The sequence below is a fragment of the Callithrix jacchus genome, chromosome 7 (genome assembly GCF_049354715.1).
Source record: "Callithrix jacchus isolate 240 chromosome 7, calJac240_pri, whole genome shotgun sequence".
Classification (NCBI taxonomy): Eukaryota; Metazoa; Chordata; class Mammalia; order Primates; family Cebidae; genus Callithrix; species Callithrix jacchus.
The window spans coordinates 116,492,457-116,564,545 of record NC_133508.1 but is presented as its reverse complement, the minus strand read 5'-3'; the positions used below and the strand labels follow the sequence as shown (position 1 = coordinate 116,564,545).

At 35.9% G+C, this 72,089-nt stretch overlaps 1 long non-coding RNA gene across 2 annotated transcripts; it reads right to left on the bottom strand.

Annotated features, from left to right (window-relative positions):
- Positions 1-24,814: 24,814 nt before the first annotated feature.
- Positions 24,815-46,143, bottom strand: LOC118142998 (uncharacterized). Of its 2 annotated transcripts, XR_013520535.1 has the most exons (4): positions 44,874-46,143; positions 42,475-44,178; positions 25,865-25,965; positions 24,815-25,406 (listed from the first exon to the last, which is right to left on the bottom strand). It is a non-coding gene; the product is annotated as an uncharacterized LOC118142998 (long non-coding RNA). The 2 variants fall into 2 exon arrangements; XR_013520534.1 differs by having other exon boundaries at positions 42,475-46,143.
- Between the last annotated feature and the right edge of the window lie 25,946 nt (positions 46,144-72,089).

The window sequence follows — 72,089 nt, the reverse complement described above, 5'->3', positions numbered from 1 at the left end:
TTGATAAACCAACATCTTTTTTTTTTTGTTTAGTATTGCACTGATATAACTTTTACAGAACATTTTAAATTTTTTCCCTGTATTTATATTTTACGTCTCTTATAAAGAGCATAAAATAGGACTTTAAAAATTCATTTATATTAACTTTGAAAAAATAAGTTTAGTCTATTTATAATTTATTATGATTAATATATTGTATATATTTCTACATAATTAGTTTGAAATAATTAAATTATTTATAATTATTTGTTTGTAATTAACTAAATTACCCTTAATTTAGTTAATTCTATTTGGTTTTGCATTTAACAGTTTATATCACAATTCTACTTATAACAGCAACTCACTTGAAAAGCTCAATACCCTAAGGTCGGAGGTGCTGGCAACAGCCCAGGCAGCACAATATGAGGGCAGAGCTTTTCTTATAAGAAAAGGGAAGAGCTGGAAAAGATGAACAGAAAACAACATAGATGATTTGGCAAAATGAGACAGAGGTGAGATACAGAAGGGGCAGTAGAGTTCCTGTGGGGTAGTATCCTGCTTGAAATGTAAATTGAATTTTGCCCTGGCCTGTGGAAAAACATTTTTTGTTTTTGTCTCCTCTTCATCCTAGTTTGTTAAATCTTATTAAGCAATTATACTCAGGAAAACTTGTTTCACATTCTTTTTACTTTGTTTTGTTCTGTTTTCTTTTGTTTTGTTTAAATCATAGAAGGGGCTGTCTTCCATATGGCGACATACCTACCAGTGAAATCAGACCACATTAACAGCAACAAAAATCCATAGATGATATAATGCTTTTGTTTTATGAGAAATGGAATTAGCATGATGAATGTATACATAAAAGATAAAGTTGAGTCATTGATCTATCTTGGTTGCCTATAATTTTTGTTCGCCTTTGCTGGCAACTGAATGTTTGTTGTCTCTCCAAATTTTATACATTGAAGCACTCATAAAACGTTAAAAATTAAGTATTCAGCCAGGTGTGGTGCTTCACACCTGTAATCCCAGCACTCTGGGAGGCCAAAGTGGGCAGATCACCTGAGGTCAGGAGTTTGAGACCAGCGTGACCAACGTGGAGAAACCCCATCTCTACTAAAAATACAAAATCAGCCAGTCGTGGTGGTGTGTGCCTATAATCCCAGCCACTTGGGAGGCTGAGGCAGGAGAATCACTTGAATGCCGAAGGTGGAGGTTGCGATGAGCCGAGATGGTGCCATTGCACTCCAGCCTGGGCAACAAGAGTGAAAATCCATCTCAAAAAAAAAAAAAGAAAAAGAAATTAAGTATTCATAGATGATAAGCTTTTGGGAAGTAACTAGATGAGGTGATGAGGGTGAAGTCTTCTTGATAGTATTAATGCCCTTATAAAAAGAAGAGACAAGAGAACTCTCCCTCTCTCTCTCTCCTTCCCTCTCTCTCTCTCCTTCCTTCTCTCTCTCTCCTTCCCTCTCTCTGTGTGTGTTTCTGCCTCTCTCTCTCTCTCTCTTTTCCTATGTTAAAACACCAAGGGGTCATGTGAGTACTTAACAAGATGGCCATTTACAAACCAGAAAGGTAGCCCTCACTGATACCCAATCTTTCAGCACCTTGATCTTGGAATTCTCAAGCTCCAGAACTGTGAGAAATAAATATTTGTTATTTAAGCCACTCGTGGATGGCATTTTGTGATAGCAGCCCAAACTGACTAAAACAGCTTTTATATGCCCAAAATAAATTTCATAGAATGACTTCAAAAATATGTAATCCATTAAAACATATATATTTGTGAGCTACCAGTGTGTCTTACCTGCTGCAATCTTTAATACTGCATAATTTAAGAGTAAATAAAAATTTAAGTATGTAACAATTCAGAGTGAGAAAAAGTTGGGATTTGCTTCTAAAAGAGGATAATTCAGAAAAGTAATTGAACGTAAAAATTTATACACTAAATAGTCAAAAGACACTACACCATTTCACACGAGGTTGAGAAGTAAGGCTATTTAAAGGGAAGGTAGGACCTCCCTAATATGTAGCTGCTACAGACTACCATTAATATTCTTACCGAATTCTATTGTGAACAGGTATTCTGTTTAAGGCTAAACTGAAATTTTTATTGTGTCTAAACTTTCGTCTGAGGCTGTATTAGTCAGGGTTCTCCAAGGAAACCGAGCCTTTATAATCTCCCTCTCTCTCTCTCCCTCTCTCTCTCTCTCTCTCTCTCTCTCTCTCTCTCTCTGTGTGTGTGTGTGTGTGTGTGTGTGTGTGTGTGAAAAGAGTTATTTTAAGGAATTGCCTCACAAGACTATGGAGTCTGGCAAGTCCAAAAATCTACAGAGTAGTCTGGGAGACTGAAATTCCAAGAAAAAAAAGCCAATGTTACCATTCAAGATCAAAGGCTGCCTGTAACAGTATTTACTCTTGCTTGGTGGAGGTAAGTTTTTTGTTCTATTTAGATCTTGAACTGATTGAATGAGGTCTGCCCACATTATGGAGGTCAAATCTGCTTTACCCAACATTCATAGATTGAAATGCCAATCTCATCAAAAAATACCCTTACAAAAACCTCCAGGATAATGTTTGACCTCATATCTGGGAACCCATAATGGAGCCATGTTGACATATAATGGCCAACCATTACAGAAGTTTTTAGTGTCTTTTACATAATGGCTCTTTCTAAATAATAGTAAAATTGGAACATGAATTTACCACATAATCATTTCTTTATAAGTGGTAAGAAAACACAATTAGCGTGTGGTAGACACGGTTAACTATACTTTATGCTAATCTCTGTGTTCTATTTGGCTTACCTAATTAACTCTACATAGTGCTCCAGACATGACTTTGCTTCAGGAAGCCTTTGGGGAATCTTGAATTCCTAGGAGAGGCAGATAAACAACAAATAATTGAATGCCAAAGAAATCAAAGTGTTGGTTCTCTTCCAATAAAAGAGATTTGTGAAATAAAGACTAGTGGTTCTTTAACAGTTACCCATTCATTTGCATGTATTTACCTTTATATGCTATATTCTTCCTAGGAGTACTAAATCATTGAAACCTTTCAAAAAATCAATATGCAGCAATCCTACCACTAGGTATCTCTCCAAAGGAAAGTAAGTCATCCTATGAAAAAGACATGCATATGCATGATTATAGCAGCACAATTCACAATTGCAAAGATATGGAACCAACCTAAGTGCCCATTAGCCAATGAATAGATAAAGAAAATGTGGCATAGACACATCATGGAATACTACTCATCCACAAAAAGAAACACAATAATGTCTTTTGCAGCAACTTGGACGGAGTTGGAGCCATTATTCTAAGTTAAGTAACTCAAGAATGCAATACTAAATATCATATGTTCTCACAAGTGAGAGCTAAGTTATGGGGATGCAAAGGAATAAAAATGATACAATGGACATTGTGGACTCAGGAAGGAAGGTTAGAAAGAAGGTGAGGGATAAAAGTATGTATATATTGGATATAGTGTACACTGCTTGGGTGACAGGTACACTAAAATCTCAAAAATCACCTTTAAAAAACTTATCCATGTAACCAAAATCCACCTGTACCCCCAAAAGCTATTGAAAGAAAAATAAACATTAAAAAATTATAGCCATAAGATGGAAATGTATTGATCTATCATAAACAAAACAAACGAAGGGCTTTACTAGCCAGGTTATTAGAAGGCAATTGATTATGGATACATCAAACAGGGATTCCTTGCTAAGCCAGTTTTTTAAGATTCTTTGTTTTGTTTTGCTTTGAATTATTTTCAAACTATTTTTTAAAACTTTTTATTACAAAAAAATTTCAAACACATATAAATGTATAGTATAGTGTAATGAATCACCAAATACCTATCATCTGACTTTAGCAATTACGGACTTACAAGCAATCTGGTTTCATTTTCATTTATGCCCCTCCTTCTTCCACTAACCCAGACTTCATTACCATCCATAAATATGGCTGTATGCATCTCTAGAAGATACAAACACACCAATAAAATGACCATATTATAATTATCACTGTTGAAATTAATTTTATAATACAATCAAAACGCCAGAGTTCAAATGTCTCTTTTTCATACTGTTTGTTTGTTTGCTTGCTTGCTTGTTTGTTTGAATAAGGATTCAAACCAGCTCCCATCTGCATTTGATTGATTGGCCTCTTAGGTCTCTTTTAATCTATATATTTTCATTCTCTCATTTTATTTTATTTTGCAATATATTTGCTGACACAACTGGGTCATTTCTCCCCTAGAGTTCTCATGTTCTGAACTTTGATGATTGAATCTCTATGATGTTGTTTAATATTTTTCTGTCTTTTATATTTCCACTAGTTGAATCTTGGGATGTGTTCTATTTCAGAGTCAACTTTAGGCAAGAATGTTTCATTGAAGGTGTTGTGTATTTCCATCATGAGGCAAATAAGGTCTGCTCTCCTTGCCTTTTCTTGTGTTTTTCACCACTGATGGTCATTGCCTGAATTCGTTATTTTGTAAACTTAATTTCCCACTACAAATAAAACTTAATTTTTATCACCAAGCCCTTGTATCCACACTAAAGAAACAAACGGTATTAAGATATAGTGACTCATCCATTTATTAAACCAAAGAACATTGAAATCTTACTTAATGTAGGCCACTGCGCTAAGCACTAAATATACAAAAACGGATAAGACACAGTCCCAGTTTTTAATTAGTCAAGAGGCTGGCAAATGAACTAGAAACATTAAAAAATATATTAAAATATGATAATCACTGTCAAAATATATTAAAATATGATAATCACTGTCTAGTTGTATTTAAAAAAAGATAGAGTGAACTGATAAACAAATAATCCACCATTGAGTAATTTTGGAAATAATTGCTCTGAATGTCTATGACTCGGTGTGTGCTGTTTATTTAAATGGTTTTGAAAAACTTAAAGCATTTTGGCCACTTTAAAAAGAATAAAAAATAAAAAATAATGTAAATGCCTAGATGTAAATCCAGTAGAGCAACTGTTACCATTTTGTTGTCTGTTTATCATATTTCTATTTTTATATAGTTGCAATTTATCTTTTTTTAAAATATGATTAGATAGACTTTATTTAAGGGGGGCCATGGGGACAGGTATGGAGATCACTGCAACAGGATTTTGCAAGTGGGAAGAAAGTCTAGACTCCATTCCGACTTAAAATCTTAATATCGGTAGTTTTTGTTTGTTTGTTTGTTTGTTTGTTTTTTTGAGACGGAGTTTCGCTCTTGTTACCCAGGCTGGAGTGCAATGGCGTGATCTCGGCTCACCGCAACCTCTGCCTCCTGGGTTCAGGCAATTCTCCTGCCTCAGCCTCCTGAATAGCTGGGATTACAGGCACGCACCACCATGCTCAGCTAATTTTTTGTATTTTTAGTAGAGACGGGGTTTCACCATGTTGACCAGGATGGTCTCTATCTCTTGACGTCGTGATCCACTCCCAAAATGCTGGGATTACAGATTATGGGTAGTTTTATACCCCACTTTCCTCCAAATATCTTCATATACTAAAACATTATCTATTTTGAGAGTATCTTTAGGACCATCATTTTAATTGGCTAATTGATATTCATTTATATGGATTAATTTTGTTTTAATCAATTATTTTTCTATTATTGGATAAAGATGTCAATTCTAATTGCTCACTTTTTAAAATAAAATTTAAGTAAATATTCTCATATATATACCTCTTTTCTCGTTTTCTATTATTTCCTATTGGAAGACAATCAGAAAAAAAATACTTAAAGAAAATATTTTAAATTTTATTATGTCTTTCCATGCCAATGGTTCTCAAATCTTTCTGTGTTAAATCCAAAAGAACAATCAAATAAAAATCTTGAAACTCAGCTTCCCTGGCCCTTCCCTTGAGGAAACACTAATATTTTATGATTAATATATGATATCTTATGATATTTCTTAGCTATGAACTAATATATCATCACTAATATAAAATATTTGTAATATTATGAACTAAGAAAATCGTTTTTGAATTGTACTTTCTGATGTTTGTATCATAAAAAGAAATATTTTTATATTTCAAATATAAAATTCGAATCTAATACTTAATAGGTTTTTTCAAGTTATTCCTAACCATGTCCACACATAATTAAAATATTTACTCCATAAAATATGGCCCAGAGCTTTAAGAACATGGCCTTCAGTGTTATGCAGCCTAAATTTAAATCCCAGGCACCTCCTTGCTAAGAGTTTGACCTTGGTCAAAGCACTTAACACCAGTAACCTCAGTTTCTCTGTTTCTCTGTTTCTAAAATGTAAGTGAGAATACCTCATCCCCTGAGTTGTAAAGACCAAACTAAACATCTTACTGAAGTTGCTCAGTACAGTGTCTTCCATTAAACAAATGGCAGCTTTTGTTTTTCTGGATGCAGGATTATTTGTTTCCTGAAGAGTAAATAATAGGCAAAAAAAAAAAAAAAAAGTCTGCAAGCAAACCTGTTATACAGAGATAAAAATGCCTTCTATTAAAGTTTCTCACTCTACTTCATAATTCTATCCACCTGCAATATCCTTAACATGTATCTTTTTTCAGGGTTTTTCATCAATAAGAGGAAAGAAAATGTACTAACAACTACCGTATATCAAATTTGAGCCATTTGCTTAATATATTTTACCTAATTTAATCTCCAAAAAAGTTTAGAGAAGAAACAAGATTTTATATCTTCTATTTGCAAATAAGAAAATTAGGATTCAAAGAGTTCATTCAATTTTTTTGTTTCCACAGTGAGCACATTGAACCTAGTCTATATGACCCATGCCTTTCCCAATAGTACTACCAGTTAGCAAAGGTGTAATAAAATGTGAAATTGTTGCCAGGACTTAAAGAAAACTGAATGAGGCACCTTTAGGGAAGAAGTTTTTAAAAGCCAACTCTGATTTTTGGCTGCTATGGATGCTATCCCACTAATCCTTGGTCTGGCCAGCATTCACGCCTTCTTCCACGTCTAACATAAATGCTACTTTCTTAGTTGTCCTCCAAGACTCAAACTCTCAGTCCCCAACCACACTAGGCCCTGGTTAATCTCCCCATTAGAGACTCTTTTTCTTAATTCACACTATTCACAATTAAACTTTCAATAATTTTTAATGTTTTTTGTTTAATGTTTACATCAATCACCAGGTTATAAAATTTAGGATAGAATACAAAGTAGCTATCTTGCTTACTATTGGGTCTCTGGTCTCTGACATTTGCTAGGTGCTATATAAATTATTGTTGAATATATAAATACACACACACATAAATGTGTGTGTGTGTGTGTGTGTGTATATATATATATATATGTATGTATATGCATGGTCTATATATTATATATGGCTACATATATAATATTAACTATTTTTAAGTAATGGGGAATTAGACCAAAAATATTTGGGCACCACTGCCCCAGGTATTAGCTTAGATCCTATGAAATCAATCCAAAAATACAAAAACTAAGGAGTATCATACCCTACTCAATCAAAAAAATAAATTGAGCTAGAGGTGTTTTAGGAGTACTGAGTGTTATTTTTGTTGGTGGTAGTGGTGGTATTTATGGCATTAGTGGATTATGCCTTAATTAACTTGAATTTTCTTTCTTCTCTTAGTTTGCATTCAGAGCAGCTAAAAAACAATGACATATTCAAATTTAGTGTTGTCTTTTTTGTGGCAGTCTGCTAAAGAAAGAACACACTGGATACTTCCCTATAAATGGCTGACAAGAAAAAAATAAGAAAAAATTAAAACACTATTATCTATTTTAGAAAGAAATCACTTATTGTCCTCCAAACATATTTAATAACTTATCAGCTGCAAAGAGTAGACAAGATACACTACGTAATCCTTTTTCAAAATGTTTAAACACCGACATTTAATTTTTTGAGTGTATGTCAGTGTCTCTAATAATATAGCTGCTAATTTAGTCACAATAATGACTGTGATCTTTGACTCTATAGGTGATATATACTTCCAAATCCACAGTATTGGGAAAAAAATTCTTAACCAGTGAAAGTATGGCACTGTGATTTGAGTAGCAGGCTAACATCAAGAAAATCAGGTGACGATAGCCTATGGTATGCCCCCAGGCAGGTTTTTCAACTGGGCATTGAGTTTTTGTATTGTTGTTATTGTTGTTTTTATTCAATTAGGAGTGTTGGCTTTTTAGGGTTTGATATCTACATATATGTTTAATGGAGCTCTAGTTCAAAAGTTGAAAACTGGTGGATTTGAGTCAATCTAGCCTACCAATGTGTTTAATCTGTATAGTATTTTAAACTTTTAAAAAATATATATTGCTGTCAAATTTTTTTAAATGGAGGATTCCTTGTAAAAGTCTAGATTTAAGACTTCTCGTGAGAACTCAGAAGACATGGTAATACTGAGCCCCAGTCATATGGGAACACTGATTACAACTGAGGACCTGCGCAGCCCCCGCTTTTAGACGTGGGAGTTGCCATTTTCTCCACTCATCTCTATTTTCCTCCTAATACCAAATACAAGTGTTAGGTAGAAATCATCAAATCATGTTTGTTTTTGCTGTATTGTTTTTCTAAGAAAAAATAAAATAAAAGCCCTGGCTGCTAAGCCATTGGTGTTGGTTGCACTTCACTTTTCTAGTCTTTCTTTAATTAAGGGACTAAAGAATGTAGAACAGTCAAACTCTATTAGGAGCTTATGATAAGACTGGCAGCAAAACCCTAAGTTTTCCTCTTAGTGAAAAGAGGAAGTCCCATTTCCTCCCAATGGGATATCATATTTTGTGACTACCCTGAATATCTTGAGACACAGCCTTCCTGTCCTGCTTTTCTGGTGTTTGCTAATACTTAGTTATCCTTAATGCAGTGTCTTTGAGGAGTCTTTTCTAAAATGGTAATACTCAGTGCCTTTTCCACCCAAATCCTTCCATAGTGGACTGCAGAATGGGAACCTGAGACATGATTTAGAAAACTCATTTGCACTAAATACAAATAACCTTAACTTGATCAGATCACTAAACATTCATGCTCCCAGTTTGATAAACCCAATAATAGTAAATCAAGTTCAAAGCCTACAGGAAAATGCTGCCATCTAATATGAAGAAGTGACTCTAAAGCTGACAATTTCAGAGACTTTAGTGAGTTATAGGGATTTTCCAGTGCCTCAGAATATGTCATGGAGGTACATACCTATTTTATCTAAAAGTAGCTTTTTGTGTCTTTAAAGTGACATGAAAAATAAGGGCAAACTTCTTTTTTCCTTGAAAACATCCATATCACTGAGAAGTTTTGCTTAAAGAGCCAAAATTAGCTAGGAACCAGTCCATTATTTTCATTTGTATGCACACTGTTTTATATGATGATTAAATACTGAACTGAAAGAGACACCTTAGATGTCTTCTGGCCCAAGCTTCTCTTTTTATAGATGAAGTAACTGAAGTTCATAGAGGTTAAGTGCTTTACTGACAATCAGTTATTCTTACAGAAACCAAGGTCGTGACTTCTAGCCCTGTGTTCCTTACATTATGCTACATACTTTGTTAATGAAGGTGAAGAAAGATGTATATAGTTTAATCATCTCTCCATTGACAGACTGGCACTACAGAAGAGGAGGCCACATTCCTCAATATTCGGCAGAGAGTTTGGTTAATGTTATCTTTAAATATTGCCCTCAAAGAGAGTAAGGAGTGCTTTGAAATTGTAATAGTAGATCTCCTCTTACTATACCACTTCTTCCTTTTGTTTGAATGGAGTTTCAGATTAGTTTATTTAAATTAGGATTTACCTCAGTTGAGTAAGGACAATATTAAAGATTACCTTGGGGGGAAAAGGGATTCTTTGCCAATTGCAAAATGTATTTTTCCTGGAGAATTCTGTTTCTCATAGTTAATAGGAGGAAGGGGATTGTTTTCTAGTTCAAGTAACAGAACAGATGTGACTTTCAAGGTTGGGACTTTCCTTAACTTTTCAAATAAAAGCCGAAAATTCATAGGAATCTCATTAAGTGTAAATATGCTTGTCTTAAATAAACTTTCAGCTGTTGCCTTGAAGTTTAAGTCGACCTCTGAATTCAGCTAGTTAATGAGGACTTAATTGGAGTAACTTAGATTTTAATTTTAAGATTATAAGATTGTAAAGAAGTATCAGCTTCATACTTAATTAGATCCTTCAAAATGCCCCTTCGCATGATGTCTGTTATTTGATCCATTTCCTTTGAAAATCTATCATGCTTGGAGATGGACACTTGGTTTTGTTATTTTACATTGTTTTTCCTCTATACTTTTTAATTACCTTGTTTGTTTTATGCTACTAACATGGTGCTATATCATTCCTATTAGTGCTTGCAAGTTGAAGCACACATGTGTCACAAATCCTGTCAGTAAATAATTAAAGCATTTAAATAAACTTGTGTATATGCTACAGTTCTCTGGTTGAACAAATTTGTAGAGCAAGATCTTATTCTGATCTATAATTATAGCTGCCAGTGACTGGCAAGATCCTTACTGAGTCAGATTAATTTACACATTAAGCAGCCATCTGTAGAAATTTTCATAGTACCTCATTTGCAGTGCTATATATCACATGGGAATTCTGAAACTACCTTGCCACTAGGGAGCTTTTAACACTGTGGTTGTAGGCTTATAGCTACGAACAAATTGTTCCAGACATTTACATTTTTTTTCTCCTTATTACAAGGTTGCCTAATGATCCACGAAAAAGTATACATAGTTTGGACCCCTAATAACAGAACAATTGATAAATTGAGAGCACTCATTTTGTTTTCTTTAAATATATGCCCTTGGCCTTATGTTGTATACCTTAACAAGCCTCATGGAGTAGAACAGGGTACCATCACTTCCTTTGAAAATAAATATCCTTAGTAGTTGAGCCATAGTTGCAAACTATATTGCAAATTTATCACTATGCTTTTTTTTTTTTTTTTTAATTTTTATTGGATTTTAGGTTTTGGGGTACATGAGCAGAGCATGCAAGACAGTTGCGTAGGTACACACATGGCAGTGTGCTTTGCTTTTCTTCTCCCCTTCATCCACATTTGGCATTTCACTATGCTTTTTTAAAGAGAAACCAAATGATTCTCCATTGTGCTCTTTTAAGCTGGTCTAAGAAAGGTGAAATTATTTGAGTGTCTGTAACAGGGACATTGCAGAGGGAATGAACAATGTTTTAGACTCCAGAATGTTAACTTATATAATACTGTTTAAATTAAAAGCAACATTCATGCAAAAATAATTTGAAAATTATAAGTGAACATTGCACTGTTTTGTGCAATAGTTGCAATAGTTCATTTATGGGACATTAAAGAACCGAGGACAACTAGCTCAAATTATTCAGAGCCACTCAAAAAGCATTGATTTAAAGTGTTCTTAAAATGTAAAAACTTCAGCCTCTGTAATGAACACTGGTTACCTGTGAAATTCATGACTGAAGAACATAGTTCAGATTTGTGACTTACCCACTTCTTTTTTACCTAGAGACATTTCACTATATTTAGAAAGAAACAAAATATAAAAAGAAGGAAAGAACACATTAGAAAGTCCACCAATAATGCAATGGAAAACTCCTGGTTTTACTTTTAAGTTAATAGAGATAATAAGATAGAGATTCCTAAAATTTTAACTAAAAAGAAATTTCTTATTTACACTGAACACTGTAATGCCCCTTCCTACATGTCATCTCTAAGTGCTGCCAAAAGAAGTAAAGAATCTGACACTGAACAGTGACCAATAAGAAACCTTTCAAAGAAAAACACTTGGACAAAAGTGAGCACTTCCACAGCATGTCTACACTACATAATTTTACCGGGATAGGACACGAGTAATAACACTTACCTGAGCTTATCCATGAATTCTTTTTACAATGTACACCTGAATGGTACAATTGCAGGCAGAAGCCAACACATTTGCTGGTACAGATGAGCTGTGTTCCTCACAGAGCACGGCACATCAATTCTCATCAAAGTGCTCATCATCATGCTGCTTTTCTATTTGAACCTTCCATGCCCTGCAGGGCAAGGCATGTGAAACTGTTTTTCTTTTTAATGATTTACACTAATATTAGAAATGGAAAATGAATCCCAAGCAAATTTGCCTATTTTTAATTAAACTTTATGAAAAATGATGTATGAGTCTCTTTTTTTGTGTCATTCGTTAAAGGTCTTAAGCAAGATATGCAGGCCTTTTGGTCAGGCTTATAAATTATTGATATGCAAGAGATACAAAATGGAAACAAGGCTTCTGCTTCTGTCAACTCTGGATATCACCCGAGTGTGTTTGAAATATGTCTTACTCATCACTCCATTTCAAGACAGTGAATTGGCATAGAAATTGAATTCTTTTTTTTTTTTTTTTTTTTTTTTTGAGACGGAGTTTCGCTCTTGTTACCCAGGCTGGAGTGCAATGGCGCCATCTCGGCTCACCGCAACCTCCGCCCCCTGGGTTCAGGCAATTCTCCTGCCTCAGCCTCCTGAGTAGCTGGGATTACAGGCACACGCCACCGTGCCCAGCTAATTTTTTGTAATTTTAAGTAGAGACGGGTTTCACCATGTTGACCAGGTTGGTCTCGATCTGCCGACCTCGTGATCCACCCACCTCGGCCTCCCAAAGTGCTGGGATTACAGGCTTGAGCCACCGCGCCCGGCCAGAAATTGAATTCTTAAGTGTACATTGACTACTTGAAGAGTATACAGGTTTGATCAAATTGAACTCTTTAGGAAATTATTAATTTAAAAACAACAAATGTAAAATGTGGAGATATCAAATTAAGGGATGATTCTCACATTGATTTACATGAATTGTGCTATTTCTCATTGATATTCCCTATCTCTTATGAAAATGGTTACACTGTAGAACACTGTTAAATAGGTGATGTCGCTCTTCTTTTTTTTAACTGTTTTTAATAAAAATAGTAATTGCATAGGTTTCTGTGGTACAACGTGATATTTCAGTACATGTTTACATTGTGGAATGATTGAAACAAACTTACAAATTCAACTCATATAATTTTCAAATGGTAAAAACGTTTAAAATCTACTGTTTTGGCAGTTTTGAAATATACAATGCCTATTATCTATTACAGTCATCATTTTGTACAATTCTCATTTAAATATAATATGCTCCCAATCTTAATGCTGAAGAAGTGCATTTATACATTCCCCCTTCATAATCTGCTAATCAAATGAAGGCACATAAATCCTCAATGTGGCCTGTGGAATCCAAATAATACTCTGGGATAGAGAAGATTAAACCCAGCAGGGCATTTGGCTGTCTTCTCAAATTAGAAAATGAAAATAGTTTATCATCTTCATAGACAAAAAGAAAATCTCCCCTCAGGGACAAGGATTTCTGGCAACCTTCTCATTACATTTATCCTAGTACTGGTAAGGGTCTAGACAAAGTATAGAATGTTCACAGAAAATACTGTATTGTATTTGTTATTTTCTTTGTAATATTGTATTTTATGTCTAAAATGTAATTGCTTTGGCCAGAGTAATAAAGCATTAGAGAGCTTCTGGCCATGTTGATATACTCATCTAGCCTTTTTTTTTTTCTGAGACAGTCTTGCTCTGTTGTCCAGACTGGCATGATCTCGGCTCACTGCAACCTCTGCCTCCTGGGTTCAAATGATTCTCCTGCCTCAGCCTCCCTAGTAGCTAGGATTACAGGCATGTACCACCATACCCAGCTAATTTTTGTATTTTTAGTAGATATGGGGTTTCACCACGTTGGCTAGGCTGGTCTAGAACTCCTGATCGCAGGTGATCCACCCGCTTCAACTTCCCAAAGTGCTTAGATTACAGACATGAGCCACCATGCCTGGTCTTTATCTGACTTTTAACATAGACTTAGGAATAGAGTGTATAACCACTCCGTGAGTTTCTTGCCTTGAAAAAAATAAAAACAAACAAAAATATCTAGAGGAATAAAAATGGAAGTTCTTTGTATTAAGAAAGCAAGGAAGGAAGGAAGAAAGGGGAAGGAAGGGAGGTAGGGAGGGAAGGGAAAGGAAGAAAGAGAAAAAGAGAAAGACAGAGAAAGAAAGAAAAAGAAGAAAAGAAAGAAAGAACTAAATAATTATGTTCTCTTCCTGAAAAGATATTTGAGTTCAACAACTTAAAAAACACATTATAGTTCCAGAGTATTACTTAAGAAAACAGCATAAAATTATTTTACCTTTTTACTACATATATTAAAGATTATGGAGAAACAGATATCCTGGATTTGCTAGTTACTAAGATTTAGTTCCCAGGAAAAAAATATATTAGAGACTATGCCAACATTTTGTATCATGCAACAAGTAGAGTTAGACTCTATTCCTGTTCAATATTTCTTATTTTCAACAACTAATCCCAGCTTTATCTTATTAGATTGATGTAATCACTGTATGAAAATTTAATAGCTATTACACTTGGTCAAAAGTTAAAAATGATTTCACAATTGCATGCCCAAGAATTCATGTTATTCTAGACAGAATCATGGGTAAACAAGAAGATAGTGGTAAGTGATCTACCCAGTGCAAGAAGAGTAATGGATGTATGAAGATGTTTGTATTTTCAAAACAGTGAAAAGTCATCAATGTCTTCTGGAAACCTTTAGTAAATTATCAAAAAGAAAAAACGATTTATTTCAAAATTTTTAAAATAGGGTTTAAAAATAATCACAAAGGGTGTAAAATGCCTTTGCAACAGAAAAAATAACAAACATTACCAATAATAGATCAAATTTACAATATGTGACTTTTAGTAAAACACATTGACCAGGGCCCAACACCAGCTCTGTAGCATTATTAGAGAAGGATGAATTATATCACAAAAGCGGCTGACTTGGATTCTTCAAGTTTCAATACATAAAGATAATCTTTTTTAAAGCAGGGCACTACTTAAGATGAAAAGAGAGTAAAGAGTTATAACAGTTAGCTTATAGCATGTGATCCTTAAGTGAATTTTGACTCAACATAAGAATAAAATAGCTATAAAAAACATTCCCAGGACAACTGAGGCAATTTTATAATGGACTGTATATTAGACAAATCTGTTTGATCAATTTTTGGTTTTCAAGAGTTATAGTTGTGGAATTATTGCAATTATGTAGAAAATGTCCCATGCTTTTTTTTGGTTGTAAATTTTCAAAGCTTTGTGTAAAAATAGAGTCATCATTTATGAAACTTTTTAAAATATGATTCAGCAAAAATATGTATATGTAGAAATAGACTGAAAATGGCACAATGTTAATAATTAGTAGTCCTAGCTGGAGACTATCTGGGTGTTTATATCATACTGTTCTTTCAACTTTGCAATTGGCCTGAAAAATTTCAAAATAAGAACTTTGTGGAAAAATGAGTTTCTCCATGCAGTTGTAAAATGTGGAGTGCAACATGTTCACAAGCTTCAAAACTGTGATTACTGCATCTCAAGTGTAAAGCTCTGGAAAATACAGAAATAAAATATGATGGCAAAATACACAGAAAGCTTACAAGTTGGTAATAAGCAAGATGGAGTCAATAAATGTTTTAGGAATACTGATAAGTACAAACTAAGGCAACATTATGTGAAGTCACCATCAGGAAAAAACAGCAATAGATAGCATATGTTGAAGATGCCAGAAAAACAGTTATTCTTTTTAGATAAAAGTACCTAGTAGCTTATAAAGTCATAACCCAAGGTCTAACGTGAACAGTTTCAAGTTAGAGCACTGTACCTGATATGTAACAAGTTGTCAGTAGACATTTCCTGAATGAATTAATGAGCCTATGAAAGAAAATACGGTGGTCACACACAGTTACTCTGAGCTATTGTTTGTTTTTATTCACAATCCATATTGGTAGCTGTTGGTGTGGAGATCATTTTGATTTTCCATAGAAAAACAAGCATAAGGACTTTTTACAATGTCTATAATTGACCGTATATGGGCTCTACCAGAATGCCCCAGTATGCATTCTTTGATGAAGTAGAATTTCCAAAAACTAACAATAATAATAACGGCATTAGCAAAACTGGTTAAAAATGAAATTCCTATTACTCTTCCTATCTTCCCCTAACATATTGCTTTTATTGCTTGTTTATTTGAAACCCTCTGTTGTTCAGATAAATACTTAGTATGACAGGCAATGTTGTTTTTAAATAGCATATCAAATTTTTCTTTGGTTTTGAATTAACTGAAAAGCCTTAAGAAATAGATATTGAAGGTGTTGTGAAACTTCCACTGTAGTTTTATCGAGAGTTGTTCAGGAGATCTGAAATGGGGAAAGTAATTAGAAATAGAGAATGTAAATCACCACTAATCTCTTCTGACGAACTCTCATACCAAAAGTAGTTTCACAAAGAAGCCAAAACAAGTTCATGCTTTCTGATATCACTGGCTACTGAATTTTATGCTAGCTAGAGAGGGAATTTTATAAACATAATCAAATTGCCTCTCTGTGCTGCTATTTTTAATTCTATTGGATAATTAGTAAATGGTGTCTTCTCCAATGGGTACAAGTTATCAGGATGGTATCTGCTTCAAACATCTTTGGCTGACTTTCAGTAAGCAGGCTTTTAAAACAATTCCTTTTCCCCTAACTGCATTCCTCTTCCAGGAAGAGATAATTTTTATAAAACTTTGTAGGTAAAATATACAAATTATGTAGTCTATTTGTTTACTTTTTAGGTAAAGAGTTGATTCACAGAAAGGTAAAATGATTGGCTTGGGATCTAGCTAATGTCAGATTAGAATTAAATGTAAACCTTTGGTATTCTGGTTCGGTGAACTTTCTACTGCATTAAAATGCCTTAGTTCTTTCAGGTTCAAAGTAGTCCTGTTTTACCTGTGATGTCTTATTACTCCAGTTATTGACTTTTATAAGCACAAAAACGAGGGAAAGGATTGCTATCGACTTTCCTTATGTAATATCAGAAGAACTTTAGCAATAAAATTTACAGAAAAAAAGAACTACTGATTATGGAAATTTCCAAGCATATAATCAAGATGGAAAACTCAAATCTTAGATTTAAAAAGAAATAGTTTGATGTTATATTCGTGACTACACATTCGCAGATTCTAGCAAATATTCTGAAGGTGAAATTAGAGTACTGATTAATTTTTAAACACACTTAACTCCCTTAGAGATGTCATTCAGCTGTGTTTCTAGTCAGGAAATATCCTGATACGCGCTAATATAAAGTTTAGAGGTATCCCTGAGTGACTGTATCCCAAGGCAACTTTTGGGGCGAAAATATAAATGTGACAACTCATTCTGTGACTGTCTAGTAGAAAAATAGCACTGGAACCTAGTACCAGACTTGGTTGAAAAAACTGTAAAACTAAAACTAGTTTTTTACTCCCTCCCCCACAAATAGAATAGTTTCTAAAGACCAAGTAACATAAATGTCTCTACCGGATTCCTTGTCTATGAGCCCACTTTGCTCTTCAGAATGATGACTGTCTTCTACGTCTATTGCATTTCATGATTTTCAAAAACTGCATGTCCTCACTACAACAATACTATGTAATAGTATCATTTTACCAAGAGAGGAACTGATTCTTTATGAGGTTAAATAAGTTGCTTTAGAGATTGTTGCTAATACATTAACAAAGCTGGAACTTGAAAGCAGCTCTGAATCCAAGCTTCTTTCCCTCTTCTCCAGTCACACTGTTCAGAGTACAGAAATCATGGTCCTATGCTCTCTTAGGGCACCAGACTATTGCAAGAGCAAGTAATTACACCCATGTAAGAGCTAAGGTTCATGATAACCAGTAGCATGAGGACAGTGGTCCCATAGGAAAAAAGAGAGAAGCAAGAGCAATAGAGGGTAATTTGGATCTATTTTTTCTTTATTTAACATGTAGTACTTGAAGAAGGTAGATGATAATTTGAGAGCCTATCTTCTTCCATCTCTTTCTCTATGTCTCTGTCTCTCTGTCTCTTTCAAGGAAAAACACAAGTATTTATCAAACACTAAAGCAAAGACAATACATATTTGTATAGCTGGAGATTATAGGAGAGTTTTAAAAACTTTAATATACCTTATATAGTCTTTACATTGTTTTAAAAGTAATAAAGAAACTAATTTTTCTCTTCTTACTAGAAATAAAAGAAGAATACAGGCTAATCACACTATAATCCACTGATTCAACAAAGCCAAATAAATAGGTAAAGGTTTTTTTCCCTCATCTCACTTAATGATCATATTAAATCAGTTACTAAGTCCCATCCACAATTACACTAAATTCATTTCAAAACTGTTCAATCCAACTTCTCCTTTGTCACTATCTTACTGTCTTAAGACCCTTATCATTCTATTCATTGAAAATATTAATTTTATTAAGAGCCTGCTATGTACCAGACAAAGTTCTAGGCACATTAGTCAACAAAGGAGAAGATTCCTGCCTTAAACTCTAGCAAGGCAGAAAGACAATAGAGTAATTTAAAGAATAAACTGTGTAATATGTTAGAAGATAACAAATGCTTTGGGAGGAAATGTGGAGCAGGTCATAGACGATTGTGAGTGCTAGGAAGAGAGGGATGTTTGCAATCGTGAATAGGGTGACCAGGGAAGCCCTCAATGAGAGGGTGACACTTGAGTCAAGGTTTAAAAGCAATAAGAGAATTAACTCGGCATATATAAGACAAAGATCCTAAGATGGGGCATATCTAGCATTTATGAGAATCAGCAAGGAGGCCAGCAAGGCTAGAATGAGGGAACCAAGGAAAGAGGAGTAAGAGACAAGGGCAGACGGGTGATAGGAGCTTGTAAGTTATTGATTATAAAGACTTTATCTTTCACTCTGAGCGATTTGAAGAATGATTGCAAGAGTTGAGCAGAGTAGTGACATGACCTGGTTTGATTTTTAAAAGAATAGCTCTGGCTGCTGTGTCATGATTATCCTATAGGAGGCAAAGATAGAAGCAAGAAAACAAGTGAAGATTTTATTACAGAAACCCAGAAATCCGTTTCTTGTTCTGTCTACAAAAAAATAAACTTTAGTATGTCTTAGTCTTTATGCCTTTCAGTCCATCTATCATTCTGACATCAGTTATTTCCTGAAATAAAAGTTTGATCATGTGATGTGCCTGTTTCAAAATTTCAGTGATTGCCTCTTGCCCATAGATTTATGTCCAACTTTGTCATACAAATCTCTTCAAAGTCTGACACCAATCTATTTTTTTTTTCAGATTAATCTTCAACTCCTTTCCCATCCCTGATGTCTTTGCTTTAGCTATAAAGGTTATTTGCTATTTCCCGAACATGCCATGTGCCATCAGGTCTCTGTGACTTTGTGCTTGTCAGTCTACTGGTAAGAAAACACATGGTTTTTAATTTTTTTTCTGCCTGGTGAATTTAAATTTCCTTATGGAGATTTACCTAAGTTATGATCACTTCAGTGAAGACTCTGGCTCTCTATTGCAAAGCCAACTCTTCCTTCATTATATTATGCTGTACTTTATACACATCCCTCCTAGAGCACTTATTACATCAGTTACTTCTTCATCCACCTATCCCTGAAAAGATGATGGGCTTCATGAGGATAGAAGATATGACTTGGCTGACTTTATATCCTATGCCTTGAACTATAGTGCATTGCAGATTAGATATTGAAGAACTGGCTTTTGTTAAATGAATAAACAAAAAGAATTTTTAACATAAAAATCTCATGTTTAATAGTTATTCAAACATAAATTGAAAATGTAAGCCTGTAAGAAATTTAGATTGGTATAGTAGATAGGAAAATAATTATTATATTTATATTTGCTTTCAATACATATTTCTTAAACCAAATATTAAAAGAAAAACTTATGTCCTAGTCATGTGCTCTTGGAGAATTGTAAATTTTCTGTCAAGCTCCAGTTCAAATGATATTCTGCTTTGAAAAACTTTATTAGTATGGTTACAAAGATAACAAATAAAATTTTCTTCCCACAAAGTTCATAAACAAAAGAATCGGTTATATACAAACAGCTACCTGAGTAAATAAGAGGTGACATTAGAAATCACTGGGGAAAGGACCCTTCAAAGTGGTTAGGAAAACCAGCTTTTTACATGGAAAAGAAATAAAAAGTTAGATAAACTCTTCATGGCCTAAATGAGGAAGAAAATTCAAAACTTTCAGTGTCTGGGAGAGAGGAGGAAAAAAATCAATACTTTATTAACATGTCGACAGCTTGTTTTATTTTTTTTAACCTCAGAATAGAAAGAATATTTAAAACAAGATATAAAAATATATTTTAAAACTGTTTAACTATGTTGGGATAATGAAAGTCAATCTAACAAAAAGATTGAAATGTTACAAATGATACCATAAACTAATTTAAAGACATGAGACCAGAAGAAGGTTATGACAAAATTTTGACTAAAAATGATTCATATCTAGACTATATGCAGCAGAGGTCATACACATAATTAAGAAAAAACAAACACTGAAATAGGAAAAAATATGAGCAGACTGTATGGTCAATAATTGCATGTTAGACTTAGAACTAGAAATAGTAATAATGACAATAGTAATAATGACAAAATAATATGAAGAATGATCAAAGTTGATGCTTTGAGTCTATATTATTTGTTTCCATACAAAAAAAGTAAAGACTCCATCATAAAAAATTATTGGAGCTAATAAATGAATTAGGTAAATTGGCAAAATACAAAACCAAAATACAAAAAAGAAAAAGTGTTTTGATATACTAACAATATACATCCCAAAAACAAATTAAGGAACCAAATCTCTTTTTATTAGCATCAAAGAGTACAAAATATTTAGGAATAAATTTAACCAAGGAGGTGAAAGAGCCATACACTGAAAACAATAAAACTTTGATGAAAAGAGTTGAAGAAATCTCAAACTAGAACTCTAAATGGAAAGTGTTTAGGAATTACAAAATCAACATTTTTCTTATTACGTAAAGTTATCTACAAAATTAAAAGCAATTCCTATCAAAACCTCCATGGCATTTTGCACAGAAATACAATCTGGAGCAAGAAGAACAAAGCTGAAGGTATTGCACTACCTGATTTCAATATGCTACAAAGCTATAGTAAGCAAAACAGTATGGTACTGGCATAAAAACAGACATGGAACAAATGAATGGAACAGAGAGCACAGAAATAAATTCATGCATTTGCAGCCAATTAATTTTCCACAAAGTTGCCAATAATACACAACAGGAGAAAAGACAGTCTCTTCAATAAATGATGTTGAGAAAACTGAATATCCATGTATAGAAGCATTATATTGGACTCTATCTTATAAATATTTTTTAAAATCTCCTCAAAATGATTTAAAGACTTAAATTTAAAACCTGAAACTAAAAGCTATTAGAAGAAAGCATAGGGGAAATGCTTCTTGATATTGGTTTGGGTAAACTGACTTATTAGATATGACACCAAAAGGACGGGTAGTAAAGCAAAAATAGCCAAATGAGATTACATGAAACTAGAAAATCTTTTGTGCTCCATAGAAATAATTAATAGATGGCACAAATTACCTATGGATGGAAGAAAATATTTGTAAAGTATATATCAAGTAAAAGGTTAAAATCCATAGTATATAAAGAACTAAACTCAATTGCAAGGAAACAATCCCACTGAAACTGAACAAAGACCTGACTAGACACTTATTAATGGAAGACATACAGATGACCAACAGGTCTATAAAAAACACTAAGTGTCACTAATTATTAGGAGAAAACAAATCAAAACCACAATAATATATATCACTTAATGTATGTTAGAATGGCTATCATCAAAAAGACATTATAGCAAGTGTTGGCAAAGATGTGGAGATAAGGGAACCCTTGTACACTGTCAATGGTAATGTAAATTGATATAGGCATTATAAAAAATAGTATGGAGGTCTCTCAAAATAATAAGAGTAGAACTCTCATATGGTCCAGAAATCTTACTTCTGAGTATATGCCCAAAAGAAATAAAATTAGTATGTCAGAGTAACATCTGCAATCCCATATTTATTACAGTGTTATTCATAATTGTCAAGATAGGAAATTAAGTGTTCATCAGTGGATGAATGGATACAGAAAATGTGGTGTATATATACTATAAAATATTACTCATCCTTAAAACAGAGGAAAATTTTTCCCTTTGAGACAACATAGATGGATATGGAGGGCTTTATGTGAAGTGAAATAGGCCAAGCACAGAATGACAGATATTACATGATCTCACCTATATGTTGAATCTAAAAAAGTTGAACTCATAGAAACAGAGAGTAGAATGATGGTTGCCAGGGGACAGGCAGAAGTAGAATGAAGGAAATGGAGAGATGTTGGTCAAAGGGTAAAAAAAAAAGTGTACTCCTTTTGGTTATGCAAAGAAATGTTTTAGAGATCTATACAGTATGGTTACCATAGTTAGTAATACTGTTTTGTGTACTTGAAATTTTCTAAGAGAGTATATTCAAATTTTCTCATCATACACACAAAATGATAACTATTTGAAATAATGAATATGTTAATTGGCTGGATTGTGATAATCATTTCACAAGGTATACTTGTAGCAAAACATATTGTATACTTTAAACATATGTAATTTTTGTCAACTGTATCTCAATAAAGATAGAAAAAATAAAGATAATATAAATAGAACATCAACATACAAAATTTTGGCAAAAATGTGGAGCAACTGGAACTTTCACATGTTGCCAGTGGGAATGTAAGTTGGCACTCTACTTTGGAAAATAGCTTAGCAAAGTCTTATAATATTAAACACACAACTAACATATGACGCAGCCATTCCATTTTTAAAAGATAAAAGAAAACATGTTCATACAAAGACTTATATACCAATGCCCAGAGAAGCTTTATTTATAATAGCCAAAAGTGGAAATAGCCCATATGTCTTTCAACGATTGAATAGATAACCAAAATACGGTCTAATCACACAATGGAATAGTACTTAGCAATAAAAAGCAATGAACTAATGATACATGCAACAACCTGGATAAGTCTCAAAATTTATTTCTTCCTTAAGGAAAGAAAACAGACCAAAAATAGAGTATTTACTATACCATTCCATTTATGTAAAGCTCTAGAACATGCAAAGTAATCTGTAATGACAAAGAAAGCAGCTCAGGGTTTCCCTGCAGACAGTGAGAAGGGCGTAATGGAATACGAGGAGTCAAGAGGAAACTTTTGGAGATGGTAGAAATGTCATTACATTGATTGCATTTATGGGTCCATGGCATACACATATGTCAAAAGTTAATGAATTTGGCATTTTAAATACATGTGGTCTATTATTTGTCAATTGTACATCAATAAAGTCATAAAATTTTTAAATAATGAAATAATAAAAATGAAAAAGAGAAACATATTCAATGAAGAATTAATACAATTACTTCATGAAAGAGGTAGGGATTGGAACAAAAAGCATGAGGCACATTATTAAAACCTAAGTAAAAATTATGGTACTTATTTTTGTTAATAGTAAAACCCAAACGCCTTACAAAGGCCTACAAAGTCCTACAAAGTCATTGATGACTTGTGTCCTTTCTTTATTTCTCTATTCTTATTCACTATGTCTCTCTCCATTGCCGGACCACCTCTACTCTAGACGCACTGCCCTCCTTCAAACCTTGTTATTGGTTTTCTTTTGCTCTGCCTGGAACATTCTTCCCCCATTATTTACAAGACTCAGTCTTCTATGTCATGGATCTACCATGACTCTCCAGGCCCAGCTGAAACAGAAAACCCACTCCTACCCTGGAATGCTCAATCTCTCTTATCTGTTTCTATATAATAAATAAAATTTATGCTTCTAAAATACTGTATACATTGTTTTATTCTACTTATTGCTTATTTTCTGTATCCCTTTCACTAGCATGAAGTTCCAAGAGGAAAAAGACTTTTGTTTATATCATTTACCAATGTAGACTTAGCAACTAGCACAGTGACAAGCACTTGTGGTGTTTAGTAATTATTTCTTGAAGGGCTTTAGTATATACGTATTTCATATCTGCATGAAATATGCAGATATGAAATATAGGTATTATATATACATAATATACTTTACTAAGTGCTTAGAAAAAATATGCAGATTTCAAAATTATTAATTCTGCTAAGTCTGCACATTTGAGTGACATTTTTAAAACACTTTCTGAAAAGTGATTCTTCTTTTTAAAATGTTTTAAAAAGTTGATAAAACAATCCATTAAAATATAACCCAGGTAAAGACTATAAATTATGTAAGATGAGCCTGATTTGCTGTTGGTGGTACTTATATTACATTACAAAAATAAATACCATAAATTATATTTAATGAAATATTAAACTCTCAACCAGTTTTACTAACATGAAAGTCTGGTTACGTCTCCTTTTTACTGAATTGATGTATTACTTAGGCTGCATATTCTATTACACAGCTCAAATGTATAAAGAATAAGAAATTATAAGCATTTCAACAAGAGAGCAGTTTGGTTTTTGAACTTGGATAGTTTCCTTCAATTTGATGACCTAACCAACCTTCTAAAATAATAGCTTGGGGGAAATGTAATTTCTTTCTTTTCATTTATTTAAAATGAATTTTTTAATGACTATATACAGAAGAGGTTATCTTCCCATATCAAGTATAAATTAAGAACCTCAGCAGGCACAGTGGCTCACGCCTGTAATCCCAGTACTTTGGGAGACTGAGGCAAGTAGATCACAAGCTCAGGAGTTCAAAACCAGCCTGGCCAAGATGGTGAAACCTCGTCTCTACTAAAAATACAAAAAATTAGCTGGGCGTGGTGGCATGCACCTGCAATCCCAATTACTTGGGAGGTTGAGGCGGAGAACTGCTTAACCCAGAGGCAGCGGTTGCAGTGAGATGAAATTGCACCACTGCACTCCAGCCTGGCACCTAGTGACAGAGTGAGACTCCTAAAAAAAAAAAAAAGAAGAAAAAGAAAAGAAGAAGAAAAAAGAACTCTACAGCATATGTAACAGAATTCTTATGAGACTACCATTATAACAAAAAGAAAAAAGGGACTAATTTAAGAATAAACTCAGTTTCCAGCAAGGTAATTTTTCTGAAAATAGATTATGTCCCAATTTACTTGTATGCACAGAAGTAGAGCTACACACGTTTCCTTGTGAGGTCTAATGTATGAATATATAACTTTAAAAGTATGAGCCACATTATAGCCACCTCATCAGGGAGTTTACTGGACTGGCTACATGCAGGGAATTTATGAAAAACGACCAGAAAATCTGGTCCCACTATGGGTAAATTGGGAGGACAAGTTGAAGAATGTAAATTCAAACAACCAATAAACCAGATGGCTCAGAGGGGAATTTAATTGTTACACATAAAATTTAATATGGAACAGGCACCGGCAAGGTAAGTTACTCTTTAAAACTCACAGTGTAGAAGAAAAACCTCAGTGACTAGAATTCTCAGAGAATTCCTGCATTTCAGACAGAAAATTTCCATTGTTCAACAACCTGCTCACTAACAGACAAGCAGAAAGAAAAAAAAAAAACAGTGAGAAAACATCAATATGAAAAGACTCTTATTTCTGAAAAATAAAGTTTAAAGCCACTATTTCATACCCAGATTTCCTGTTATCTTATATTTGTGTGTTATTTCAATTCACTTTAATGACAGGTTAGGGACTACACACAAAATTACCATAAAAGAGAAAATAAAGTGATATTCAGATGATAATGGTAACTGTATATTTTTTCCTTCTAAGTGTGATGTTGATTAAAATGTGAAAATGAAGAAATTAACAGGGTTGTGAAATTTGACTTGGTGAATGCTCAGATCTCTGGAGACATTTGATCTCATACCATGGTTATGTCGCAATGCGAATGGGAAAATACAAATCTCACTGTTAAAGAAGCGCATTTTTGAGTGTTATTATCCCCAGGATATTTACAGAGGGTCAAAAAATGAGGTTTGTTTACCTTTTTTGTGTCACTTATTTCTGTGGAAGTGCTGATCCTTGTCATCTGGGCCCAAAATTACGTGAGTCACAAGAAGTCATTTTGCTTAGATTTTCACAATTCTATAAAGTATAAAAAACAGTAAATTTTTAAAGAAAATGTGGCACATAAACACCATGGAATACCTTGCAGCCATAAAAAAGGATGAGTTCATGTCCTTTGCAGGGACATGGGTAAAGCTGGAAACCATCATTCTCAGCAAACTGACCCGAGAACAGAAAACCAAACAGTGCATGTTCTCACTCATAAGTGGGTGTTGAACAATGAGAACACATGGATATAGGCAGGGGAACATCACATGCCAGGGTCTGTCCAGGGTGGGAGAGGCTAGGAGAGGGATAGAAGAGGGTGGGGGGATAGGAGAGGGGTAGCTTTAGGAGGAATACATAATGTGACAGGGTGATGGATACAGCAAACCATGATGTCATGTGTATACCTATGTAATAAACCTGCACATCTGCACATATACCCCAGAACTTAAAGTATTAAAAAAAAAATAGTGCATTTCCTGGACCTCACGTGCCCTGCTTCTCATTTGGTGTTCCCAGATTCTCATCTGAAGACAGTCAATCATGGCATGAGAATAAAAACTCAGTCCCCAAAGGGGAATGTCACTTAAATACTTGAATATAATGTCTTTTGTTTTCTCTTCTGCCTGTCTTCCATCAATGTATCCTTCAAACACTCTTTCGCCTAAGATTTTGGAGATCCATATCTTGGGAGAAACTTCACACAAATTTATAAGATGTTTTCCTGGGCTGGGTGTTACTGTTTTATAAACAATAACAATGCAAGTCACTTTCTGAATATGAAGCTAATTGCACTGGATCTAACTTTGGTGTCCATGTTTATTCATAACAAATTTCTTACCTTGTTCCTCTTTTTTTTTTTTCCTAAGTAGCTGTTAGATGCCACACACTCTTCTCACCCCCATAAGACTTAGAAAGTGAGTTTACACCTTCCATTCACTTACAAAGTATTTTAAAGAGATGTGTGAAGTTCATGGACACATGAACACAATTATGAAAATTTACATTATCTAAAAGCAATTTACACGTATTCCTTTTTGTATTATGAATTCTGCATGAGTTTTCAGAGATTATGAAAGTAGGAGCAATTTTTTTCTAAAGTAATAGCATCGGAGCAAAGTGCTTTATGCAAGCTATTCTGTGTCAACTTGTTGGACAAGTCAACTCAGAGCCACCAACACATGGATGCACATGCCTTGTCTTTGCAGGAGCTGCCTTAGCTAGTTACTTAGCAATGAGAAGGCCAGCAGCCACCCAAGTTTTCAAAGAGGCACAGAGACAAAAATCCTACATTCATTTCTTCACTATGCTTTCTAAGGAATTAGGAACAGGTTTCTTTGGAAGATAAAGCAAAGAAGTAGAATTCTTAATACTATCGTTCATCTTATAACAAAGTTAAGATTCATTTTCCTTAGAAAGAGCTGGAAGATAGTGTAATCCATATCTATTTTTTAAGCTGAAAATTATGAGGGATTTCTGATTCCATCAGTCATTTTTAGAAATTTTTAAAATGTAAATGTTAAAATGATGTAACTAACATTTATGCTCCAATAATTTTTAAAAATTTTCACCATTTTGCCAAATTTGCTTCAAGTATTATTGTAAGGAAAGGATACAGATAGAGTCAAAGTGTTATTTGGCTTACTCCATGTCACATCTTCTTGTCTATTTTTACAGAGGCTGTCATTATCATGATTTTTATTTCACATTTCCATATATCTATATATGTATCAATTAATAATGTCTATTATATTTACCACTCTTACATATAGTATCACATAATATACTTTATGTATTATTCTAAAAGTTGCTATTCATGTTGGTTTTCATATATTTATGTTGTATATATGTAACATATACACACAAATACACACACATATACCTTTATAGAGAGTAATCTATTTAGTTATCTAGAGAGTTTATTCTGGCCAGGCCTGGTGGCACACACTTATAATTCTAGGACTTTGAGAGGCTGAGGTGAGTAGCTCACTTCAGCTCAGGAATTTGAGACCAGCAAGACCAGCCTGGGCAACACGGTGAAACCTTATCTCTACATAAAATACAAAAATTAGCTGAGAGTGGTGGCATGCACCTGTAGTCCCAGTCACTTGGAAGGCTGAAGTGGGAGGATCACTTGAGCTCAGGAGATGGAGGCTCCAGTGAGCCGCTATTGCGCCACTGTACTTCAGTCTGGGTGACAGAGTGAGATCCAGTCTCCAAAAAACAAAAACAAGAAAGGGAGAGAATTAACTCTTTAAATAGTGTGATTTTACTATTTTTAAATGTAATCCCCTGTTCCTAGAAATAACTAGTTAGAAGTGTTGTACACATTTCCTTGCCCATGTGTGTGAATTTCTTCAGGATATTACTATACTTAGTAGCGGAAACTTTGTGCCATAGAGTGTATGCACATACAAACTATTATTTTCCACATCACCCCACAATGGTTATACCAACTCCAGTCACAACGTTTTTCTTTTTTATCTGCTTTTGTTCATTCCAGTTTCCTTTTTCTGTAAGTTGCCTGATCATAATGTAGCCCATTTGTTTGTTGCTTTTCTTTCCCACTCAGATTTCCTCTACCATGATGGTATCCTAGTACTGAAGAGCTGCCTTTCCCTAACATCCTCAGTATCTTACTGTTCCCATCCAATCCCACACACAATTTAGTCATATGTTATGTTGGCATAGCTATAGAACACTGCCAGGAAATGGCAACAAAAGAACTTCCTAATCTGTTATTACTATTAAACAAGCCCTTTTATCCTGGCATTATGGAAGTACCATAAAGTCCATATTTCTGGACCAAACATTTTTTTAGTTTGAGTTCGCAGTGAAGGGAAATGCTAAACAGGGACTTGTAAACAGTCTTATATGTGAAATTATTATCCACACTACCAATAAAAACTTTATGTTCCCCTCATCCTCCCATTTTATGGTTATTTGTAGGCAAACTACAGAAAAAAAGGATAGAAAAATGAGGATTTATACAATGATCAGCTAAGAATTATTTGAAGAAATAAAATATTCTTAGTTTATCATGACAAAGAGCTGGAACAATTGAAACTATAAAATACGTTGATGAGGATTCAACAATTGAAATCTGAAATGTGAGCTATTGTAGGTTGGTTTTTCCCCCCATTTGGTGGTAAATGACTTGATTTTAGAAATGAACATCTTATAGCAGATAAGAATGAGGTAAGACCAGTGTTGGCCATAGCAGCAAAGCATAAGACCATTAGGAATTAAAATAAAAAGGAAATTAACTCAATTTCCCAGAAAAGACAATTGAGTTAGCCCTATCTAAGAAGCTCTCCAATTACGTAGAAATGGGGTAAGGTCAATGACTAACAAATAATTCTTAAGGTGTGCAAGAAAATTGCTACTTTATTTTCAACTAATACAATCTTGCCCTTAAGCTCCTAACCTGTTGAATAGTGATGAAAGGAGTAAGGACTTAAAATGACAAGTGAGGATAGCCTTGACTTTTCAGGTTTAAACCAGTTGATTCCATTTTTTATGGGTAAAAATTCAGTATTTCAGAGTTTTTTTCCTATTCCACAGTAACTTATCCAAGGAACCAGTCAGCAAAAGAGATATCCTATAGACATCAGCTTCGGAAGTTCAAGATCATGGCCATTAGCTTCTGTTCATGGGCCTTGTATACCATGAGGTTTTTATTTGGACCACAAGATGTTAATCTTCTGCTCATTCTACACTTCTTCTACATAGAAACCCTATGTGTGCAGGCTATGAAGAAACAGGACAGCTACTCTTTGATCATTTGCTTCAAGTTCATATGTATTAGCAAATGCTTGTCATGCTGGATACGGTACCAAAATAATGTGATGTTATTGAAGAAGAGTTTTGTTTTTTTCTGGGTTCCTCCATCTTAATCAAGATATTTCTCTCAGAGACCACCTTGAGGATTCTCTTTGAGGGAAAAATTACATACCAGCACCTGTTTTCCTTCATTAAAATTTTCTCTCAGAATTTTTTTGCATCCAACTTAGACAAGTTTCTGCATTCTAGTTTGGCAGGAGGAATTTCTAGTACATCATAACCTCAGTTCTCTACCTGGCTGAGAATAAAACTGGCTGTTCAAGCTTGACTCTATCAGAACTGGCTCTTGATATGTTAATGGAGCTTAAGGAATTTAGAAAATCCTCTTTTCTCTCAGTAATGCCAAGCTTTCCAGAATAATTGTCTAACAAAAGACTCAGAAATTCTTAGTGGCTTTAATAACTAATTTGACAGTCAAAATTTAGTAATGATTTTATTGCTTTAATTGGTACATCCATCTTTCTAAGGCTTAAGCCTCCTGGCTTGCCCTTACAAAAAGTCTATAGGGAAAAATTATTCAGGAGAAATACAAAATAAGTATGGCAAATATTTTCCAAATATTCCATGATAGATACATGAATTGGCAATGAATAACAAATTCCACTGCATAGTATTTATTTTTTGTAAATAAATGCATGCCTATGCTACTGAGTAAATGCAATTTCATAATTTAATTTTAATATCTCTAACTGAACAGAGTAATCTTTGTAAAATTTCACTCCATTTTCTTATGATTGTAAAAGGTTACATTCACAAAATGCTGGTCCTACAGTGTCATAAGTACACTTAAGCCACATAAAACTACAGATTTTGATCTTCTTTTTTTAAAAATTCAGAACATTTCACATATTCAGGCTTGTATTTCCTCATGGAACAATTAGCTGGAGCTGAGTAGTAACTGGCAGCTCTCTATGGAATTATACACTTGATTCATTACTGTCTTCTTCACTTTCTATTTTCTTTCTGACACAATAGCTATCTTATTTATTAAGGATAACTGCATGGCCTCTGTAGGCAAGTGAGTCTCTAAACATAAGTAAATTGTATATGCAAACTTGAGATACATATATTTGGATTGGGTAGGCTGTGAATTACCATCACCATCAACAATCCAAAGCCCAGAACACACAAACTAATAAGCAACATCCTTTACTGGATGCCACCTGTGGCATGCTTATTCCCACTCTTCTAGAAGTTACATGGGCACTTACAGTGACCTATAGCCTTGACTTCATTCTGGCATTTCTCACATTTTTTGCCTTAAGACAGAACAAAGTCTTTAACAGTGTCTGATCCACCTTCCTCAATATGAAGGTCAATAAGGCTGTTCCAGTCAGTCGGGCTCCTGTGAATCTGGGGCGCTAAAGAGAGGAGAGAGCAATAGATGTGATGTACAGAAAAAGAGAACAAATAACAAATAGAATCCAACTGAAATAACTAAGGATAAAGTCATAAAAGCATGTTCACACAGGGATATAGAAATGAGATAAATCTGAGAAGGCCAAGAATACCGTGAAAGTCAGGAGAGAAGACAAGAACAAAAGCAACAGACTAGACCAGTTGTAGATGTGTACTGGAAGACATGGGGCTCGATTTTGATCTGCTACAGGTAACTGGAGGTAGAGTGAATCTGTGGGTTAGAATAGACTGAACAAGAGTCCTGAAATTTGGTTTGGCACCAAAATGAGACAGTTAAAAACCTCTCTCTGACTTTACTTTCCAGATTGCAAATATCTCTGGATTTTTGAGAGAAGTTCAACAATAAAGCGAAGTTAAAAAACTCTGCAGAGTAGCATAGAGAGGCAATAAAATTAAAACATTTAAGGTGTATAATACTTAAATTTTGAATAACTAAATCTATGTCAAATTATAGACATTTCTACATAAAAGCAATAGCGTACTGTATGGGTATGCATTTTATTCAATAAGTATTTTCTAAGAACTTAAATTGTGTCAAATATAAAGGAGGAAAAGGGTCATTAAAGGCATAGAATTAGTTTCTTCTTAATAAGTTTAGAATCACTCTGTTGAAAACCACACATATATTCTGATTAGGGAAATTTGAAGCTTGCAGTAGCAATTTACCATTATTGCACACTTCTTTTTAAGTGCCAAGTAGTGTGTTGGATGCTATAGTGAAGTATCTTTTCTAATTCTCAAGGGAAGTAAAAAAGACATTATTGTGCCCATTAAACAAATAAGGGAACTGAAAAGTTTTTTTTGACCCTGGACAATCTTGATAGCTTTCCCAAAGCTCATTTCCATACGACCCATAACCATTCTTCAGAACACTCTTTAAGCTATTTTCGAATTCATATTTCTAAACCATATCTCTGATTTTGTCATGTTTACTACTCCTCTATGTCCCTATGGAAAAATTTAAACCTCTTAGGCTACCATTCAAAGTATTACAAGATCTTTTTTTTATACCATCAATAATTATCACCTACCTCTTCCCTTTAAAAACTCTAAATTTCAATCTATTCCAGCATTCTCTCCTGCCCAAACAGCTTGAACTTGTAGTAATTTTGCATTTGATCCACTTTTATCTACTCAGAGAACTTTTCCCATTTTTTCTTGAACCAAAGATTATGCATTTTTCAAGTAAAGGGAAAAAAATGAAATAATTTTCACAAAGTCTTTCCCTTGATTCTTCAGGTTTTAAATAATTTATCTTTAGCATTGACACTTATCTCTGCCATGAACTCCTCCATAACTTAATCCATCCTACTTTTGTGATATGGTGTGGCCAAGAATCTGAGTATTTAGTAATTAATTGGTTTTGTGGCTGGAAGATGTGTAAGGAGAGAGACATTCAAAAATAAAAAATGTTGTGAGGGCACCTAGAAAGTAGGTATTGGAATTCTAGGAAAACTCTGGCAAGAAATGATAATGACCACATATTTATCTCTGAATTTAATGTCACTAAGCTTTTTGGGATGGCCCAGGATGACCCTGCAATAGGCCTGAGCACAGGTAAGAGCAATAGAGCCCTTAAAATAAAACCATCGTGCAGTTCCTGAACTTTACCTAAAAGCTACACTGGTTTAAAAAAAAAAAAAAAGTATGGTAGTTCTGAATTTTTAAGAGGGCAGGTTTACTTTCTGGTAAGGTGACTATGTACGTGAATATAAACAGATATAACATTGGAAGAGCAGGCACAACTTTGGAAATTTAGGTTTAAACACCCTGAGACAGCATAGGCACTGATGTCTTTTTACTTTGCAACTTGAAGGAATTCTGCAGCAAGGACAGAGGCAGCAATTAGAACAGATAGTTGGAGGGGAAGAAACATATCCTTTTCCTTCATCTAGATTCTTGGCCAGGTCTCCTTGTCAAAAGACAGATTAACAAAAGAAAAGCATACAAATGTATTTAATTTAAGTTTTATGTGACTTGGGAGGCTTCATTAGTAAATGAAGATCCAAAGAAATGATTAAACCGAGCATTTTTGTACTACGTTTCATGACAAGTGGAAAGTTCTGGAAAAATTTAAGAGAAAAGGGTGAGAGCTAAGTGTAGTAAACTGAAGGAAAATTAGCAACGCTTGTTGTCAGGATTCCTGTCAGTGTCCCTCTGACTTTGAGGATAAAAATTTTCCTTTTCGTCAGGTATTGGGGAGCATATCTCACATGAGGGACATATGACCTCCTTCAGGGTAAGGTCAGAGTTTTTCCTTCCCCTGCCCATTCTCAAACCCCTTCAGCTTAAAATAGTTAGTATGCCATGGTGCCACATTTTGGGATAGAGTGTTCTGAGCCCTGTCATACCTCAATACCATCTACCTTACAATGACATAGTACAATAGTCAACTAATGGAGAGCTAAGACACTCTTACAGAAGACAGGTTTTTTTGTTTTGTTTTGTTTTCGGGGGAAAAAAAAAGAAGATTGTAGAAGACACTCTAAACTCAAGAAGGTACACCTTAGTTCTACATTCAGCAGAGTTGGACATACTGAGAAATGGCCCCTGGGACATGATAAGATACTCTGGAAGCTTTTTAAATCTTAAGGAAAAGAGATCCAAAGAAAAGGAATTGGACTTTACATTTTTAATATATGCACATATATGCCTGATTGACAAAGTACATGAAACAGCATCTGGCTTTTCAAAGAGTCTCCATTTTTTTTTGCCCCTCACTGTTTGTAGAGTCTAAAAATGGCCCTAAATTCTTTCCCTGCTTACATTTATGAACTTACAGTTTTACATCGCAGTTTGGTCAAGAGACAACTCTGGTTGACATTTAACATGTGTTAGCCAGTCTGATGTTAGCAAATGTGACACAAGCAGAGGATACAAAGGTGCTTAAGCACTCCGCTGTTCTCTCTCTTATTTTCTTGGAGCACCACGGAACATGAAAAAGCCTGAGCTAGCCCGCTGGAGGACATGACACCATGTGGAAAAAAATTGAGGCCCCAGGCTAAATCAAACTGCAGACACCTGAATAATCCCAGATCTAGATCAACTGAATCTAGTGCAAAATTGTCAATTCCTTGGAAATGTAACCCAAGCACATAATTGTGAAGCACTAAATTTTGGGGTGACTTATACAACAAAAGCCATTTGATACGGAGGTTTTTGAAAATAAACATTCAATTCATGCAATTATTTATGCACATACTTCATCTCTCCTTTTAGACATTAAGCGTTTTTGACGAGTTTTGTATTTTACCATACAATTCTTTCATTAAAACAAGCATAGTGATTTGCAACATAGAGTAGAATCTCAGGATTCAAAATATGTGGTTCAGATAAATGTTGTTTAAGGAGAGAGAGGATAGAAATTAATATAGGTCAAGACTGAAATGAATGATCATATTAGCCTCTATATTTGGCTCTGGTGATACTCGAGGAGTATTTTACACCTACCATAGTCTGCGTAAATGAAGCTCCTTCTGATAACAGATGTCCAGTAGACTTTTGAAGATTACTCATGTAGCCTACCTGCTACATGTCCTAAAGAACTCTAAGAAGGATACTTTCTTCTCAGATGAAAGGGCATTTCTTTTCAGGTGGCATAGAAAACATATGAATCCTGCCAATGTTGCTGCTCTTCACATCATTTTATGACCGAAACAGAAATAAGCTTAAGAGATACTCTGTTACTTGGCCCATGAGCTGTCAGTACCCAGAGATATCACCTACCCGTATGTTCTCTTTATTGCCTGCACAAACCAGTAAAGTCACTTGAAATTCTCCTCCTATTAGGACCACGAGGAAGAGAATTGACAGAAGAAAGCACTGTTTGTGAAAGTAAACTGAGGATCGCTGACCTAGTTCCTTCATTAGGTTAATATCCCTTCAGCCTTTCTTTTAGGTGGCACAGCAAATACATGTGCACCTGCACACAGAGTCATACATGTGCTATCATATTACTGGTCTGCATGTTTTCTTATCTATTTTACTTTTTTTTTCTTAACATAATGTAAGCTTACAAGTTGTTTAGATATGACTACCTCTAACAATTACAGAAAAGATGTTTTGTAGACTTTGAATCTATGTTACACTAACATGAATACTGTTTTGGGGAAAACAATCAGCTGGGTTGCAAAGAAAAATGGCATGACGGTCATTTTCTAAAATGTATAACTTAAATTATTATTAATAACAACACGACAAGATAATTAACACCCTACACAGCATTTTTCATTTTAAGAGTACTTTAGAAATATTAATTGTATAACCTCTTCAACACCCCACTTTACAACTAGAAAAATCAAAGCAGAGGTTAAGTGATTTCTCAAAAGTAAAAATACCCAGCATTAAATTAAACAACATGCCCCTGATGTTTCTGCCTTAACCTTAGACCAGTGAGTGATCTCTCTTTTCCCTTCTTATCTAGGATCAAGAAAACTGAGCATGGCATTAGTGTAACACTCTACTACCAGCTCATCTACTGAGTTATATTCAGAAAACATTTTCTGAAAAGAGAGAAAAACCTAATGAAAAAACTCAGACAAAAAGACAATTAATTAAAATTTGAGATTTCTCCATTCCATCTCTAATTTGTAAGTACAAAATAAATTCTTAACATATTTGTTGGTGGCAGAATCTGTTGTCCCCTCAACTCAGTGAAAGAGAAAATACTAATTAGTCTATAAAGTTAGGAAAAGGATGCAGATAAGGACAATACAGAGCACAAAAGTCAAAATATGATTATAGGCCAATTGATATGCAAAACTGACATAATGTTTCGGGTGATGTTATTCTGCAGAAAGGTACTAAGTAAACAATATTTGCAATTCACTTATCTATTATGTCTTTCTTTTAGAATACTACCTGACACGAGTTATTCTGTTCCATAGAGTTGGCAATACATCAATTTTGGTTAATATCTAGCTTTTAACGCAAAGGCTTAGCTCTAGTTCTTAGGAACAAGTATGCTCAATTAGTCCTATTTATTGATAACAAAGGTAATATAAGCCTGTGTGGTGGTGATGTCATTTTTGCCGTATGGTACACATGCAACACAAATGCAAACTGCAGGCTTTTTATGTTTTGTTTAAGAATTCTTTCCAAAAGCCACCATGTCACCATTAAGATATGAACAGAAAAATATATTTGAAACATAGACAAAGAGATGCTCTTAAATTCAGTGAATTAGAATCGGTTCAATGGCAAGATATGGAAATGAGGAATTCAAACAAAGTAGAACAGATGATAGAAACAATGTTAACACTAGGAATTATATAAATTAACTAGTGCTGACCTGGTGAAAATTGTCCTACATTTGTAAATCAAGCAGCTTTATGTGATTAGGAAGTTGCTATTATAACAAAATCTCTTAGTGTCTTTACTAATTTAATTAAAATCATAGGAAATATATATTCAGCTTTTCAGAATTTCATTACCTTGAATCTTTAGGAGTTGCAATCACTGAGATATATCAATATTAATTTGAATAGAATATATAGACCATGCTGTTGCTAGCCCTCTGGTAGACTAAATGCCCTAGATGATTCTCCTCATGGAGACAGAAAATAGCATAAAAAATGCACAGAATCCAGAATTAATATAAACACAGGAGATCGGAGGATTTCAGATAAACCCTAGATGACTCTGTTTTCCACTTTGAAAGCTTTAAGGTAACTAAGACAGAGGATAAAGCCTTGAGCCCATTGAAGGTGAAAAGTCCTATAGAAAACCACCTCATAAATCTGAGAACCAAAAGAGCTATCTTGTCAATATAAACAAGAAATAGACACATCATTCAGAAGGGAAACTCAAAAACAATGGTTTTTACTGGTAGGAAAAAAATAATCTACTCTAAAACTCTGTAACCAAAATTCAGGCCTCATCTGCTTTCGTATATGAAATTCATGAAAATATTGTGATCTGGAAAACCTCTCAATGGTTCCAAACCAAATTTAACACAGTATTAAAACACACGCACAAACACACACATACACACACATTATAAACAATATGGGCTTATTTCAAAATCAAAGACAATTTTGCATTTAAAATGATAAATATAATTTACCGTTCTGATAAATTATGATAGGCAAACCATCTCGATCTTGTAGAAACAGTGTTCAATACAATTAACATTCACTCCTGACAAAACTATCACTAATCAGGAGGAGAAAAAACACTTCCTTAAAGGTGTAAAACAGAAGTACCCCACCCCCAGACCACAGAAGGCTACCAGGCCTGTTAGGATCTGGGCCACACAGAAGGAGGTAAGTGGTAGGTGAGTGAGAATTACTGCCTAAGCTCCACCTCCAGTCAGAAAAGCAGCAGCATTAGATTCTCATAGGAGCACAAACCCTATCGCAAACTAGGCAGGCGAGGGATCTAGGTTGTGTGCTGCTTATGAGAATGCTTGATGATCTGAGGTGGAACACTTTCATCTTTAAACCATAGCCTCACCCCCGCAACACCCCTGTGAAAAAATTATCTTTCATGAAAGCCATTCCAGGTGCCAAAAATGTTGGGACTGATACTGTAAACGATAATTGAAAAAAAAATTATAACAAACATTATTACTGTTGAAACATTTAAAATTCTCATTAAGATCACGAAAAATACGTTTTTATTCTGCTAATATAATTTCAATCAACAGGAAAATGAAGATTCTAGCTAGTTTAGCATAAAAAAAGAAAGTACAAAATTGAAGGATAGAAAAGGAGAAACAAAATTCTATTTGTTGAGGTTGATGCCATGGTCTACAAAGAAAGCTAAAAGTGTAGATAAATTATAAGCACTAATGATAAAAATTTTTTGAAGTTCACAATATAATGGTCAGTGTACAAAAACTAGCTAAATTTCTATCTATTGTCAAAAATTAGAATACATAATTTAAAATATATATTATTCAATATATCTATTTTAACACATAGATAAACTAGAATAGCAATAATACATATCTAGAAGTGAATCTAATCAAATATATTAGATTTATTTAGAAGATTATAAAATATTAGACAATAAATATAACTTTAATAAATGGAGTAATATCCCTTAATTGCTTTTGAGAAAATTAATTCAATGTTGTAAAGATGTCCAATTTCACTATAAACAAAATGATTTCAGTAAGTTCAAATAAAATTTTTTATCTTTTTCCATGTGTATGTGTGTGTGTGTGTGTGTGTGTGTGTTCCAGTCAATAGGGTGATTCTGAAAATCATATGGAAAGTATTGCCAAAACAACAATCTCAAAACAAAAACTTGAAGGGAAAAACAAGAATACAAGAAAAGAAAAAATCCAAGATGATAAAAAAACAAGATCAGTTCTATAATAAATCAAAATTTATTATAGAGCTATATTAATTATGACATATGTTCTTAGACTACATAATGAAAATAAAAAAGAATTAAAAATCCAAAAAATGACCCATACAAATATAGATAAAATTTGTGTCAAAGCTATTGTCAGGGGTCCGTAGGGAAAGGATAGATTATGAAAATTTGGCATTCAGAAAGCTGGCTTTTTATATGCAAAAGCATAAACTGGATTTCTACTTCAACAATACGTAATTTCAGGTGCATCGAAGAATGAAATGTAAAAGGCAAAGCAATGAACTTCTACGAAAACTGTGAAGTAGAATATATTAATATGCATAATAAAATCAATTTTTAGGAAGATATAACACTCACATCATAAAGAAAATTTGAAAACTTAGAATATTATAAAATTAAGGAATTGTTATCATCTAACGATCCCACAAAAGCATAAACACTTCCCAAGAGAAGACATTTCTAACATATATAGCAGTAAACACTGTAGAGTAAGAAAATTATAAAGAGCTCTTTAGAAAAATGAGCAAAAGATGAAAAAGTTTTTCTCAGATGATACACACATGGCTCATATTACATGAAAATATTCTCAATATTATCAGAAAAGTTCAAATTAAAAATTTTAAATCATATACATTGAATGACAGTCAAAATTTAAAAGCTTGACTGTATCATGTTAGAAAGTACAAAGAGTCATGGGAATGCTCAAGCACAGTTGGTAGAAATTTTAAACTGTTCAATCATTTTCAAAAGGATTTTGACACTACTTAGTAAATTTGTTTTATGTTGTTTTGTTTTTGAGGTGGACTCTTGCTTTGTTGCCCAGGCTGAAGGGCAGTGGCTCAATCTCAGCCCACTGCAACCTCTACCTACCGGGTTCAAGCAAAGCTCCTGTCTCAGCTTCCAGAGTAGCTAGGATTATAGGTGTGCACCACCACACCTGGCTAATTATTGTATTTTTTTAGTAGGGACTGGGTTTCACCACACTGGCCAGGCTGGCTTCAAATTCCTGAACTCAGGGGATCCACCCGCCTTGACCTCTCACATGCTGAGAATATAGGCATGAGTCACCGTATCCTGCCTCTACTTAGTATTTGAAAATGGGCATGCCCAATACTTCAAGCAGTCTGCTCTTGCAAAAATGCCATTGAGAAACACTTGAGTACATGCAGTAATAAACAGGTTTTTAAAAAGTGAACAGAATCATTATTTGTAACAGCAAATACTCCAACCCAAATGTCAACCAACAACAGAATGGACAAATAATTGTAACACATTGATATAATGGGAAACTACACAGCTGGGAAAATGAATCAGTTACAGCAACCAGCAAGTTATATGAATTTTACATACTTAATTCTGATTTAAAGAAGTGGCAGAAAAATGTATATGACATGGTTTATTTCATTTAAATTTCAAAATATACATAAAATGAAACTACATAGAGTGTAAAACTTTAGACAAAAGGAAATGAAGTTTTTAGTTACTTCTGGGAAGAAGGCTGGATGAAAATATTGCGGAGGGACACACAGAGGGCTTCTTAGATGCTGAGAAACTACTTTTGTAAACTGGAGAGATGATGATTGGATAGAGAGATAGAGATTGGAGAGTTTCGTTCTGCTACTATATTTTGAATCTGTGCATATCTTTTGAAAATAGAACATTTTAAACAAACAAAAGTACATATTAGACTTAAGTCCATTAACCCAACATCCGTTAAGTACATTGGCTTTGAAGCTGGACAAAGTTGGATCCAGTTCTGGGTCAATCACTTACCACTTCTGTGATTTGGGGAATGTTTATTTAACATATCAAATCCTCTTTTCTTTATCTGTGAAATATAAGTATCTACTTTATAGAAATGTAAAGTTTGAGTAAGATAGTGTACATAAAGTACTTAGCACAGCACCTGCCAAAATAGTACTCATGATTAGACGATGGTTATTATCATCATCTCCATCCTACATGGAATAATTACAACACATAGACTCACAGTAGAGTTAGACAAAAGGAGATTCTAAAATCATACTACCTCTATCATCTCAGAGTTTGTACTGTCTCTGGTTCTCAGTTTTCTCACCTTTAAAATGGAGATAAGAATACTTAGCTCAATTGGTAAGATGTGGACTATTTGAAATCCTGTATATAAACTGCCCAGTAGAATGCTTGATACATGCTTTGATACATGCTCAGTTTTCAGCAAGCGACAATTTCTATGTTAGCAGTATATTGCTGTTGTCAATAAAGCATCTTAATAGTGGCTTTGTAATGTATCGATTCAGCTAGGCTGAACTTCATTTCCTAAAAATCCCTTTCCTGGTTTGCTTTTGGTGAATGTGGGCCGCAAGAGAGATTCTTATGGGAAATCTTATGGGAGGGTGAAGCAAAGTTGCAGTCCTTTTGTAGCATACACACACACTGGCTTGCCTCAGTGTAAGGCAGAGACCAGACCTCCAGCTGTTTCATCTTCCTCTAGATCTTCCTATATCTCTTCTCAATTCTGGGCCAGGTATATTTTTAGCTTCATAAGAAGGACCCCAGATTCTGCAGAATAACCATACCCTTAAGATCAGAGGCAACAAGACTGGTATGAGGTTTAATCCATGCCAGGCTAACTTGTGCTTGTGGGCTCTAGCTTGTTCTTGCACTCCTCCATTTTACATTCATCTTGCCTTTTCTGTTGTCTGCTCCATAGCCTTCAAGGGCATCAGATGTACAGATGACAGCCTTAAGGAAACTGCTTAGCCAGCTCCAACAATTGTGTAAGGTAAAATCCTTGTAACAAAATCCTTTATGTGTCTGTATGTGTGTATGTCTATGTGTATACTTACATATATTAAATGTATGTACATGCATACATACATTTAATAATATATGCATATGTTTACTTATAACAATTAAGATATATAATTTGTGTGTATATATATTTCAGTACTCTTGCTAATTGACTCCTGACTGATTTATATGTTAGCCTTACAATCTATGAATAATCGTTTTTACTGACATAGTAATAACTTATTTATTTCAGACTTTAAAAATAAGATTCAGGCCACGTTGGTAAAAAGCTATAGAGAAGAGGTACATAAAGTTCTGAGTAAAGATGTAATTCAGGCGGGGCAGAATGAGCACTATTTCACCAACTCCGTATAACAAAGAGGACACGTAAAAGTTTGGATGTGAATTTAAACTGCAAAGACCTTATACTGTTAATCATCCCAGAAGTGTTCAGCAATATTATATTCGACCCTCCATCTTGCACTGGGAAACACTTGGGACATATTCATGATCAGAAGAGGGCTTTCACTATAGCTACTACCATCATTTACCTTCCTTAGTGATGTTCCTTGTGCTCATCTTTAGCCATTTTCCCTGGGAGAACCAGGAATGGAAAGACAGAAATCTTTGGGAATCTAATATGTCTTTCACACTGAAGACAAGCAATCTGTCTCTAAAGTTGTCTTCCTCTTCTATATTCAGCATAAGTAGAATTTGAAAAAAATCTAGTGACATGGTATGAGTCATATGAGTTGAGATATCATCAGTTCTTTGCCATGGTGTGGTATTTATTATGACATCTTAGACCTGGACAAAGTAGTCACACTAATTTGATCCCAACTCTTCATGTTTCAAATGAGGATCTATGGTTTAAAGAGATTATTGTCAAATTTGCCAAAGCCACATAAGTATTTAGTGGCAAGTTTCTAAGGAGAATGAAGTTCTTGTGCAAACAGGATGTCCGATGAGGATTTTTCTTCCCTACAGATTTTAAGAAATTCTGGAAGAACTAAACTTTTTGAAATTTTATAAAATATGATCAACAAATAATGCTATAGAGCTTCACATTTATTTTCCTGTCCGGAAGGAAGTAACATTGGCCTTGAAAATTGTCTTGCATTCCAACAGTTTTCAAGATGGAGAGGAGAAGCCTGGAAAATTTTAAATAACCCTGCTGCTACTTACTTTCCAGTGCATACAGTCCCACTGATGATTGTTGCTATGTTTGTGGTGGTTAGCCTGTGAACGCTGGCAGGAAATCAATGTGACCTCTTGTCTTGTTCCCATGCTTCAGAGAATCTCTCCCTTGACGGCTGAAGATTTAAGAACATCAATAAGTGCCTTTCTACTCTCTGAATATTTTCCTTTTTTATGACTTGAATCAAAATATTCTAACTCTTTAGGAATACTTCTCTTTTTAGATTGTGAACTAAATTGAGAAGGTGTTAATGAGGCCATGGTTAAAATGCTATTCCCATCCGGGATGGGACAGTCTCTCATAACTAAAAACTGAATTCTAAACTTTGTCAAGTTGCAATATTGGGGTTCAGGAGTTCAGGGTGCCCTTAGCTCCCTTAAGAGGATGTTTTTGCAGGTTCTTGGCCTCCTGCCCTCTCAAGAATAAGAGAGGGGACCACGGCTCAATGAGCAGTAAATGCAGGACTCAAAAGCATTTGTAAAAAGTGGTTTATTTAGGGAGAGAGAGAGAAAGAAACAGGAGAAGGAAAGAGAAAGAAACAGCTAAACACACTGAGTGAGAGAATCCAGAAAGATGGAATCCAGGAGACAAAAGCAGCTTCCACACTGAGTGGAAGGGAATAGAGAGAGCTGGAGTTTGGGAGGGGAAGACAGACTTCCACAAAGGGAGTGTTCATGGAAGGGGACTCCAGAGGGAAAACCCAGGAGAGAGAAAGATGGCGTCCATGAAGGGAGTGTTCATGGAAAGGGATCCAAACATGGAGTCTGAAGGGGAGTGGAAGACAGGGCCTTTTAACCTGGGAGAAACCCCCACCTTCTCTAAGACCCCTGGCTAATGAAAGGAGTTCCTTAGAACTTCCACTGAAGTGATTGACTCTTAGTTTCTTCCCGTGCCCGAGAAATTCAAACTTAACCATTAATCTCCCAGATGGAGAGAGATGAGAGGGGGGCATGGCACTAGGAAGTTCTTGCCCTTAAAACTACGCCCCCTTGTGGACCTGGAAAGAGAACACCTTCCCTCATTCCCCTGCTCTGAACAGGAAAGCCCAACTTCTGCTAGAACACGTGCGTTGATCCTCTTTAACTACTTCCTGCTGAAATGGGGCCTAGAAGGGGCTCAGCAGTTGAGGTTTCCTCCAGAGGGGAGCCTTTCAGGGGTGCAGGTTGATCTAGAGGTCTACGATAGAGTCCATGAGCCAAGGACATCCAGGAATCCAGTGGCAGGATTATTTGTGACCTTATGTTTCTATAAGAAATGAATGTGACAATGTGGTTAAAGATGAAAAGCCCAGATGCCAACAAATACAGAATGGTTGGTTATAAACGAGCCTAGGAGAGAACAGAGCCAGGTTCTTGAAGGTCTTTAGCCCTTTGTTTGATTGATTTCTGAGTTCTATGTTCAAAACAACACTTCACTGGTTTACAAGATAGCAGCATTTTTCCTAGGAAGAGACAGGTTCCTTTCTCACCATGAAAAGGATAATCAGAGTTCGAGAGATAGCAAAGTTGAGGGTTATAGTCCTATTAATGCCAGGATATCAGACTTATGTGTGATTACTTCCCTGAGGATCTTGTTGGAAAAGCAGATGTAGATTTTCTAATAGTTCGCAGGGATATGAAGGGTTGTCTCCTGAAACTTCAGGCTGTGGAGTGGAGGGTCTATGACTTTCCTTCAGTAGGTATCCAAGGCTTCTGCCAAGTATTATGAATCCATGAGTTAATTTCTACTACCTTAACTGCTGTTGGAGTAGAAAGAATGATCGAAAATTGTCCTTCCCAGGATGGGCCTAGAGAGGGAGAGTCTGAGGGGAGAGAATTAACAAGCCCCAAGTTGCCAGGGCAGGAGAGAAATACTGAGAAGGCCATGCAGTGTCCAGAAGATTAACTTCTTGAACTTCTACGGTCAGCTTTACCCAGGGCTCTGTGAGGGTGACGGCTCGTGCTGGCACTTGCTCCAGGCACCCTCAGTCCTGCCATTGGGTCATCTGGTCAGACACCTCAGGCCTTGGGAACCTTCTTCCCCTGGGACAGTATGCTTTCTGGTGATTCCCTTGGCACAGCGGGCATGGATGAGATAGTGGTCAATTTTTGGGGGACTATTTCTTATAAAATGTCCCTTCAGACCACATTGGTAGCAAGTTTTGCCATACTGGCGGCTAACCCAAGCCTTTCCCTCATTTGAGACCCTAGGGTCTGCTTGCCTGAAAGCCATGATCTTCCCCTGTTCCCTTCAGCCTGTTCCTCCTGGCCTCTATTAGAAAACACCGAGGTTGCCTAGTTCAGTAATGATTCTAGGCTCTGCTCTGGCCCCAAAGTCAGCTTCTGGAGCTTCCTCCTGATATCTGCTGCTGAATAAGTAATAAACTTGTCTTTTAGTATTAACTGACCCTTAATGGAGTCTGGTGATGGGGGTGTACTTTCTTAAGGCTTCCTGCAATCACCCAAGGAAAGCTGTTGGATTGTCTTCTCTTCCCTTTGGGGACTACATTTTCCACTCAGCAGAGGGTAATTTGGCCACTCTGTTTGGCAGAGGAAAATAAGTCATTTCTTCCTTAAAGACTGTGTGTTAAATTGGTCCCAGTTTTCCAGTATACACTTTAATGGGGACTTGAGCTTGGGAATAGAAGGACCCATCTGAAATTGAACACGAGGGATGCCCGCATCCCCGGTTAAAGAAAATACAGCCACTTCAACCTGAGGCGTCCCCCAGGTAAAATGGTACTGAAATGAAACATCTTTCAGTCAGTACTCTGAAATTTCATGTGCCAAAGATGCGTGATCCATCTTATCAGAGGGCCTCCTATGTGCTGGATTTTGATCATGACCTTCCAGCATCATTGGACCACTCTCACTGCCTGCATGACCTCCAGTGATTGCCATAGCAGTGATTGCCATAGAACAACAGCGGCTATTGGGTTAAGTAGTCATGTACCAGTGAGCCCCGACGAGACCCGTGAGGCTCAGGTGATGGGGATATCAATATTTCCCAGCAAAAGTCCAATTTACACAGGCCAATTTATAAAACTGCCCCAGCAGGGTAAATTTCTAGGGAGGGGCCGTTAGAGCACACAGTTAAGGAAGGCAGGCCACATGGCTGAGGCTGGAACAATACCCTCAGGACCGGGGCCTCCTCTCCCCTAACCCGTCTTCTCTTGTAGGAAAATGCCTTTGGGTATTCGATAGCTGCCATTAACTATTTGGGCCCTGGAACCAGTTTAACTATAATCTTCCAAATGGAAAAGTTTTGCTGTAGAGAGAACCAATCCTAAGCAAGCCAAATTTTACAACAAAAAACAAAATCCCATAGTCTTCAGCTTCTGAATTTTCCCAAAAACCTCCGCCAAGCCAAAACAGACTCCACCACGGACCTGAACCAGCAACCTTGCAGTTGCAAACCCTACACCTTAACCAACTGTGCAAAACAGGTCACTTAGGCTGAAGGGAGGCAGAAAGCTTTCTTAAGCCGTATTTTGAATGAATGAGGCTGCTGCACCCTGAGGCGGTGTGGCCTGCCTAAAAGCCAGGCGGGGCTGACAGCTGCAGCCGCCTCCGCGGCTTCCTCTCCCTCAGAGTCTCACTGGCAGAGGAAAAAAGCCGCTTGCCCTGTCAGTTTAAAAGCCGTGTTGGCAGCCGCTGCTGGGCCCCGCGAGTTCCCCCGTTCCCGCGAGTTCCCCCGTTCCCGCGAGTTCCCCCGTTTCCGCGAGTTCCCCCGTTTCCGCGAGTTCCCCTGCCCTCACGACCTTCAGTCACTATGTTAACCCCTCCAGAACCACGTGCAGCCTGAGCCACTTCCCGAGCTGCTGCCCACACAGGGGCTCGTGGGCGGCAGGCAAACGTCCTCGGGAGGCTTTTTAACCCTGCTGCCTGGGCTGGGGAATGCAGAGAGGCCTGCCAGAGCCATGCGCCAGGCTGCCGTGCCCCCGGTCCCTCGCAGGCTCCGGTTGTACCTCGCCCCTCCCGGCTGTTTTCTCCAGCCCACGGCTGCCTGCTGGGTTCCACCCCTGGGGCTGGTCTGTTCCTGACCGGAAAGGAGCCAAAGCCCCCGGGGCAGTGCTCCCCTGCTCTGCTCCACAGGCTCCCTCAGGGTTGGGTCCCAGAGATAATATCTGAATGGAGAAGGAGACCGAAAGCAGAGAGAGAGCTTGAAGGTAAAATAACTGCGCTTTTAATTCTGGCTGGGCTGCCAGGCTTAAGAGGGGCTGGGTCGTGCCTCTGAGGCACCGCTCAGGTTCCCCCCAACCCTGCCTGGCTGCGGCCGCTTCAGGTGTTCTTAAAGAGACAGGACAGAATGGGGCTGGTTTTACTCACGATTTTGAAGTCTTCTTTTCTGGCTGTACCTCTTTTCTGGCTGTACCCCTCTTCGGGTCTACCCCTCTTCTGGTGTACCCCTCTCCTGGCTGGCTTGCCAAAATGTAATATTGGGGTTCAGGGTGCCCTCAGCTCCCCTGAGAGGATGTTTCTCCAGATTCTTGGCCTCCTGCCCTCACAAGAATGAGAGAGGGGTCCACAGCACAGTGCGCAGTAAATGCCAGACTCAAAAGTGTTTGTAGAAAGTGGTTTATTTAGAGAGAGAGAAATAGAAGGAGAGAGAAAGAAACAGTTAACTCTCACACTGAGTGAGACAATCCAAAAAGATGGAATCCAGGAGAGGAAAGCAGCTTCCTCCCTGAGCGGAAGGGAATAGAGAGAGATGGAGTCTAGGAGGGGAAGACAGGCTTCCACGAAGGGAGTGTTTGCGGAAGGGAACTCCAGAGGGAAAATCCAGGAGAGAGAAATATGGCTTCCACGAAGGGAGTATTTGTGGAAGGCGATCCAAACCTGGAGTCTGAAGGGGTGTGGAAGAAGGGGTCTTTTAACCTGGGAGGAACCCCCACCTTCTCTAAGACCCCTGGCCAATGAAAGGAGTTCCTTAGAACTTCCACTGGAGTGATTGACTCTTACTTTCTTCCCGTGCCTGCGAAATTCAAACTCAACCATTAAATCTCCTGGATGGAGAGAGTTGAAAAGGGGGAATGTCACTAGAAAGTTCTTGCTGTTAAAACTACGCCCCCTTGTGGACCTGAAAGAGAGACCTTCCCTCAAAGTCATATAAAAAATAAGTGTCTTGGCCAAGGGTGGTGGCTCACGCCTGTAATCCTAGCACTCTGGGACGCCGAGGTGGGTGGATCATGAGGTCAGGAGTTTGAGACCAGCCTGGCCAATATGGTGAAACCCCATATCTACTAAAATTACAAAAATTAGCCGGGCGCATTGACATACACCTGTAATCCCAACTACTCCGAAGGCTGAGGCAGGAGAATTACTTGAACCCAGGAGGCAGAGGTTGCAGTGAGCCAAGATTGTGCCATTGCACTCTAGCCTACATGACAGAGTGAGACTCAGTCTTGAGACAAAAAAAAAAAAAAAATTCTCTGAAATATGTTTAAGGATGGCTTGGAGTAAATTCATTCTCCCCTTTGAAAACAAATACGCACTCTTTCTCATGCCTTACCAAAACTTTCTCATGCCTTACCAAAACGTTCTCACCTTCCCTCCTCCCCCACCCCCATACAGATAGACTCACAGGCACACACACACTTTCCAGTTATCTAAGCATATGGTCAGGGGAAAATAGTTGAGTTTAGTACCAGGTAGGTAGTGTTGGTTGTAATTGTTGGTCAGAGAAGAATTTTGACGCTGGATAGAATGACATTTAAGTCCTTATTCATAAATCTACAAGCTGTGTGGCCATAGCAGATGACCTAAGTTAAGCATTAGTTTTTTTAGATTTAGAATGGAAATAGTAATACTACCTATATCAGAGAATTGCAGCAAGAGTCAAATGAGGTAGTTTTCATAATGTACATAGCATAGCACTTTATGTATTTGAACCAATAAATATTTGTTTAATAACATGTTTTGAAAAACAAGTAACATCTAGGTCAGCATTCAAACTCCTATTTCCTTAGTGGCTTTTCTTGAATTATATTTTATTCTCTTCAACTGATAGATTAACTTGTGGGTTTACTGAAGAGGTGACTTTGAGATTTTTCAAAGAATACTTAAAAACTTCTTTAGTTGGATATCTTATCTACTCGATCTCCGTATTTATGAAATAAAGGCTTGAGAGGAAATTATTTTTAATTTCCTTTATAGAGTCAAATTATCTTTTTCCATTATTATATGACTTGTTCCTCACCTGGTGCAGACTCATTACCTTAACTTAACCAATAAATTGGTACAGGAAAGACACACTAGTATAAGGAGAATACACACTGTTGGTAGGAGAAATGGAGGTAATGAATATCAGAGAAATAGAGCAATAAATATGTTAGCATTGGAGGTTAAAAAAAGAGAACCTAGAATTTCAAGATGAGAACTCAGAAAGAAAATAGTCTTTCTAAGAAGGAAAATCTAGGATTATTAAAGTAGCCAATCAATTTTAGGAAAGGCAAGGTGGAGGAAGTAGAATGAGCTTAGATTTTGTTTTCTTCATAAAATAGGAGGCAAAGTGTTTGGGATGGAATCTGAAAAACAGGATGAGAAGTTAGAGAAGACCTCAAAGAGTTTTGTGGAAAATAAACTATGATACAGTTTGTATCGTAGTGCAAAAGTGAGGAAGGAACTAAGTAAGGTCAAAGAAGCTGAATTTGGGATCAACTTCATCAGAGTGACTAGCTCTTTTGGAATGTAAGGGTTAGAAGCCTAAACAGGAACAGGAAAATTTTGGAGTTTTCAGAGTTGAGAATCCCTGTAGCATGACTAACAAAGAGTAAATGTGGCTAGAGACTTAGGATCTGGGGTCAGGAGCACAGGCATCCTAATAGAAATGTTTGTATTTTGTGGATTTATTCAGCTGGAAGCTTAGTCGATTCAACTTCATATATATCATGACAACATGGATACTCAGTTGGAGAATGCTCTCTCAAAGAATCAGTTTTCAGTTCTATCAGTATACACTGAGAGAAACCCATGCAATCATTATAAATGTACTGCCTGTTTCTCCCTCCTGTTCTGAAGTATGCTATTATTTTGACATTGTGATGTATGTGTATGTCTTTATAACTACCTACTTTAGTTTGCTAAGGCTGCCCTAAAAACAATGCAACAAATTGGGTAGCTTAAACAATAGAAATCTGTTTTCTCTTGTAAACCAAAACATATCTGAGACAGGTTTCAATCAGCTTAGAATTTTGTTTTGCCGAGGTTAAGGACATGCCTGTGACACAGGCTCAGAAGATCCTGAGAACACATGCCCAAGGTGGTCATGCCACAGCTTGGTTTTTAGGGAGACATAAGGCATCAATCAATACATGTAAGATATGTAGATGTACATTGGTTCAGTCTGTTAAGACAGGCCAATTTGAAGGGGCAGGGGAAGGCTGGCGAGTTCCAGGTCATAGGCAGATACAAAGATTTCCTGATTGGCAATTGTTTGAAAGAGTTTATCTAAAGATCTAGAATCAATAGAAGTGAGTGTCTGGGTTAAGACAAAAGATTGTGGAGATCAAGATTTATATTATGCAGATGTAGCAAGTCTCCAAGTAGCAGGCTTCGGACAGAATATATTGTAAATGTTCCTTATCAGACTTATAAAGATGCCAGACTCTTACTTAATTCTCTCCTGGATCAGGGAAAAAACTCAGAAAAGCAAGGAAAATGGGAAGAGACACCTTTGCAGGACTGTTTCAAAATATGTCAAAGAAATATAATTTGGGGCAAAATAGTTTGATTTCTTTCTGGGACTTCATCCATCATATCAGCATCTGATTGCCACAAAGAGTCTACTTTGTCATTCTTAAGGTCTGTTTTAATGTTAAATGCGGGCCAGCTATGCCTAAAGATAAAAGAAAAAAAAAAAACAGTAGAGTATAATGTGGTATGTCTGACCCCCATTAACCTGATCTAGTTAATCTGAACTAATTTTTCAGGTTAGCTTAGGAATGCCCTTGGCCAATAGGAGGGGGTCCATTCAATTAGTTGGGGGCTTAGAATTTTAGTTTCAGCTTACAGTTAGTTCTGGTAGCTAAATGTGGTTTCTTCAATTGACTGTAAGGGAGAATATGTCCCATGTCTCTCTCTATCTTCTGGTAGTTTTCAGGCAATCTTTGGTGTTCTTTGGCTTCTACACATATCACTGTAATTTATGCTTTCATGTTCACATGGCATTCTCCCTATGCTGATTCATGTCTGTGTCCAAATTTCTCTTTTTATAAGGACACCTGTCACATTGGACTAGGGGGTTATCCTACTCCAGTATACCTCATCTTAACTAATGATATCTACCAAGTCCTTACATCCAAATAAGATCCCATTTTGAGGCATTAAAAGTTAGGGCTTCAACATGTATACTTTTGGAAAACGCAATTCAACCCATAACACTACCCATATACTCATATCTCTACAGAAATTTACATCTACATCTATATCTTTCTATATATCTATCTAGTTTATGTCTCTCTGTCTAAAGTATATATATGATTTTCTTTTTTTAATGGAATTATTTGTTATTTTTTTTAATTTTTATTTTAAGTTTGGGGGTACATGTGAAGGCTTGTTACATAAACACATGGTTTGTTGTACGTACTATTATGTCATCCATGTACCTAATAGTTACCTTTTCTGATCCTCTCCCTAATCCAACCCTCCCCCATCAAGTAGACCCTAGTGTCTGTTATTTTCTTCTTTGTGTCCACATCATTTAGCTCCACAGTTATAAGCGAGAAAATGCAGTATTTGATTTTCTTTTCTTGTGTTAGTTTGCTAAGGATGATAGGCTCCAGCAACAACCATGCTCCCAAAAAAGACATGATCTTGTTCTTTTTTATGACTGTATATGCACCACATTTTCTGTGTCCAATCTGCCGTTGATGGGCACTTAGGTTGATTCATGTCTTTGCTATTGTGAATAGTGCTGCAATGAACATTTGCATGCATGTGTCTTTATGGTAGAATGCTTTATATTCCTCTGGGTGTATACCTAGTAAGTGGATTGCTCTGTAGAATGGTGGTTCTGCTTTTAGGTCTTTAAGAAATTGCCATACTGCTTTCCGCAATGGTTGAACTAATGTACACTCTCACCAACAGTGTATACGGGTTCCCTTTTTTCTGCATCCTCACCAGCATCTATTTTTTGTTGTTTGTTTCTTGTTTTTGTTTTGTTTTTTACTTTTTTATAATAGCCATTCTGACTAGTGTGAAATGGTATCTTATTTTGGTTTTAATTTGCATTTCTCTAATGATTAGTGATATTGAGCTTTGTTTCACATGATTGTTGGCTGCCTGTATGTCTTCTTTTGAGAAGAGTCTGTTCATGTCCTTTGCCCACTTTTCAAAGTTGTTTTTTTTCTTGTTAAGTTTGTTTAACAAGACTGTTGGATGTTGGCCTGTCTAGCAAGGTTGGGGAAGTTCTCATGGATAATATCCTGAAGTGTTTTCCAAATTGTTTTGATTCTCCCCAACTCTTTCAGGAACATCAATCAGTCATAGATTTGGTCTCTTTACATAATCCCATATTTCTTGGAGGTTTTGTTCGTTCTTTTTTATCCTTTTTTCTTTATTCTTGTTTGCTGGTCTTATTTCAGAAAGATAGTCTTCAAGCTCTGAGTTCCTTTCCTCTGCTTGGTCTATGCTGCTATTAATACTTGCAATTGCATTATGAAATTGTTGTATTGTGTTTTCCAGCTCTGTCCTGGGTATCTTGTTTGTTAGCACTTGCACTGTTTTATCATGATTTTTAGCTTTCTTGCATTGAATTAGAACATGCTCCTTTAATTCAGTGAAGTTTGTTTTTATCCACTCTATTAGTTCGTTTCACACTGCTGATAAAGACATACCTAAAATTGAGCAATTTACCAAAAAAATGAAGTTTAATTGGACTTACAGCTCCACATGGCTGGGGAGGCCTCACAATCGTGGTGGAAGGTGAAAGGCATGTCTCACATGGTAGCAGACAAGGGAAGCAAGCTTGTGCAGGGAAATTCCCCTTTATAAAACCATCAGATCTCATGAGACTTATTTGCTATCATGAGAACAGCAAGGGAAAGACCTGACCTGATGATTCAATTACCTCCCACTGGGTCTCTGCCGCAACCTGTGGGAATTCAAGATGAGATGTGGATAAAGAAACAGCCAAACCATATCATCCACATTCTGAGATCTACTTCTGTTGTTTAAGCCACGTCAGCCTCAGTCCCATTCTGAACTCTTGCTGGAGAGGTGATGTAGTCATTTGGAGGAGAGAGGGCACTCTGGCTTTTTGACTTGTCAGAGTTCTTGCACAGATTCTTTCTCAGCTTTGTTGGCTTCCCTGCCTTCATTTTTGAGGTTGCTGACCTTTGGATGAGTTTTTCTTGTTGTTGTTGTTTTGGGTTTTCTTTTGGCAGTCTGGCCACTTTTCTATGGGCTGCTGCAATTTGTTTGGCATGTGCTCCAGTCCCTAGTCATCTCGGATTTTCCAGTACCCGGGGGGTATCACCACTGAAAACTGCAAAACCCCAAAGATGGCAGCCTACCCCTTCCTCTGGGAGCTCTGTCCCAGAGGTGTACAGACCCGTTGCAGCTAGAATGTACCTGTAGGAGATGGCTGGAAACCCTGGTTGGAAGGTTTCACCCAGCAACCAGGGGGAACAGGATCAGAAAACCACTTAAAGAAGCAATCTAGCCTCACTTTAGTAGAGCAGGATGTTTTTGCTGAGGTACCATTTCTGCCCCTACTTCCTGCCATCCCCTTCTCCCCTGTCAGTTGGGCTCACCAAAGCCCAGAGGCTGGAATGGCTGAGTTGCTGACACAGCAAAGATGGCAGTCCACTCCTTCCTTTAGGAACTCTATTCTAGGAAGTCTTGAAACCTCTGTCAGCCAGAGACCATGGATAGGAGTGGCTGAAGGGCCCAGTTAGGGAGTTCTGCCCAGTAAGGATGAATAGATAAGGACCCACTTAAGGAAGTAGTATTGTCCCACTTTCATAGAGTAGCTGTGCCATGCTGGGGTACTGCTTCCACCTGTGGGCAGTTTGGACTCTCCTAAGCCAACAGGCTGGAATAGCTGAGTTGTCCATCAGCAAAGATAGTGGCCTGCCCCAACCCTTGAGCATTCCAACCCAGGGAGAAATCAAAACTGTCTACCAGAGAATATGGGCAGGGGTGGCTAGAGGTCACAGTTGTGAGGTCCCACCCGGAGGTAAGGGGTGGATCAGGGACCTGCTTAAAGAAGCAGTCTGGCTGCATTTTTGGTAGAGCAGATATGCTGTGCTAGGGAAATGGGGGGAAGGTTCCTTCTGCCCCCAGATGGTTTGAACTTTCATAAGTCTGCAGGCTGGAACAGCTGAGTTATACAAACAGCGAAAAAAGGGGCCCTCCTCTCCCTTTGGACACTCCATCCAGGGGAGAAATCAAAACTCTTGTCTGCTGGAGAATATGGGTGGGGTTGGCTGGAGGCCCTGGTTGTGAGGCTCTTCCCTGAGATAAGGAATGGTTGGAGGTCCTGCTTAAAGAAGTAGTCTGGTCACATTTGGGTAGAGCAGCCGTGCTATGCTGGGAGATGGTCCCTTTCATCCTTAGTCAGTTTGGTTTGGACTCTTCCAAACCTGCAAGCTGGAACGGCTGAGTTGTCCAAACAGCAAAGATGGTGGCCTCCCTCCTGGATATCTCCCGCCCCCACCCGGGAACTTTGTCACGTCCGAGGTAGGTGCAACACTGTTTTGAGGGGGGGAGTGGGGCTATGGGTTGGCTAGCTGGAATTCCAAGACAGTGGATTTTATCCTATGGATCACTGTGGAAGTAGAGCCCACAGACCTACGCTGCTTGGCCTCCTGGATTCAGCTCCCTTCCTGAATTCAACTGCCCTCCTTGCCTGAGTTGTAGGCATCTTTGCCGACAGTCCCAGGGCCAGAGTATGTAAAGCTCCTGGGTCTCTGTGTGTGCCTCAGCAGTGGCTCTGTAGATATTCCCACAGCTGTCTGTCAAACAAAGGCCCTGGTAGAGTGGGTTTGGGAGGGTATCTTCTGACCCAGGGTTGCAAAGATCCTTGAGAGAAGCATGGTTTTCTGGGGTGGCATATGCACTCACCACTTCCCCAGGCAGGGGGAGATTCCCCTGGCTCCATGTCACTCCCAGGCGTGCTATCACCCTGCCCGTCCAAAGTGAACACCTGAATATCTCAGTTGAAGATGCTATATTTACCTCCCCCTTTTTTCCTCTCCTTGAGAGCTACACACTCTAGCTGTTTCTAGTCAGCCATTTTTGCCCAGAGAACTATATATTAACTTCTAAGAAACAAAATGATTTCATAATTTTATTTCCACATACTATATTTTATTGTGTTAATTTTCTTCACTGTTTACTCCCAAATGAAGAAGGCCTCTTTAAAAAATCCATTTGGATTAATAGATGATGCATGTATCAGTTACAGCATCCAGTCACAGAATAAAAACACCACTTATTTTAATAAAAGTAAATCAGTTTAAATAATTGTTAAGTATTGAAAAATAAAAATGCAAAAAGGAAAACTAATATGTCCTTGAAGAGGAAATTTCCAGAAGTAGGTATTCTGGGAGAACAAACAAAAGAGTTGGAATAATTAAAGCATAAAATCTTGGAGAAAGGGCCCCACAGTACTGGAACATGGACCTCCAATTGGATAGTGCTCAGTCACCACTGATGTCTCTGCTTGGAGTTGGGGGTCTGGGAAACTAACATCCTCTCGGGGACACTGTCACTTGTTGCTAGTACCTCCAAGGGGTGGCAGAACAGATTCTGTGTCTGAGCACTGGAAAAAATTGCAAGCTGAAACCAACTGCTGTCACTGAGGTGAAAAAGAATGATGGCTGACCCAATAGAACAAGAATAGGAAGTAGAAACAGGCTGAGGTTATGAGCAGAAAGGAATGTGTTCTTCCTCAAGCCTTACTGTCTTTTTCCAGCACCTCTTATTGACAGGGTCTAACGGAAAGCCTGCTGGCAAAGCAGAAATTTGGTTTGCAGAATTTCAACATCACAAAGCAGGATATGGAAGGGTATAGATTTGAAGCTGAGAAACAGGAGCTTCATAACTGGCATGATACAGTAAATATGAAAGACGACATAGCTTTTGATCAACATTTTTTTGAGAAGTTTCCATACCCTGATATTTTTTCACACATGATTTTACTGATGTTGTAAACTTTCAAACTGATTCCTTACTGTCTTAATTCCACTTTGACCAGCCATAGGCTAATCCCTTTTGTCAGAGCTTAGTTACACCTTACTCAGTGACTGCCCAGAAAAGCCTGTTCATTCAACAGCTAGTTAGAGCGCTAGTTTAGAACAACAAACAAACCATCCAGGAAACAAGCAATGCCAAGCTCCAAAGAATGAAAGATATTTCCAACTCCCACTCCTACCTTGTAGGAAATTTGAGGGTTAACTCCCAAACACCAAAATTAAATTGTCAGCAAACGTCTGAAAAATAGTGGGTAAATCAATACCAATTTCTTGACTCAGCAAACTTCTCTTAAGTTTACATTTCTCCACAATCTGCACATTCAGTGTTAGCAGACATTTTAATTGCTCACTCTTGGATATATGTGCGGTGACCTTGTGTGATTTGCACTGGTTGAATGTCTCATATTAGGCTCATTGTTATTTGGATGATCTGACTCTTGATATAGCCAAGATCATGTCTTATTTCCTTCTAGGTAATATCCATTTAGAATACTATAATGCTTGGTTATAACTTGATAGACTGATAAATTTCATTACCCTTTAATGACAATTATGTGTAACCTGAATACTAGAGTTGGCAACAGTTCTGCCAAATTCTTACTGATAGAAAACTTGTTGATACTTTCAGTTTTCTGTCAGTATCTTGTAGAATACTTCAGTGCAATTTATTTGTCAGGCCTATAGGGTTCATCAAAAAAGAAGAAAAACACTAGCCAAATCCATATATAATTACAAACTCATTTTATTAAATGGCAGTCAATTACCAAGTGGAAGTTTAGGGAATAAGGAGTGGGCATTTCCATTGCTCTCTTATTAAGGAACCAGCTTTATTTGATGACTAGGAATCATCACCTATTTTCCTATCTCATCTTAGACAGGATAAAAAGTGATCACTTCCAAGTTAAATCCTTTAGGCTTCTCAATATTGATGTCTCTATATGAGCACAAAAATGAATCAAGGATCTCCAGGCTTCTATAAACAAAAATAAAATATTAAGAAAGTATTAATGCACTCTGGCTAGGAAGTTTTTCTTTATTCTCCACATAGCACCAAAGTAGACAAAGGCGATAGTCTCATACCTGAGGGAAATGAATTGACCAGTCTATCTTTAGGGTCAGAAAAGTTTGCCCAGAAGTTAAACAAAATTATGAACATAATAAAATAAAATTTCAATTACAATTCAGAGGAAGTCACATAGATTTTTAAAAATTCAAATTGCCTAATAAAGTCACTTGAAAATAATTAAATTTTAGTGAAAAATTCATATTATTACTGGAAAATTATATAATATATAAACATAAATTATATAATTATATTTCTAATATATAATATATGTAATATATATTATATATATAGGAAGACTATCAAGGAAAACAATAAGTGTATATTTTGGCATGTCATTCATGATATGATGCAATGGATAAATGAGAAAATCTCAATTACTTTCAATAACCAAGTAAGAAAAACCATTCTTTTTTCTGTCTAATGTTTATTCTTATTTTGTAGAGTTCAGATTTATTTTCTTTTTGGATACAGAAACCATATCTGTTCTAAAAACATTTGGTTAGTCAGTTTAGGCTAAAAAACCATCATGAAAAGAATGTTAACTGTGAGTCCTCTAGCCTTTGTCTGAAGCAGAAGGTTCCAATATTTCTCAGACTATTTGGTTTAATTAAGTCTGTCTATTTCCCACATCCAGACTGCTATAACAAAATAGTATGGACTGAGTAATTTATAAACAACAGAAATGTATCATTCACAGTTCTGAAGTCTAGGAAGTCTAAGAATGCAAGGCATCAGCAGAATTAATTATCTGATCAGGGCTTGCTCTCTGCTTTAAGGATTGTGCTTTCCTGACATGTTCTCACTTGGTGGAAGAAGTGGAAGTCTCCACCCTTTATGAGGGTGCAAATTCTGTTCATGAGGGCTAAGCCCCATGATCTAATCATCTCTTGAAGGCACCATCTTTTAAAACCACACAATGGGGATTAAGTTTCAACATTAATTTTGGAGACACCCAAACATTCAGACCATAGCAGTAGCTTACCCCACCCTCAACATGGGAATCTTGCTTTATCTTAAAATATCACTGGTTTTTCAGATATCTCCTCAAAATGCCACCTAAACCAGGCCATAGCTCAGCCTTATAACTTAGAACCAGTACGTTGCAGAAAAACTTTCACACTACTGATTATTCTATACTATTATATCTTGCCAAGTTAACAATAATGCAAGACTCTTAGAGCCTTCAGTGGTCTCTCAGCATTTCACTTCGTGCTTATCAAAGTCATGGACAATTGTTGTTGGCTCATCATTATGGGGCTTGGAATAATAACATCAATGTCTGCAATGTTGTTGTCTTCTTGAGTATCAATTTCTTCTGCTACAGACAGGAAGAAAGCAGAAAGTGCCTTTCAAGCCAAAATGTTGATCTCCGCATAGAACCTTGAATATTTATGCTTATTCTATTCCTATATTACATTATTATTGCCACACTAGCAGCAGAACGAGAAGAGTCTCTGGACTGATTTCATTCTAATTCTAAACAGTTTTTTAGAAGGATTATGTTGTAGCCCCTTTTCTCTTTATATTACATTTAAATAGCTTGATTCTGTTTCTAGATGAGTTGGATACAAGCCCATATGCCATAGCAAAAAGGCCTCTCCTCTGGTGAATACATGGTTTTATATCATGAGTTAGGAGCAACCTCAAGAAGCAATAAAACCTTTTAGCTAATTACTGTCAGACAGAATAACTTAACATCGATTCCACTAAATTTAAAATTGTAGTATTTGGCAGGAGTTCTCAGGTGTAAAATGGACAGCACTAAATGATTCCATCCAGCGAGTCAATCCATCCTATTACTTAGGAGTATGTTTCATACCTAACTCATTCTGGTGAGCCAATCAGCTTATAGCACCTCTCAAAATCAGGAACAATTCTGATGTGACACTGGATTTCTCTTATGGATAAGACATCTTATGCTCCCAAGATATTTTAGGCCCAAATAAATTATCTTATACACAGAATGCTGTGCTCAATTAATTGTTGTCCAAGGTAGTATATTAAAATCTGTTTTTTAAGGAAAAACATTGGGATTCCAATGAAGAAGTGGGACCCTCCTTTCATAAGTGTGCACATTCAGACTTCTGGAGTACACAGGGAATGTCAATGTTTCTGTCTGATGTTTTAATTTTTGGGGGGATGGATCTTTCTGTAAACAGTAACACAAAATATCTGTTATTTGGTTACGTAACATAGACTTCAATCTCAGGTCTGCTAAATAAAGTTACGAGAGGACAAAATCCCTGAAATCTATTAGTGTGACTTCTTCTAATGATGCCTTTGTTGTTTTGATGTTTGCCTTGATTTTCATTGAAAGTCAAAATAAAGAATAGCCACACACAAAAAATCCGTCACTCACTTTCAGCCAACCATTGCTGAGGATGTCATTTACTGTATTGTTCAATGTCACTTTTATGAGATTCCACATGATAATATCCCTCCATAAGTTTAATGTTAGAAAGAAAAAATCTCAAACTCCCAATGTGCTTTTATCGAGAGAAAATGGGGATCATATTATGATTCTTGCTAGGAATCTATTGTATTTCAAGGCTCAGCTTAAATCCTGACAGTGCAGATACCTTCGTCAACTTACTCTTATCTTGCAAATATTTTCCTTCTTTGAATTGTATACAATTTATTATCTGCAACTTGTAATATTATACTTAACTAAATTTATGAGTTTTCCCACCATAGACCCTAGTATATGCACAGTGTATAAAGTACAGAAAGCTTAACTGATTATATAACTAGTTCTAGTGAAAAGCAATCATTTCTTTAGCTTTCTGTTTTGTAGCAGTCTTCAGGTCTTTCTTTCAGGAGAGCAGGCTTTGTCTTATTCACCACTGCATGTCCAGCACAGGGTTGGCATATAGTATGCATTCAATAACTAACTGTTGAAGAAAAGAAAACTTTCAGTGACTCTATGCTCCTTAGATCAGCAGTTCTTAATTTTTAGTGAGTGTAATAATAATTTTATATGTTAAAAACTTATTTGGAATTCAGAATACCAACTCCAGTGTTACTGGTTTAGTAATTTAGATGTTCAATGTAAGGCCTATGAATATGAAAATGAATGATTGTTTAAGAAGCATTTCAGGAGATTCTGATAGAAGAAATTAAAAGTTAAGAAAGACTGCTCTAGAAAATAAAGTTTAAATTCCTTTCTCAGGTATTCAAAGCTTTATACAATCACTCTCAAGCTTACTTTTTAAAACAAATTTTCTATAATCCTCTTTCCATACAACTTATATTAAACAAATATAATTACATTTATTATATCTGCAAGGCCATTTAGCCCTAAACCACTTTGACCCTCAAACTCCTACCTCTTTACTCACAGGTTCCTGCACTTTTAGAGACCAAATCAAAGGGCGTTTCTTCCAGAAAGTCTTCGCTTTTTACTCCCCATCCGGGTTGACACCAACCAGTTCCTCACTAATGACCCTGACTGTCTTTCTACTTGGTACCAAAGTTATTAATGCAGCTGAGATTTTTTTCCTCCCATAAATCCCTGAAGAAAGGTTTTTAGGTCTCATTCATTTTTAATTCTCTGCCGTACTCATCATATTACATATGGAAAGTTGTTGCTTAGTAAATACTTAGTAATTTAAAAGGTAAATAGTTTCTGACATTCCTGCACAACTTCTTTTTACTTCAACACCTTTTCCCCATCTTTGTGCCCAAAACATGGACTCTGTGCCAGATGACTTAGAGTATGAGGTACCTAAGCATTAACATCCCAGCCCCTTTCCTGGCAAGCGTGTTTAATGTTGTTACATAAGAAATAACAAGGCACCCCTCAACGGGAGATGTGTTTTCCTTTGTCTCCAACAAGGAAGTGTTTCTTTCACCCTTGGGATCAGATCGCTCCTTCCCCTCACCTCAGTGTATGAAAAAGAATGCAGACATCACAGAGCAGGCTGGAGAGAGTGCTTCAGGGGCAACTTAGAGACAGAAACCAGTTTCCCATTTAATAAGTCAAGCAGATAGCCAGCATTTTTTTTTCCTGAGCATTTTGGAAAGAAACAAGGCTTCCTTACTGACTGCATTTAAGGTTGACTTTGGGCATTCGCATTGTTAAGACTAAGAACCCAGAACCAAATGGCACACAGGAATGAGGTCAGGAAAAGCAAACAAAACAATTAGCAGAACAATTCAAGAGAAGTCAGGTCAGAGTTTCTGCTGCATTGATTGGGATTTGTGCCTGGATGTTCAGTGAGGAGAAAATAGATGTTAATATCAGAAACTCACAGGATATATTTAAGCTATTACATATATTTATGTTTAAATAAGGTATGCATTACAACGCATAATTCTCATTAGAAACCTCTATAGAGTTTGTATTAAATTCAGAGTTATAGGATCCTGGGATATAAGAGATGAAATTATGGAAGTATCATAATTAAGTTTCTGATTGTCCAGAAAGAGCAAAACTAAGTGAGCAGCACCCTTAGAGAATGTTGTCCAAAGACTGCTCAATTAGGTCTAAAAATGGTACACTTTACCCTTTCTTAGCTGACTTTTTTTTTTTACTATGGCAGGTGTCCTTAATGAACACCAAATTTGCTAAAAGATAATAAATGTTTGAACTTATCTTACTTTTTCCAGTTTTTGTTTTGTTTTGCTATACTATCATTCAACCTCTCGCTTTCCTGGTAAAAATTTTAATTTCTTTCCAGTCCAGAAAAAAAAAATCATAACAGTAAACCCAATAAAAGAGTAAATCCTCTCGGATACAGCTTCTCTGACTGCTTCTTTCCAACCCTTCATTCTATCATTGTAGATCTATTAGATCTGCAGAGCACAGCCTTTCACATGCTAGCGTTAACCATGTATCAATTCTTTTTTCCGAGTGCTAACTCGCTTACTGGAAAATTTAATGAAACACTCGCCCTGGCACTGCAACCTGCCTTTTGTCACTTTGAGCCGATAATGCAACATAAATGTTTTTTACCACCTCTGGATTCATGGGCTTTAGCAGCCACTGCTGAGAACTTACTGTGAGTGTAGATAACTTTAAAAACCTTGCTGCTTTGGTGTTAACTTTCAATAACTGGAACTGAGACAAGAGCCTTGCATATTCTTCCCATGCAGATGCTAAGAATTTTTCTTTATATTCATACACTCAGAGTCTTGTTGATAAATAACACTAGGCTCAAGTAAACCATATCCAAAAATAATCTTTATTATGACAAAATGAAGGCTGCAGAGTCATTCGAGACATTGAATATGAAAGACCTTCAAATTACTTTATAGCATTCTATAGGAAAGATTTATTAGTAAGTTCTATCTTTATGGTAAATGATGCATAAATGATGGTAAAGGTTTATAAGGAGAACATATGAAAACTCACATATAGAGCATAAACTAGGTGACAGCCAGCTTTTCTAAGGGTGAATGGTTTTGCTCTCTTGTTTAGAGCATATCAGCCAGTGATGGATGCAAAACTGCAAAATTTTAGAATGCTATTTTTTTCCGTGGATACGACAAGGCTGTTCTTTAACAAGTAGAACTTCTGGTTTTTATATGCAGAAAGGTATCAAGGGAAAGAGAGCTCAGTCAAAGCTCCCTCCTGGAGTTCATGCTTTTGCCTATAAAGATAGAAACTTATTTAAATCCAAAGAGAGTACTATCCTGCTTAGTTCCCACACCTTTGTATTATCTTTGTATAGAGGAATGACAATTCCAAGCAATTGTATAAATAGTCATAAAAAATAATAATATTGTGATCAGAACAAGAATATCAACCAAGCATCTACAGGTCTCTTAGTTCTTTCTGTCCTGTGCTGTTACTCTGCTTCTAATGGGCCTTGAATAAAATATTAAAGAAAAATATGTTACTTCTTCAGAGGCAGAAAGGTCCTTTTTGATGAAGCAAACCCCAAGTAGATCATCTGTTCATTGGAGGTGATCTCCTCTGCAGCTTGACAAAGAGCTGTGATATTATAAAGCAGGGAGCAGAGGGGTTTGCAACCAGCTTAACATGAGTAGAGCTAAAAAGTCATTTTCCTCTTTGTCTTTTTTCCCCACCTGCAGTGTCTTTTTTTTTTTTTTTTTTTGAGACGGGGTTTCACCATGTTGGTCAGACTGCTCTCGAGCTCCTGACCTCAGGTAGTCCACTCGCCCAGGCCTCCCAAAGTGCTGAGATTACAGGCATGAGCCACCGTGCCCAGCCTGCAGTGTCTTTTTCTTTTGACTTCTCGTTACTTTTATAATACATATTTTGTTTTCTGCTTGTAACTCTCTGCTGCAATGATTTAAAAGTTTCAGAAAAATCAATTATTATAAGGATGACTATATATACACAAGTTGGTTTATTTGAAAGTGACGTTTAGTTTCTTTTCACATATTTGTCTCACAAAATCCCTCATTTGACCAGTGAAGCAAGATGTTCTATCCTGGCCTTGCCATAGTCTTATTCTGGTCTACCTCACTGGTTTCTGCCTTCCTTATTCTGGTCTACCTCACTGGTTTGATCAGGGCTTAAAGCAATTTGCATTAAAAAAAATTCAATGATTATTCTAAATTGCTCTCCATATGGTTCAGTGCTAAGGAAAAATCAACAAGTTATTGCCTTCATGACTTGAGAGATAAATTGTTTTATTTTATTAAATATCAGACAAAATTGAATATATAGTTTTCAATAATAACTCTCAAAGCTGATAATAAGTACCTGAGCTGATAAGACCGTGATAAGGTCAAGAAAGAGGATATTTAAACATTTGTAGGCTTTTTTTCTCGCTTCTTTTTTCTTTTTAAACTTAAGCTTTTAAATCTTGAAAGTTCATGTACAGTGCCTTGATCAGAGATGATAAATGAACTACTGAATTGGAAGAAGATGCTGTTATTATTTTAACCAGTAAACTAACTCAGGGTTAATCTGGGTGTTATTTAACCTATTGAAAGTGTTTTGAGTGAACATATGGTTTCTATTGTGAAATGAAGGCACAGTTTTAACTATGAATATAGATAATTACCCTTTCGACTTTAAACATTTATATGTGTCACGTTGTGTCAGAGCATTTTCATGGTCAACAGGTTGAAAGGTTATAAAGTTGAAAATGAAAATCAGTACTTTTGAGCAAAACATAGCTAGCAAATATAAAGCAATTCACTACTGCTCTCTCTTGGAAGGAGTTAGTAATAACAGTCAGAAAGTAATCACTACACCAGTAGCATAGAGAGTAACTGAAAGACATGATCTCAGTTAAAGACCTAATCTTTAAGCTAGAAATTCAGCCTCTAAATACATATTCATGAATGTCTCAATAATTATTTTATCAATTGAATTATAGATGATTTTTGTGTGTGTGTAATAGAAAGACAATCATATTTTTAAGTTATTTTAAAACTTCATACAAAATGTGTCTATTACAACCCTGATTTGAACATTTCATATAAATTTAATTTTTGAACTGATACTGAACATTTACAGCAGGGTACAAATTTTGTAAATTGCTCAGAATGACATCAATACTTTCAGTCTAGACAAAACAACTCTTTGAAATAAATTGGACACTGTTGCAAATACTTGCTGACTTTCTGAGTGGACGCCATATAGTTTCAAGGGAGCATGACCCCCGTTCCAACAGAGTAACAGCAAATTTTCAAATTTATAAGAAAGGGGTAGGCATCAGAGGGAGAGACTGAGAGAGAGAGAAAAGAGAAAGAGAGAGGCATATTTTGGCAAATTTCTATTTTTTTCCTCAAGGCCTCTAAAGGACTAAGCATTTAAGAATTATTTTATCAACACTAATGGATTGGCAGGATACAGCTATCAACATACAACTTAATCTTAAAACACTGTTTTCATTTGTATTTCACTCTTTAGAGTGACAGCACCCATTTTGCACTGGGTTGTAATAATACCTCCGCCCTGTTATTATTATTATTTCTTATCATCTTACTACAACTATGAAAAATAGTTAAGGCACTTGTTCTTTCTGTTCTTTTACTCTCAAAACATTCTTGGGACAAAGATAGCATGCTGAGTGCTTTTGGTTTTATTAGAAGGGAAAGGCACATACGTTATTTGTGGCATGTGCTTTGTTGCTCAAATTGTTTGGAACCATTTATGTGAGATGCTGATGTCTTTTTAAAAATCACATAGCCAGGGATTTACAAAATGTGGTTCCAGTGTTGCATGATGCCCAAAGAAAAATCTAACTGACAATGAAGGACTTTGAGAAAACAAGATTTAGGCAACGATATATGCAAAGTTTCTATTTTGCTAGACTGACAGCCAATTCAGGGACAAGTACACACTGTCTTTTGATAAAAATACTGGGCTTCATTCTATGTAAGTAAACACTATGTAAGTTTTAGGATTCCTAAATGTGTTACCACTATCATCAGTGTCTTTTCCAGCACTATGACCATTCTCCTTTTAGGAAAACTATGACCCTGCTCAGACGAATTCTACATTCAAAGGTAAATGCAGTTACTAAAATGGAAGAGACTGTGAAAGTCTCTGAATAATTGCCAAAATCATTTCTTAAATTCCATAAGAAGAAGAAACATGTAGAAAGTGTACCTCTGCTTGTAATTCAGATTAACATTAAGAATTTGCATCTTTTATTATGCATATAAATCTTATTTTCTCAATAATGTTAAAATATCCACCACATGCTTTAAAACTATAAATCTTTTACAAAAGGAAGGATTTAAAAGGGATGCATCTAAATTTATATTATCTATGATAAAATATACAAAGTATTTTTATATAAAAGTAACAAATAATTTTTATGTTTTTATGGAAATAATGTTTATAATCCAGGTGTGGTGCCTCACGCCTGTAATCCCAGCACTTTGGGAGGCCAAGGCGCGAGGATCATGAGGTCAGGAGATCAAGACCAGCCTAGCCAGCATGGTAAAATCCCGTCTCTACTAAAATTACAAAAAAATTAATCCGGCATGGTGGTGTGCACCTACAGTTCCACCTACTTGGGAGGCTGAGGAGGAGAATTGTTTGAACTTGGCAGGTGGAAGTTGCAGTGAACTGAGATCACACTATACTCCAGCCTGGGCAACAAAGGGAGACTTCATCTGAAAACAAGAAGTTTATATTAAATTCCCAAGTGTTTTTCCTTATTTTCTTATAGTCATGAAATATTTAATGTATTTTACCTTAGTATTTCTATATGTTTATTCTTGAAAGAACAAGAAGAAGAAAACATAAAGGGTTTAATTAGCTTATGCAGAAGGAAACCTTTTCTAAAAGAATGCTTGACCATTTGAATTATTAATTTCACCAGAAAATATTATTTTTTCTTTTAATTAATAATAATTATTATCAGCTTCAGATAATTAAATGAATGCATATGCACAATATTCATAGAATAGTACTAGCCTGAAACAGTGTATCGTCAATGCATTTTAACTACTATTATCTATTAATTGATATATTAAGTAAACATGCACTGATGCTTACTGTGGTGTTCAACAGTAAGGTAGACCAATACCATTTCCCCTCATAAATTTTGCAATCTAGAATGTATTGTAAACATTAACTTAACAGATTTCTTTAAGACAGGTTATTATATTTCTGAGCTAGCTCAGGTGTTGTGTTGCAAAGTAATAGAGAAATGTACTTAATGGTTTCTTCAAGGCCTTCCATTAACAAGTCTTCACAAGTTCTAATGAACCACTTTCAAAAGTCAAATTATTTGTTTCATGTCCCATTCAAGGCCTACTATTGACTCATCACAACCTGGAGCTCACCATTGTGCTATTTAAATAAACCAGGGCCCAGAGTCAGAGTTCAGAAGGAAAAACATCCCAGAAGTAGGTCTCAAGCAGTAGTTAAAATACTTAACCCTGTAACCTACTTCTCAGAAACGGTAAATTGGTTAATGAGGTCATTTCCATAAAGTTTATAAGCTACTTAAAAATGAAATGATGGACAAATACCAGATATTTTAAGAAATATTCTACTACTGTAAGATCTGTTTAAAGTTGACCCCATTATCTAAGCTACAAAGCCCAGTTACCTGATATTCCCAGTGCTTACTCTCCTTGGAGAGAAAAGTGACAAAGTTGACCTTTAAAATAGTCCTTATTACGATTTTAATGAATATTAAAATATTTATTAAGAATGTATTAAAAAATTAACTAAACTTAAGGAAATTCCTGAAAAAGACTTACACCTGTGAAAACACATAAAGTACCCTTGACTGTGATTCACACTCAGCATTTTATTTTACCACTTTTAATAACATTTACTACATGGTATTACATCATAATATGCCTGTGGCTTGTCACATAAGGCCATATAAGAATAAAGAAATGGGACCATGTTAAAGTCATCAAAAAATTATGATTAGTACTGGTAAATGTCTAAACAAAGGCATTTTCTGGATTTCTTCAAAGTTCTAGATATCATCAAAGTAATCTTAGAATTATTTCTAGAGAAAAAGAAATTTACAGTACTGTTGTTATATTAGCACTAAGATATTATTGTTCATTCTTTCTTTTGAAATAAAATTGAGATATATGTGATTAGAGTCATTGCTTCAGAAATTACAACTAATTTCAAAATTGGACCATTGGAAATATTTTTGCTATAACACTGGTATTATGCCTATTAAAAGACTTTTTTTATTTCTTCAAATTCATTTCTTCTTCAAATGTACTTGAGATTGATGGTAGGTTACATACATTAATAAGTAAGTCATGACATTAACCTATACCAAACCTCCAAAATTGACATTAAATTCCTCTACAACATATGTCTCTAGTATCTTTAACAGCTGGTGGGCCTGCTACTCAACTGGAGGAAGACTTGATGCTCATCTTACAGTCCTTCCACATTCCTTCCACATGCTAAGAACAGAAAGAACTAGAAATCATGAGATTATGTTGTTAATTTAATCCCTGATTTTATTCATGAATTAAAAAGTCTACAAAATGAGATTATAAAATAATTCTAAATCAATATATAATTTTTCAAATATTTGGAATTCTTTTAACATTTTACTGGATGGAAAAGCAATTGCCACCACTGCTAAGGCTTGAATCCTAATACCAAATTTATCAACTATGTCACTTTAGGCAAAGACCTTAACCTCTCTGATCTTCAATTTTCTCATTTGTAAGGTGGTAAAAACAAAATCTTTCCACAGGCGTGATATGGCTATTTTACTAAATTGTCCTATAACTTCAGCTCAAAAGAGTATATTATCCCCATTATTTAGGAATCGTGGTGGTGTTATTTAGTAAAATGCACTGTGTGTGACAGCTAGTGGCCAACCAAATGCTACTGTCTTTTCAGTTTTGCATTTAAAAGCACTTGACATACTATTTGCTTAAGTTAAACAAAATAGTCATGTATGAGAAATGTGTCCTTAGATGATTCTGTCATTGTGCAAACACCATAGAGTGTACTTACACAAACATAGATAATATAGCCTATTACAGGTCTAGGCTATATGGTATAGACTATTGCTCCTAACTAGAAGACTATAGAGCATGTTGCTATATTGAATACCATAGGCAATTGTAAATCATGGTAAATATTTTTGCATTTAATCATATGTAAACATAGACAAGGAACACGAAACTACAATCTTATGGTACCCTTGTCCTACAGGTTGACCATAATGTCCTTTGCAATGGATGACTGAAAAACGTTCTATTCAAGATAGCATGAATTTACTTTACAGCATCAAACTCAAGCTCCAAATTGTATTTTAAATGTCTCAGAAGCCAGTCTCTGCATGAGTCACTACTTGTACTCATTTGGATTTCTTGCCCAATTATCTTGGTTAAAATTTTAAAAGGAAGCATTCAAGGCTCTGTTAAGCTCAGAAAGCAACCATGTAATCTAGTCTGCAAATTGCATGAAACACATTGTCATTTTTAATTGCAAAAAAAATTATTCATTCTATGATCTGTGGCCCTTCTTACTGTTTCTAAAGTAAGTGGGAAAAACAGGGTTTATACCATATATGGATGCTAAATTATACATGCAAAATCTCTTCTTTCTTTTGCTATTATAAAAGAGAATAGACTACAGAAATGCAAAGCCAGTAACTAGATGTACAATTTGTTTTTATTAACAGAAATGTGCATACAAACTAATTTTTCAGGTGGGCTAATTGCACCTGTCTTTCAAATGACACTCCTTAATGAAGTATCTTTTTCAGAAATATGTTCAGTCATAAATATGAAGACTTTATGTCAATTGCAAAATGACTAGCTGTGTATTACACAAATATTATAGCACAAGGACCAGCTCTCCTGCATATGCCTTGAATATATGCAAGTAGTCCATCAGGGTTAAACTACAGTGAGGAAATAATAGTCTGTTTAGAAAAAAAACAGAAAACAATCTTTAGTAATGTGCCTTCTTTTTGTTGTATTATTCCCTTGCTGTCACTGAGAAATCTACAGAAATCAGATGACTAAGATAAATTAATACTTATTATAATTTCTAGCCTTCAGATATTTAGATTCCTTGAGCCATAGAATTAAACTCTGTTAAATTCTGCTTTACTTACTGTCTCACTGCTTTATCTTTTACTGGTGAGGAGATATGCCTAAAAAGATGGGGTGATTTTTCCTACATCACACAAATTAATGAGTGACTCAGGTGTACCCAGCTCTCTGGAAATCTAATCTAGTGTTTGCTTTGTTTTTGTTTTGTATTGTCTTATATTTACAACAGTAGATTCACCTGGCAAGAAGTTTGGCTGTAAATTTGTTTTTCTTTAATGAGATAGGATTTTCTAATTGATAATACATTTTTATATTCTTCCTCAGAAATTCAATTCTTGGGATGTGCTTTGCATGCTGTGAAGAAATGTATTTTTAGAAATGTGTGTCACTTAATTCCTGTTAAATTTTCTATAACAGATGGTATAGGTATTTGATTTATGCACTCGTCTTCATGTGGTCTGCTATTACCTTTTTTTTTTAATATAAGGAATTTTTTGTTGCTCATCATTGAAACTTTACCTTTTCCACTACATGAAATATTATTTCTGGAAAGAGAAAAATTAGAGAAATTTTCATGTTATTGAAATTGAGCACAATTTGGTGATTAATTGCATTGTTCTCATTAATTTCTCTGCCTGATGTTCAGGGCTTATTACCGCAGTGTGAATTCAGTGGAACTGGAATCTTAACCAGGTGTGAGTTATTAAAGTGGCAGTGCCCAATTTGAAATTGTTTAAGGAGGTGTATCAAAGTTGATATGCTTAACTATGTTCTTCTTCTGGAAAGAAAAGCAGTGCTTGTTCAGGAAAATCACTCACATCCATCAATGGCAAAAGGACTCTAAGTTCTTCTTCCCTTGGGTAAAGCAGGAGGGAATTAATTGTATCTGTGGTATATTAGCAGCTTCAAAACTGACGCAAGAATACAATTTATTAAAAAAACAATTTTTTTTGTATTGTAAAATCATTTATTTCTTACCTCTTACCATCTTGTTTTCCTTAACTAAGAAATTAAAAGTGTAGGCTGACAGAGCTCATGAGGTATCTATTAGTCTCTAATGATGATAAGTTTAATCCAGTCACTAAAAAATATTCTCAAACTGTTAATTCAATCTACACTAGCTTAAAAATGAGCTATCTTTTTAGAAAGATGAAAGTATGCTCAGAAATCAATTGTGAATGAAGTTTCATTAAATTCTTCATATCTTTAGATAGTTCTACCATAGCAAAGTCAAGAGTAGGTTTAACTTGGGAATTGACAAAATGCAAATATCTGCCAATTCAAGTTTAGAGCGATCCTCATAACCACCTGGTGGCAGTTTCTGGATTTTAATGTTAGATCAACAATAAGTTTGACGCAAACAGAAAACCAAATTAGGTGGACATAAATTGATAGAGTCTGAGGGAAAAATACTACCTTGCATAGTGTTTGACAGTTTATAAAGCCATGAATGATGCAGTCTTTCACGGTCTCTGTTTAAGCCAGCAACAATCGTTCCTGTTTTACACAAAAATGAACTGAAGTTCAAAGAGAAGAAGTTCCTTTCCCCAAATCTTACATCTAGTAAACTGTGGAACATGGTTTGAAACCCTTCTTTTCTGAATTTTCCCATTGTTTCTACATGAACTGTTCATAAGTAGCTAAAGCAACTTTGTGCAAAGGTATATAATTCTTTGAGTGTATAAGTTGTTTATTTGCCATTTTATGTCTCTTACATTTATACTGAAAAGCAGTGAAGAGTTCAATTATATCTTTTTCTGTGGCTTCTTAGCAACTGGAGAATGGTAAAGGAAAACAGTAAATGGCTCTGTATTATTAAAAAAAGACTCGAGGAGATAAAGCTGAACCAGAACAAGTCTTGGGAATGCCTCAGTTTTTATTTTATTTTATTAATTTTTGTGTAAATTAACTTGTTCCTACTATTGGTTATACAAATTCATCTAAACCAACAATGAGGAATTTCTGTTTTTTTAAAATGAATAATACCAATGGGTAGAAAAGAACTCATATTTCTATTGGCCTGAGATTAAATGGGTTCATATCACAGTAGACTGCCTTAACAGTCACAGTAAAGAAGGAATAGGACGTGGAGGAGTAACAAATAATGGTGTAGAAGGGGAGCTACTTAGAGAAAATCTGACTTGAAATTTTGAGGATATATCCTTAAAACACACTGGGCATTTATTTGTTAAGGAACTACATTTTGCATAGCAGAATAATGTTAATTGTATCATGTGACGTTTATATATATTTACTTCCAAAAGGCTTGTATATTATACATTTCATATGGATGAGATTAACAGAGCAGTAGTAGAGGCCATGTATATGAGGCTTTTGTTATCTGAGACCTGAGAAAATATGAATGCATATCCCAGTTCTATGCTTAGTAAACTATGGAAGAAGGGTAATTTATTTAATTTTTGAACCTTAGTTGACTGTCTATAAAATGAAGTTCTTGGGGTATCATAAGTGACATTACATATGTTAAGCATTTAGCACCATATCTGGCAAATAATAGCAATTCAATAACTGCTAATTGTTATTGTAAGTCCAATATACTAAAATTCTATAGAGCAGTTGAGAGAGGAAGAAATACATATGATTCAGAATCATTAAGGGCTAAATTGGGTAGCTGATATGATTTGGCTCTGTGTCCCTACCGAAATCTCATCTTCAACTGCAGTCCAAATTGTAATCCCCACGTGTTGGGGAAGGGAACTTATGGGAGGTGATTGGATCATGGGGGCAGTTTTCCCATGCTCTTCTTGTTATAGTGAGTGAGTTCTCACAACATCTGATGATTTTATAATTGGCAGTTTTTCCTGCACTCACTCCCTCTCTCCTTCCCCTATGTGAGAGAGTACAAGCTTGCTTTTCTTTTGCCTTCCACCATGATTTAAGTTTCCTGAGGCCTCCACAGCCAT